Raw genomic sequence first — 71,745 nt, forward strand, 5'->3', positions numbered from 1 at the left:
ACACATTCTACAAAATTAGTTTCAACGATCCATCCATCAAACTTGTTTGTATATGCTCTAAGATCGTATACATAAAAAATCACAAAAAACAGACATTCATATATTAGGTAACGGGACGAAACTTTTCAACGGTTATTTTAACTCTGATTTTGATGATTTTTCACAAATACACTCCTCAACCTTATAAGAGTACGATGAACGAATTCAATATTCAATTTAAAATATTTGCACTAGTGGATACCATAAAATATTATGTTCTACTTATAAAATAAACCTAGGGCGTTTGTTGCACCGGACTGTCTCGGACTGGACTAGCTGCAGGGACTAAGCTGGACTGGCTTAGACTAGACTAAGCTGGACTAATTTAGTGAAGCATTTGGTGCAATGTCGGACTAAGAAGCGGGATAATGAAAACAGTACTGTTCACCATATTTGTGTTTGCTTAGACTAGGACTACATTATTGTTCTATTTTAATAGCTCCAATTACCTGTGCCCAACGCCCAAATTTTTGCCATTGTGTAATAATGCTACAAATCTCATGATTTGGGTTAATTGGAGCATATTTTTGCCATGTATATTATGAATCTTAAAAAAAAGAGGACAATTGTTTTGTTTTTAGTACCTACTAATAGAATTGGGACATATTATAGTTGAGTTTAAGATGGCAAATTGGTTATCAAATATTTATAAATTTTTAGAATTCTTCAGCTTATCATATAATGAGCAACATTACATTTCAAGTGGCTAAGACTCCCCCACCCCTTAAGGCACATTTAGGCAACAAAGTGAGTGTTTTTTGGGAACTTGAACTATGGAATTTCTCGACTCTATTCTATATAACGGCTTTTGCAGCTAAGCTTTCACTAGCTTATGAGATCCGTGTACACAAACCCGCAGCTCTTTCACATCCCTTCTCTAAGCTCTTTTAATCTACAAATCTAGTTTGGTTTAAACTCTTTATGACCCAAAAGAAGAAAAAGAAGAGTGCCCAATACATGCAACTTCAACAAATGAAGGTACGTAAGAAGATACTTGTGACAAGTCAATCTTTGATATTGATTGACTCTCTAAAACATCATTCACTAAACTTTCATCCATGATATTTTACAAAATGCTAGTTAACTATAGTATAGCATTCCAAAGTAGATCTCCATAATTTACAAAATCCTAATTAACATTAGCCAAAATACTTCATAGTGCAAAGCTAAGTTAGAAGCCATAACCTAAGATTGTACGATTAATAAAATACATCCATGTCAAAAGGCACCACATAATATACTCATCCGCTTACTTTGTCACTTAAAAGCCTTTGGACGAACGCTTTCTTGAGTTCCAAATTGATTGCCCTGAACACTCCCACATTTTGTGGTTTTTTCAAAATAAGAGTCAATGTATCAATTTGATCCATAGGAGAAAGACCCATTGCACTAAGTTCGTTAGCTATGTCACTATGATCTGTAGTACCTTGAACTATAACTTCAGTTACCATTTGCATCATTTTCCCACTTTCAACATAAAATTCTTTCAGTCCACTAATAATTACCTCGGTTCCATCACTTGAACTTTCTCTTTTCCTCTTTCTTTGGCTATTTTCAGATGGGGTGCTTTGTTGGCTTTATTGGTTCATTGGATAAACAACATTTTCACCTCCAATATCACTTACACCAACCTGATCATGACTTTGTTCCTCCATCATTTCAACAGAGGTTTCAGCTACATTACCCGTAGCCCAATCCTTTCCAAATATATATGCAAATCTAGCATACAGTGGAAAATGTTTGGTTCTCCATCCATCGGCTTCTTTATTTTTCTAAGGTTATATCAACATAGCAAAACTAAAATTTAGCATGCATAACAAATATAGCTGCAAGAATATAACTAATGTATAAATAAAATAGGATATGAACCTGCACATAAGTTTGCCATGCGTCATCACTGTCAACTTCAACGCACTTTTTGACATCATTCTATGCAAATCCACTTATGTTTATCATGTCAAGGACCAAACTATATGTTTTTTTTCCATTTCTTCAACTTTGACTCAATATGTGGAGTTGCCTTTATATTTGAATTAGGACATAAAACATTGACAGCTTTCGCAATTTCAATCAAAGTACCTTGTTTGAAAGCACATGTGTCACACTGTTGCTTTCGAGCAACAAAATCCTCAAGAACGGATAGTAATACTTCTTCCTCAAATGCTTCCCATTTACGCCTTCTTCCTTTTAGCTCTTGAGCAGCACTCAAATTATTGTCGTTATCCATACCTAAACAAAAAATATTTGAATGTACTAAAGTACAATACAAAGAATCAATTTCCATAATATCCAATCAATTTGCATAATATCCAATTAATTTGCATACTATCCAATCAATAAATCAAATTACATTCAATGATGACCAATCTAATCATTTTGCTAATATCCAACATATGCATGATAAAAAGAAAAGCCAAAATAAAATGTTATCATTAACACATATAGCTAGTTCAGTTGCTGGTTCCTAATTGCTCTCCACTCATTATACATTTCCTGAGCCATGGCATTCCTCTTTGCACTCCACTGGTCAGATGTTCCAACACTACCAACATATTCACCTTCTTCTGTATTTTGTCCATCTTCTATTATTGGCAAATTCTCCATTGGATCTACAGACATCTCTTGCCTAATAAGATTGTGTAGTAGGCAACAAGCGGTAATTATTCGACGTTATGTCCTTATCGGATAGAAAGATGGACTCCTTAGTATCCCCCACCTTCCTTTTAGCAAGCCAAAATAGCGTTCAATTACATTCCTTGCCTTAGAATTAGGGGTGGGTTCAAAAAACCGAAAACCAAAAACCAAACCGAACCGAAACCGAAAAAACCGAACCGAACGAAAAAACCGAATTGAATTGAAAAACCGAACCGAACCGAATTCTTTTGGTTCGGTTCGGTTTTAGTGATCTAGAAACCGAACCAAACTGAACCGAACCGAATTAATTAACTTAATTTTTTTTTTCTTATTTGTTTTGGGTATTATTTTCTAAACTCAATTTGTAAGTTAAAATGTGCTAAACCCAATATGTTGCCAAACTTTAAGATCAAAATATTAAAAACAGGCCTATAAAAACTCTAAACCCTAACCTATTATTTCTCCCCATATAGGGTTCTGGAACCAAACCTCCTCCTGAAGTACCTACATCCATCTCCATAGCACTGTCTACTTCTGCCCCAGCTTTCTTTTCCAAATCTACTCTCATATAACATGTAACATAATCCATAAACATTTATTTCGGGTAGATTACTTGGGTAATTTGTGATGGAAAAGAATCCAACACACACTAAATAAATCCACCCACGCATTACTTTTACTAATCAAGTTGTCAACATGCAGTTACAAGCAAACAACCCTGATCTTTGAACAACATCATACAATTTAACTTTTCTAAGTCATTTGTACGATTTTTGTGTTGTGAGGTTGTTAGTTTGGACTTTGGAAGACTTGATTGATGATTTTAATTCAACTTTAAATGTTTATTTTCATTGTCTTTGATTCTAGTTAGAATGCTTATGTTATGATTGTGTTGGATATGTTAAAATTTAAAATTTCAATATTTTTCATTTTTTGAAAAAAAAAACAAAAAAAAACAAAAAACCGAAACCGAATCGGAAAAAACCAAATAGAAAAAAAACCTAACCGAACCGAAATTACGGTTTGGTTTCGGTTTTGGCAAAAAACCAAACCGATTTAAACCGAACCCACCCCTACTTAGAATGCTTCATGTTAAAATATTCTTCCTTATTGGAAGGTGTTCGTCCCTCCCATTCAGATAAATGATAAGGTATTCCTCTATAGGGTGCAAGGAATTCTTCACCATTTGTATAACCACCATCTACAAGGTAATAATAACCTAATAAAAAAAAACCTTATTAGTATTTTGTAGTTCACAAACAAAACTAGACCTAACTTACAAAGTTGAGACTAACTAGTAGCCTTACCCGTTGGTACCTTTAAACCATTAGGCCTGTAATTGCATCATGTAGCACTCTAGAGTCTGATGCAGAACCCTCCCACCCTGGAAACACATATATGAACTGCATATCTCCTGAACACACACCTAACACATTAGTTGCAACTCAACCCTTTCTTGTTCGGTATCTTGGTTTGTCAATTTCAGGTACATGCACATCAATGTGTGTTCCATCTAATGCTCCCAAGCAATTCTAAACAAAAAATAAGCTTGTGTTAATTTATACAAAGGGAATCTCTAGGTAAAGCTTAGGGAAAATGAAAAAAATTATCAATATACCTTAAAACATCGCCACCTGCACAGGCTAATGGACTTTTAGTAGGATAACTTGTAATTGCAAAATTCCTTGCAATACACTATTGAAATACCTACTTATAGTCTCTCCCGACCTATAAAATTTACCACCAACACTACGATTCTTAGTATGATGTGCTAGTATTTGTAAAGTCATACACACATGCTCCTCTACAGACACCAAACCATTCGTTTTTACCCTCCCATCTTGAAGAAGTAAGTCACATAATATGCCAAAAGTCCTTCTATCCATTCTCAATTCGTTGACACATTCAATATCAGTATTCCCTATTATACCATTCAGGTAACACAAACTAATCTCTTGTCTAACAAGTGAACGGTTAGTCAAAGTGCGTCGTTCAACATGTCTCTATTTGGCCCTTAGCATCAGCAACACAAGAATCGTATAAATGAAAATTGTCTCTAAATGAGACATCTCTAACAATAAGATTAATAAAAGCTTCCTTCGATCCATATCTATCCAAACAAAAAAAAAAGGAAAAAAAATTGAGGACATTATATATGTAATATTTACTGTAATTTAAGGGTGATGGAAATGAAGTGATTATGATATCAAATGAACTAGATCAAAAGAAAAGGTATACAAAGAATTTTGAAACAACTAACTGCATCAACAACCCAAAAATAACCAGCCAAGTCACAACTAACTGCATCATTACAGTTCATGAGCCCGAAATCAAATTATACTAATTTAATAGTTTGTTTGTGCTTGTAGCGTATGAACCAATGTGTGTAATCACTATGGTGTGATTATTTTTCTTCATTCTTATGTTGCGTGAAGTGATTCATTTGTTTTAATACTAGGCCTAGAAACTTAGCCATAGATTGCACTACTATAGTTGCTTTCCAACTTCCCACTCATACTTTCTAACTGTTAAGCTTTACTGGACCTTTAACTTTTGTTTGCTTGGATATCCAGGGTATTGAGATCAGTGAGCGTTTCCAAATAGAAATTTCAAATTGCCAACTCAGTTGCGCTTATTGTTAAGTTCAACCGAGGAGACAATGCTTCATTTGACGAGACTAAAGAGATCCAATCAGCTTACTGAAAATCCTCTAAAGCTAAAATTTTCTTTCATCAAAAGCCGTATTTTTACATTGCCTAAACAATTTGGTTTTTCTATAATATCATAGAAGTCATATTCACAGAGATGCAACGCAAACTTTCACATATCCAAGGACTACATTTAATAGATCCATGTCGAAAATTGATGTATGGGTTTAGGAATTATAACTTCTTCTAGACTCGAGGGTTTTGAGTCGTTTGTTACTTGTTTTCCTTTGGGTTCTGAGCACTGGCCACTTCCGTTTATGCTCCTCTTCTCTGCACCCACAAAATATTGCAGTTCAGTATCTACCCCACACGGTACAAAACATTCATTGTAATATCATGGTTGGGCATTGACATGACATATGGAATTGCTTCCTACCTATCTCCAATGCCATTCAAACAAGGTGGTTTGAGACAGTTCCATAGTAAAAGAAAGCCATCACCTTTAACTACTCATCTCCACTTCAAATTTATGAACAGACGACATAAAAAAGGATTGATTCGAAGAGAACTTGGAAGAAAACCTCTCCTAATTTTCTCCAGTGATCACATTTATTCATAGGATTGATTGTTTAGGGAACAAGTTTAAGTTCTTTTCTTGATAGGGTTTATCTTTAAGAGCAACATAAGGTCCTCCGAGGAAGGTAACAGGAAATCAAAAAATGCAGAAACAAAACCAAACAGAGGATACGACTTTCAACATAACCACAAACCATTTAAAGAGTGCATAACAAAAATTTCTTCAGCTCACATAATTTCTCATCCAAACAATTCACAAACATCCAACCCTACATGCAATTTAATAAAATAAAAAAGAGAAACTGGTAAAGATTCGGGAACCAAGAACATAAAAATGAAAAACCACACAGATTTATGCTAACATAACAGAGATGGAAATATGTGTCCTTTCTGCATAAGAAACTTGTCGATTTTATGGCCAAGCATGGTTTCTGAGTTCGGATTTGAAAGAAAAGTTGAAATATGAAAACCCTAAATGTCAATTTGACATAAAAATCAAAACCCTAATTTGTTCAAGTGCAGAGGTCTATGATTGAAAAATTCTCAAACCCAAAACAACAAAATCAAATAAAGCTCAGTAATATCACGATCTGCAAAACAAATCGATGAAATAAATCGAAGATTCGAAGTTTACTAGACAACTCGGAGTAGATGAGGGTGAGGAGGACGACGATGAGGGAGCAGGGCAAGGAGGGAGCGATGTGCGACAAGCAGGACGAGCAACGTTGGGGTTCTTGGACGAGCGATGTGCAAGGAGGGAGAATGGCTTACGAGTCCTGCCAAAAGTGGGGACCCTCGTTAAGAACTCATAGCGAGGTGTATAATCCGAGCGAGTCCGACCTAAGCTCATTAAACCTAATCCTTGTCCAAACCAAACAAGGGACTACAGTCTAGTCTAGTCTAGTCCCCCCAATCCGGTCAAACAAACGCCTCCTTACGGTTTTAACTACTTAAATTTTCATAAAGCATCTTAAATACTTAAATTTTCCTAAGACAAATAACAAAAAATTTACTTAAGCTACAAGTCCCCTTTGATAAAAATAAAAATTTAAAAAAAATAAAAAAAAACAATACTTGAGTATGAACTCCTACTCAAAACTCTTAGTATTTTAATCATAGAGCTTTGTGCTTATAATCAGAACCGTTCATATTATGAAGTACAATGTGAAGCAAATGTGATCTTTATAAGGTGATTTATAATATGAACAATTTTGATTATAAAAATGAAATTTTATAAATTGACAACGAACAATTTTGAGAAATTTTGAGTAGAAGTTCTTATTCATCTTTGAGTAACCAAGTATTGTTCAAAAAAAAAAAAAAAAAGGAGATCACCCTCACCTCTTTTGATTGATTGAATTGAACACTAACTTGAGTAGGATATCCTTCGCTACCGCTATATTTTATTTTCTATTGTTTCTTCCTACTCGTTTCGAGATGCATATAAGAATTGAGCTGTGCGTTCCGTATCAATGAGTGATACCTACCATTTCTGTAAAGGACCTGGATAAAGTTTCAACCAGATGCATGGAATCAATTTTTACCTGCTCCAGAACACTGCGTCAAGTGAATCAATATTTTATTTTACCTGCTCCAGAAAAGTATTTTTCTTATTTGGTCCAAGCAAAAGTGGTATTTTCTTAGACCAAGCCTCTATAAAGTTTCAACCAGATGCATGGAATCTGGTGGTCCCATAAATCTCTGCATAAAATTGCCTATAAAACTATATATGTTAAGATTTTTTTTGTTCCAGAAAACTCACATGCGATCTTTGTCTCTTCTGGAGCATAAAAGAATGCTTTTAGGAACAATGAATGTTAGGTTAGTACGATGATATTATTTCCTCCAAGATGAAAGATTGAATTAGATTATACAAGGGAATTGTCATAATAATTTAGTATTAAACCTCGCTAGAGCTATATATCTTAAGATTTTATTCAGAAAAGACTCATGCATTCTCTGTATCTTGTGGAACTGTAGACAACGAAATTTCGGTAAATAAATCTTCACCAACGCATTAAAGTTTTGACGTGTCACGACATACATGGGATGCTCCACATGTCACACAATTGTACACATGGCATGTGACTCAACAAATTGGAAGAAATACCCTTGGAGGATTAAACAAGTTTTTTTTTTCTTCTCATTTTTGGGCAATGACAAGGCAAGCACACTTCAATCCATTATGGATGAAAACAAGTTTTTCTTCTCATTTTGGGCAATGACTAGGTAAGCATATTTCAATCCATTACGGATCAAAACAAGTTTTTCTCATTTGGGCAATGACAATTCAAGCACACTTCAAGTTTAAAATTGTATCAAGTGTGAAAATTAGGCCATAAGTTAGACTACTTCAAGTTTAAAATGGTATTAAGTGGAAAATTAGGCCATATGTTAGACCACTTCAATTTTAATATTGCATTAAGTGGAAAATTAGGTAATGGTGCTTAAGTGGGAAAATTTTGTGGTGGTAATTCATTCTCAAAACCTATAAATAGGCTTCTCCATCAAGGTATCAATCATCCTAAAATTCACAAATACATTTCTCTACACCCAAAATGGAAAAGAATACTCCCCACACATCCAAAATCCTTGAAGCTTTGAAACTCTAAAGCTCTCAAACAAATCCCGAAGGATCAAGAAAGCCCTCTTCGTTCTTCATCAAATCCTCCTTCAAGATCAAGCCCCAACGACCCTTGAAGAACTTCCACCAATTCAAGATCAAGCCTCGACAGCCCTTGAAGAAAGTATTCATCGTTCATCATCCGTTCATCCTAAGATCAAGCCCTAACGGCCCTTTGGATCAACAACATCAACAAATCCACACAATCATTCTTCAAGATCACGCCCAAAAGCCCTTGAAGATCTATTCATCCATCAACCTTCAAGATCAAGCCTAAAAACCCTTGAACAAATCCGCACAACCATTCTCCAAGATCAAGCCCAAAAGCCCTTAAAGAAACTTCTAACCGTTCATCTAAGATTAAGCCTCGACAGCCCCTGAATCAACCTCACATTCAACACTTACGGAGATCAAATCAGAGGATCAAGTTATAAAGAGATTGTAACCCAAAATCATTAACACCAAAATCTTTCTTTGTACACGTTCTTGTTTCAGGAATTTCCGTGTTCACAAGAACATAAAAGAATAATTTTAGGAACAATATATGTTAGATTAATATAATGATATTATTTATATTGAATTAAATTACACAAGGGGATTGTCTTAATAATATGGTATTGAAATTGTGCGAGAGCTAAACCTACATTTCTACTCATAAGTGAAAACAAATATCACTAAATCATTGCACTAAATGACAAGAACAATATATGTTAATATTGGATAAAAAGGGATGAACCCAAGAAAAACTACCAGCTAACAATCCTGACCTAGAATGATTATTCCTTATCATCATATTTTGAGATACTAACAAAACCATTCTGACGCCACAAAGTTTATGTAGGCTCAGCTCAAATTAATCCACTAGTACAAAAAAGGCTTTGGGCGACGTAGGACCTTCGTCGCGCAAAGTCAAAAAAACGTCGCGCAAAACGTAGGACAACGAACCCGGGTCGCGCACCGACCGTCGCGTCAAGGCAGTGAAGGAAGGGTTTACGCGACGCAGAAGTGACCTACGTCGCTCAAAACCACTGCGCGCGACGTAGGTCTTCGTCGGGCAAAACCACTTAGCGCGACGTAAACCTTCATCACGCAAAACCACTTAGCACGACGTAGGTCTATGTCGCGCAAAACCACTTAGCGCGACGTAGGTCTATGTCGTGCAAAACCACTTAGCGCGACATAGGTCTGCGTCGCGCAAAACCACTTAGCACGACGTAGGTCTATGTCGCGCTAAGTGGTTTTGCGCGACGAAGGTTTACGTCGCGCAAAACCACTTCGGGCGACGAAGGTTTACGACGCTCTACGTCGTGCAATTTTTTCTTTTTTTTTTTATTTGGGGCAAAGAAATTTTTTATTTAATTTTTAATAAATATTGTAATTAAATTCTAAACAATAATTAATAAACCAAGAAAAAGTATTTAATTATACAATATATGAAAATGTACATACAAGATGTCCGAACAAAAAAGAAAAACTACAGGTCTTTAGGTTTAATACATCATGCTACTAGGTATCGACTGGGCGAAGTGGCTAAGAAGTCGAAGGTGGAGCAAGATTAGTTTCTGGCATCGGGATTTGGAGGCCAGACATCGCTAAGGCCTAAACAATCATATTCATCCTCTCGTTCTGGGCCACAAGCTGACCTCTTAGGGTTGTCACTTCCTCCTTCAGGGAATTGACCTCTACTGTGGACGATCTGGAACAAGTGCATGAATCATATATTAATGCCCATATTCAAAAAGCAATAATAGCAATAATATCAATACTATATCAAGATTATTCAAAAAGCAATAATAGCAATAATATCAATATTATATATTAATGCCCATATTCTAAACAAGTGCATGAATCAAGTATTAAAGCTCAAAGTGCATGAGCTTCCAATACGTGGAAAACTGGGATTGAACAAAACCCATGTAGTGAAATTTTGTAATAGGGAGGACAGAGTAAGGATTCATGCTTTTAAGGTTCACAGAGATCATTAAATAGCTAAAACCCAGTTCTGGAAATATGAAATGGAAACTGCCCAAAAAACCTAGTTCTGGAAATATGAAATATGCTTTTAAGGTTCACAGAGATCATTACCTGAGACGAAAACTGCCCAAAAACGCCAGCAATTCTTCCCAGAAACCGGATTTACCGAATTGAGAAAGTTAGTGAAAATATGTGGAGAAAACTGCCCAAATTTTTGAGAAATTTGTTAGGAGGAAAAAAGGGGGAAAGGGAAATTTGTTTGCAGATGGGCGAGAGGGAAGAGAGAGACCGAGTGGAATATAGCAAGTGTTCAGTCAATAAAGCATAAATCAAACCCATTGGGTTTACTCTTGCATGTTGGCCCTCCATATGACAACATGGACCCTCTTTCTCTTTCTTCATGGAAAAATTCCATATCCAAACCCGTTCTCTTCCTACTCTACTAGAGCTCATATAACTAGAAAAACTCTAAACAATTCCTTTTCTGTTATAAATAGGCAAAATTTATAGAGAGATAACCTTTACTCCGTGAAGGAACGAAGCAGTTGCAGAGTAATATACCGACACAAGCTGTTGCAGAGGAAGTAATGTATATTATTGCTATTAGATATATTTCTCTTTTCTTTCTTCTTCTCATTCACTAATCTTTGCACAATTGAAGTGCTCTATTTATAGAGCTACTTCTATAGAAAATTACAAAACATTACTATTTAGCTTATGAGTATATAGTATACACATGTGATACTTCACTATACACATTACTATACACATGTGGGCAAACATACCCATTATTTACAACACTCCCCCTTGGATGCCCACATATCAACATCAGTTGCCTCATTAAAACCTTGCTTGGAAAAACCCTGTGGGAAAAAACCATAGCGAAGGAAAAAGAGTACAACTTTACCCGGATGGTGTTGAGCATGCTTAGGTTGCCTCGTTAAAACCTTGATAGGAAAAACCCAGTGGGAAAAATCCTAAGCGAAGGAAAAAGAGTACAACATGCATGTATCATGGATGCTCCCCCTGAATTGTATCTCCCCCTGATTCCGCATTCTTCAAATCTGTAAGCCGACGTAATCCGATTCCCTGTACCAACTTCTGAAATGTGCACTTTGGTAGAGATTTGGTGAACAAGTCTGCTAAATTTTCATTAGAACGGATTTGTCTGACTTCAATAACTTTAGCCTTCTGAAGCTCATGTGCGCTGAAAAATCTTGGAGATATGTGTTTAGTCTTATCACCTTTGATAAATCCTTCCTTCATCTGGGCGACACAGGCTGCATTATCTTCATGGATGACAGTTGGAGTGTCTGTCTTTGAAGGTAGACCACATGAATTCCGGATGTGATGGATCATTAATCTTAACCAAGAACATTCACGACTTGCTTCATGTAAAGCAATTATTTCCGAATGATTGGAAGATGTTGCAACTAGCGTTTGCTTTGTTGATCGCCATGAAATTGCAGTATCTCCATTAGTGAACACATATCCATTTTGTGAGCGGGCTTTATGCGGATCGGAGAGAAAACCAGCATCTGCGTATCCAACAAGGATTTGTTCATTTGTGGGCTTGTCTGAGTAGAAGAGACCCATATCTGTTGTCCCACGAAGGTATCGTAGAACATCTTTGACTCCCTTCCAATGACGAATTGTTGGAGCAGAGCTATACCTGGCTAACAAGTTAACTGAAAAAGCTATATCTGGTCTAGTACATTGTGCTAAATACAATAAAGCACCTATTGCGCTCAAATATGGTACTTCTGGACCAAGGACCAATTCATCATCTTCTTTTGGACGAAATGGATCTTTCTTAATGTCCAAAGAACGAACGACCATTGGGGTGCTAAGTGGATAAGCCTTGTCCATGCCAAATCGCTTCAGTATTTTTTCAATGTAAGCTGATTGATGGACCAAAATTCCACTAACACAATGCTCGATCTGTAGGCCTAGACAATATTTGGTTTTCCCAAGGTCTTTCATTTCAAATTCGCTTTTCAGATATTCAGCAGTTTTGTTGAGCTCTTCAGGGGTTCCAACTAGGTTCATATCATCGACATATACTGCCACTATAGCAAATCCAGTATTTGATTTCTTAATGAACACACAAGGGCAGATGACATTGTTGGCATATCCTTCTTTAATCAAATACTCACTGAGACGATTATACCACATTCGCCCAGATTGTTTTAGCCCATATAGTGATCGCCTTAATTTGATTGAGAACATACCCCGTGGTTTGTTAGTTGCTTCAGGCAACTTAAGTCCTTCTGGGACTTTCATATATATGTCAGTATCTAATTCTCCATATAGATACGCGGTGATGACATCCATAAGTCGCATGTCAAGTTTTTCTGAAATCACCAAACTTATTAAATAACGGAACGTAATTGTGTCCATTACAGGAGAGTATGTCTCTTCATAATCAACTCCAGGTCTTTGTGAAAAACCTTGTGCAACAAGTCGTGCTTTATATCTTGCAATCTCGTTTTTCTCGTTGTGTTTCCTTGTGAACACCCATTTGTAACCTACGGGGTTTACATCAGTTGGGGTTTGGACTACTGGTCCAAAAACACTTCGCCTTTCCAAGGAATTTAATTCTGCCTGGATTGCATCTTTCCACTTAGGCCAATCTTGTCTCTGTTTGCATTCATCAACAGAGCGGGGCTCAATATCATCACTTAATATAATTTCAGTGGCTATTGCAAATGCAAACATGTCATCGATGATTATTTCATTTCGATCCCACAATTCATTAGTACATGCATAATTTATGGATATTTCTTTGCTTTCATGTACTTCTGTCTCTTCAGGGACATGTGTTTCATCAAGGACATTTTCTTTTTCTGGAAGTACAGAGTCACGAATTGTGGATTTATCATTCAATTCCTTTTCTTGAATGATATCATTTGGGTTCAATTGGGCCCTCATCTTTCTCTTTCGAGGGGCTGAATCTTTTGAACCTGGGGGTCTACCACGCTTCAGGCGTGCACTGGATGAATCATTCGCTGCCACTTTATTTTGTCCAACAGGGACATCAATTCTTGCAGGTGCGTTTGCAGCCGGTATATATGACTGTGTCACTTTCGAAGCATCATTAAATGCATCTGGCATTTGATTAGCAATACCTTGAAGATGAACGATCATTTTCACTTCATTTTCACATTGAGTGCTTCTTGGATCAAAATGAGATAAGGTGGGAACAACCCATGTTAGCTCTTGTCGTTCTTCTGGAACGGTCTTTTCTCCCCCTAACGACGGGAAAACTATCTCATCAAAATGACAATCAGCAAAACGAGCTGTAAACACATCACCAGTCAAAGGTTCCAAATATCTAATGATAGATGGTGAATCAAAACCCACATAAATTCCCAATCTGCGCTGAGGTCCCATTTTAGTTCGTTGTGGTGGTGCAATAGGCACATAAACAGCACAACCAAAAACTCGTAAATGTGAAATATTTGGCTGATGTCCAAACACGAGTTGTATTGATGAGTATTGGTGGTTGGCTATGGGTCTCAATCTAACCAATGATGCAGCATGTAATATGGCATGTCCCCATGTAGAAACTGGCAATTTTGTTTTCATGAGCAGAGTGCGGGCTATTAATTGAAGCCGCTTGATAAATGCCTCTGCTAAACCATTTTGAGTATGGACATGAGGAACAAGGTGTTCAACATTAATGCCCAGTGCCATACAGTAATCATCAAATGTTTGAGACGTAAATTCACCAGCGTTATCAAGTCGAATGGACTTAATGGGATGATCTGGGAACTGTGCTCGCAACTTAATTATCTGAGCAAGAAGTCTCGCAAAAGCTACATTTCGAGTAGACAATAGGCAAACATGTGACCATCGGGTAGATGCATCAACCAAAACCATAAAATATCGAAATGGTCCACAAGTTGGTTGAATAGGTCCACAAATATCCCCTTGAATTCTTTGCAAAAATGATGGGGATTCATCATCAACCTTTAGTTGTGATGGTCTAATTACCAACTTCCCTTGGGAACAAGCCTTGCAAGGATTATCATTCGAGACATTAATGTGTTTGCTCAGTAATGGATGTCCATTAGAGTTGGTAATGATTCTACGCATCATGGTAGATCCTGGATGACCTAGACGGTCATGCCAAAGCATATAAACCTTTGAATCAATGAACTTCTGGTTCATGACAGTATATGCCTCAACTGTCTTTATGTATGTACAATACAATCCACTCGATAAACCATGCAACTTCTCCAATATACGCTTCTGGGTATCATTGGAGGTAATGCATAAATATTCCACATTTTCTACACTTTTCGTTTCAAGGTGGTATCCATTTAAACGTATGTCTTTAAAACTCAACAAATTTCGAATGGACTGAGTAGCATATAATGCATTCTTTATAGACAATATTGTTCCATTTGGTAACATAATCTGGGCTTTTCCTGAGCCTTCAATTACATCTGATGGTCCTGATATTGTTGTTACCTTTACTTTTGCAAGTACCAAATTCGAGAAATACTTTCGGTCTCGAAGTATTGAATGCGTGGTTGCGCTATCTGCAAGACAAAAGTCTCCGCCATTGATCTTGTTTTGAGAATAACCATAATTTTTATCCATGATCTCTGAGTAAAGAAAAAGCAGTTTATTCATACTGGAATACTACTTTTATTGAATTGAAAATGCGAGCATTAAACCATAGGTACAAATAACATGAGTACATTAAACATAAATAATTCAATCGGACCCATAAACTTCATTCCCTCTTTCATTAATAAAGTCTGTAGCATCCAGGTGGGTTGTGTTTAACTGTCCTGATAAATTGGTCACTGGATCAGGGGTTTCCATTGGTTTAGCCTGGTCAAGGAAATTGATCTCGACACCCTTTTCCTTGAAGGAGGCTTGATATAGTTCCACCAGATGCTTTGGGGTGCGACAAGTACGCGCCCAATGTCCGTTGCCACCACACCTATGGCAACCTCCTTCATGACTTCTAGGAGTGTTCACATGAGCTTTTCCTTTCTGGCGATTGGTATTTTTAAAGCTCGGGCCTGGATTATTCCTTGGAACCTGGTTGTGAAACTGGACACCATGGTTCTTGCTTTTCCCTTTCCACCGACCTTGCTTGTGGCCACGTCCTCGTTTGTAATTATTGCCACGAGAGGATATGGTATTCCTTTCAAGGGAAGCAACATTCACTTCTGGGAACGGTGCTGATCCAGTAGGTCGGGAATTATGGTTTTTCATGAGAAGCTCATTGTTCTGTTCAGCTACCAGGAGCACAGATATCAGCTGGTTGTATTCAGTGAAGCCTTGCGCTCTATACTGTTGTTGCAGTACCATGTTAGAGGCGTGGAATGTGCTGAAAGTCTTTTCCAATAACATCTCCTCAGTGATAGTATCCCCACAGAGTTTCATCTGAGAGGTAATTCTGAACAACGCCGAATTGTACTCAGCCACTGATTTGAAATCCTGGATCCTCAGGTGTGTCCAGTCATAGCGAGCTTTTGGAAGAATCACCGTTGTCTGGTGATTGTATCTGCTTCTCAAGGCATTCCAAAGGGCTAACGGATCTTCAACCGTTAAGTACTCGCTCTTTAGTGCCTCATCAAGATGACGACGAATAAAAATCATGGCCTTTGCCCGATCTTGAGAGGATGAGCTGCTTTCTTCCTTGATGGTATCTCCAAGATTTGCTGCTTCCAGATGGATCTTGGTATCCAATACCCATGTAAGGTAATTCTTTCCAGTAATGTCCAGGGCAGCAAAATCAAGCTTTGCCAAGTTTGCCATTTTCTTTTTCTGAAAGAAAAATGAGGTGTGTAAGAACTTGCAATAATATGTGTACTGGAGAAATATATTGTTAGAACTTCTGGTTCTTACAAATTTTTGATCTTCAGGCCAAAATGATAAGTACTCGAAACTTTAGGCTCGAGATTTACACAATTAATGAGAAGGGAAATTGTACCGCACCATTCTCATCGAAATAAGTATAGGATGGGTGATTATTCCGCACTACTTTAAACAGCAGGAAAATTTAAATATGTAGAGCAAGGTGGACGATTATACCGCACCACCTAAAATTGCGATAAAATTTAAATATGCAAAGCAGGGTGGACGATTATACCGCACCACCTAAAATTGCGATAAAATTTAAATATGCAAAGCAGGGTGGACGATTATACCGCACCACCTAAAATTGCGATAAAATTAAATATGTAAAGCAGGGTGGGTGATTATTTCACACCACCTAAAATTGCGATAAAATTAAATAACGGGAAAATTTAAATATGCAGGATAGAGCGGGCGATTATACCGCTCCACTTAAAATTTGCAGTAAAATTAGATCTGCAGTCCAAGATAGGCGATAGAACCGCACAATCTTGGATTGCATAAATAATCAGTGGGTTAGTAGTCAATATCTACACCAAACAAGAAATCAAAGATATAAGTGACTGTTAGTTGGAGAACTAGAAGTAAACATGGTGCAAACAGTTCTTCGCGAGGGTATACCCAGCAATTGAGAGAGAGGAAGAAGAAGAACAGTAAAAACCTTAGAGGAAACATTTTTTTTTTCTTTCGGTGAAAGGAAATGAGAAATGATTAGAGAGTCGTGCTGATAACGTGTTATAAATAGGCAAAATTTATAGAGAGATAACCTTTACTCGGTGAAGGAACGAAGCAGTTGCAGAGTAATATACCGACACAAGCTGTTGCAGAGGAAGTAATGTATATTATTGCTATTAGATATATTTCTCTTTTCTTTCTTCTTCTCATTCACTAATCTTTGCACAATTGAAGTGCTCTATTTATAGAGCTACTTCTATAGAAAATTACAAAACATTACTATTTAGCTTATGAGTATATAGTATACACATGTGATACTTCACTATACACATTACTATACACAAGTGGGCAAACATACCCATTATTTACAACATTTTCTTTAATTACGCATAATTATTATTCAATGTGACCGAAACTTTAATTATGCATAATTATTATTCAATGTTTCCACTACTATTTATCCACTCATACGAAAATGACTCTTCAAGGCCTCCACATTCTCCTTTTCTACCCTGCTAGATTCCAGCTGGAAATTTCATCTCCAAAGTGATATATCAGCCAAATTTGATAGTACCCAAATCTCCATTGCAATTGATGAGAATTAAAGATAAAAAATGCCCAATTCATGCTTCCACCGCAAATCAACAAACTGGAGAGTGGAACAGAAATTGTAGTTTTCAGAGTACAATAAATGATAAAATATGCTATTCAAAAAAAATTAACAAGTCACCAGTTTCTCACAATTTAATTATATAAGGATTCGTCAGTTGTCTCTTTTCTTTTATGTTATTCAACTTTAAACAGAATGCATAGTATAAAGGCCTTAAATCATATCAGTCCAGGAATAATAGAATCCAATGATTAAAACCGACGTCTGGTAATTTTCCTGTCACGCACACAACAACAATCAAGTTTATCCAAATAAGTGGAGTTAGTTGTATGAATCATAATATAATCCTATTTTTTTTACTTTCTGCTACATAGCATAATATATTGACTTTTATTTTTATATATAATTTATTTTCATACCGCGCCAAGAATGTAAGCTCTTTTGAAATAATATAAGATCCCTCTCCCCATTAACTTTCAGATTTTTGCGTATAGACTTTTAATTATTATTGCTATTATCGATCATAATTATTAGGAATATGGATATATAAGCGATGTAATCTAGATAATTAACTTTGGGGTTTAGCAATCATTAATTGTAGCTTCCATTTACAGGCACATGTGGCTCATCTTTTTGCTCCCACTCATCTGGACCGTGCTTCATGCTTCTCATTAAGTAATCCAATCAAATTAATTTATACGAAGTTTGACTGTTTCTCAACACATATACAAATAAGTTTGACTGTTTCTCAACACATATAGTAGGAGTCTCCCAAGTCGCCGAGCTAGGAGATTTGTCGAATGAGGTAACAGACAAGGTAAGCAATCAGACTTCCAAGCAAGCAACCTGGATCGAAGGTTCGACTTCGGCTTCCTGTTGATTGTTCTCCTTCTCCTTGTGTCGTAAATAGCACCAAGGATAAGGAGAAGCAAATGGAGAAGAGATGATATGAAATACTTTTGTTTTTTAAGAAGTAACTTTCCACAAGCTTATTCTTGAACTGGATTTGATTCAGGGTGGTGAACACTTGATCTTGAATCGGGCTTATGTAGGCTCAGCTCAAAATATCCCTGCCATGTCCAAACCAAACATGCCAAAAAAATAAGATGTTTTCCAGGAAATGATAGAATCTTGGGCACCACTCATTTCACCACTTGTTCTTTTAGGAGACTAATCTGATACCTGGGACTCAAAATTGCATGCAGCCAGGAAGCTTCGTGGTTGCAAATACAATTTTGACATGAACTGATGTGTAGCGCCAACCGCTACATTTGTCTTGGTCAAAATTGATTTAGAGAGTATGATTCGAGTAGGAATTCTATAAGGAGCTCTTAAAATATCTTTCTAGTCTTTTCTCTTTATAAAAATCTGGTAACAGCTAACACCTTCCAGTTTCAAGAACATGTTACTTAATGACAAATATTGTAGCCAATTCTTAGACGTCAACTACTATTATTCAACATATGACAAGTACTTTTAAACAAAAAACAAAAAAAAATATCACATGACTACAAGTTAAGGGAATCACTATTTTATGTAGTTAGGGAATCACTATTTTCTTCTAATTTTATTAAATTATTTAGTAGACAGTGTTATTGGTCCTTTAAAGGGAGGTGGAGGGTGTTGCTTGTTGTCATGCTTGAGTGCTACGACACAAATAATTGCCACATAAGAAGCTATGGAGAATCCTAAGTTCCCTCTCCATCTCTGCCATGTCCACAAGCTTTCAAACTTCATCAACCGAACACATATCCTCGTCCACTCAGTCGCTCTAGCGTTCTTGTTTTACTATAGAGCCTCTTTCTTCTTCCAACACCCCAATACCAAAGCCACAACCCTACCATGGCTTCTTGTCTTTGCCTCGGAAATCCTCCTCGCCTTCGAATGGCTCCTCAGCCAATCATTTCGCTGGCGGACTGTTTCGCGAACCGTGTTCCCAGAGAGGCTGCCGGAGGATGACAAACTTCCGGCAATTGACGTGTTAATTTGCACCGCAGATCCGGAGAAGGAGCCAACCGTGATGGTTATGAACACGGTGTTATCAGCCATGGCAATGGACTATCCACCAGAGAAGCTTCATGTGTATCTATCTGATGACGGCTGTGCTGCCGTGACTTTGAATGGGATGAGAGAGGCTTGGAGGTTTGCAAAGTGGTGGCTTCCGTTTTGTAGGAGGTATGGGATCAAGTGTACGGCTCCGGAGGCTTATTTCTCTGCAGGAGGAGAGGGAGATGGCTACGAGGATGGTGATTCCGGGGGTAGTGAGTTCGTGCAAGAGAAAGAGCATATCAAGGTTAATTATAACAAAAATATTATTCTTACCATCTATTTTTATCATCAATTGTACCATCTCTCTAATAGAAATGAGACACATATGTGTACACCAACCGCTATTAGAAAGATGATACAAATAGATAATAAATATAACACTACTCTAAAGAAGATACTTAAAATGGTCAGAATGATATAAGGAGCGCGGAATGAGTGCATGATGACTTTTTTTTTTAGCAATTAATATTTCTCAAAACAAATTCCTCATGTTTGAAGATACATAAGTATGATATTTCTCAGTAACAAAGCTGATGGTAAAGATTTGATTGCACGAGGCATACGAGGTGTTTAAGAAAAGAGTAACAGAAAATGCAAGGATTGAGGACGCCAGGAGCAACATGCGTCGAGATCACTCTGCAGTCATTGAGGTATTGTTATTTTGTATCCTACATATCACATTGTTTGTTGATTAGTACTTTAGTTTTACAAATTATTTAGACCCATTATATAGAAAACTTCATTTTAATTCTTGTTAAAGATGACTTTTAGACTAAAACCATGAGGATCAAAATCTAATTTTAGTCCCTTCATACATTAATCACCTTATTTATTAATTATATTTTGTTGGTTTTATTATTTCTCTATTTCTTCCTAATTTTGATGTATTAATTTTATTTCATTTTCATTTTCATTTTCATTTCATTAATGGTAATATATTTTGTTGTAAACATTTAGATAAACTAATTTTTGTTATACAATATATTTCGATGTACTTTGTTTTCTTCATTTAGGTACATTAAATTCATTATAATACATTCGGTGCATACATTTAGGTATACACATTTCTGTACATACATTTTGGTGCAAACATTTAGGTACATTAATTCAATATAATACATTTCAGTAGATACATTTTGGTACTAACATTTCGGTGCAAACATTTGGTGTACACATTTAGGTACGTTAATTTAATATAATACATTTCGGTACTTACATTTAGGTACATTAATTGAGTCTTTCAAGTTTGAAGAATGTTAAATAAAATTAATAAATTAAAAAAACTTTTTTTGTCAAAAAATAAATTAAAATTTGTATATTAATAAATTTAAATATTTAATGGGAGACATTAAATAAAATACATATTAATTATTTTGAATTAAGGACACATCAAGGGACTATAATCAATATATAATCTAACACCAGATTTATTTTAAATTTCAATATTTTTGAAGGATTAAAGTTATAAAAAAAAACCCTAAAATAAATTACCAATGAGCTTTCAGGCTTGGTGGTAAAAAAGAACTTATCAGGGTTTACCACCATTATTACATTCCGGTCTATGCAATGTCACATGTAAATTTTTTTTCACATGACATTAAATATATTATTGGATCGAGTCGCTCTCCTTGGTTGACACATCCTTCTGCCCATTGATGTTCTGATTTGTGACAGTCAAATTATTATCCCATAAAATATTAACATGCAATTAGCAACGTTGATCAAGTAAGCCTTGCCTCACAACTCACATGTCTACTTTCCCATTTATTTCCTAATTTGCCAGTATATCCAACAAATACGAAAAAAGTGGTCTCCACACCATTCATACCATTAATTTTTTTCACCATCAGGCCGGCTTGCTATAAGAATCCAACAACAAAAAACCAAAAAAAAACCAAAAAAAAAAAAAAAAAAACTCTTGCAAGGAAAGACAAATCTCTAATTATATATACAAAATAATCCTAGAACCATATCTTGAATTTTGGCAGGTAATACAAGAAACGTCCAGTGAAGGTGATGATGCAATTCAAACAAATGAAGCAAAAAATATGCCTCTCCTTGTTTATGTTTCTCGCGAGAAAAGACCCTCTCATCCCCATCATTTCAAGGCTGGAGCGCTCAATGTTCTTGTATGCATGCATCTCTCTCTCTTTACCCTATATAGTTACTTATGTAAGCTGTCAATTGTTTGTCGTGTGTTAAAAAATAATAGTTCGTTTCAATGATTCAAATTGATAGTTTAATTAAAGGGAAAATTAGTATCCGGTCCTTAGTTTCTAATGTTCATTGATTAAAACCTTGTTAGCTTTTAGATTTTGATCAAAGTCCTTATCATTAATATATTAATGAATTACATGTAAGTTACATAATTTTTATAATAAAAAACCCTTATTAAAATCCTAATTAATTTTCAATTCAAACATTTTCAAAATATAAAAAATAAAATTAGAATAAGTTTGTACCCATTAAATTTTTATAAACAAAATTGATATATACCCATTCTTAATATACCAATTTGTTATGTGAAAAATGTACCCTTTTTTTTAATATACAATGTACCCATTTTTTATATAAAATTCATTCAATCTTTTCTCTAATCCATTTTTAAACTTATATGGGTACATTCTATTTCGTTGATTTGAAAATGTATCTATGTCAAGTTTAATAGAAGAAATTTAATAATGTTATTAAGCCTAATATCTTCTTCTTTTTTTGGGTTTTTGAAAAATGTACCCATGTTTTGGTACAATAATTTTTTGGTTAGTTTTTTTATGAATGTACCCATGTATATATATAGATACACACAATATATTGGAGAGTATAATTTATTTTTAATATTTTTAATCCCATAAATTATGGGTTTTATTTTAAATCTCATTAATATAAATAACTACAAATTTTATTTTTAAGTTAAAAATATAATAACTTATATAGAAATACATTATTATATTATTGTCAGGGACTTCGATCAAAAACTAAAAATCACAAAGGATTCAATCAAAGAACATTGATAGGTAGGGATCGCATCCAAAGTGTCTCATAATTAAATTATACTTATCTGCTACATGATTTGACAAGTGAACGTTAACGTTGTTTTGATCAGCTACGTGTGTCGGGAGTTATAAGCAATTCACCTTACATATTAGGGTTAGATTGTGACATGTACTGCAATGATGCAAGTTCGGCTCGGCAAGCAATGTGCTTCCATCTTGACCCCAAGATATCACCCTCTCTAGCATTTGTTCAATTCCCTCATAAATTTCACAACATCAGTACCAACGATATCTATGACAGTCAGTTGAGATCACTATTTACGGTATGTAAGAACTCAAGGATAAACTTTACATTAATTAATTGATACGTAAATGTATTATTTACATCATAGAATAATCTTTGACTAGTTGTTCTTGATTACTTGTATATATATAGTTGCCATGGCAAGGTTATGATGGGCTTGGAGGGCCCTGTGTGTGTGGTACTGGCTATTACATCAAGAGGGTGTCGTTATGTGGAAGTTCCATTAGTGAAGGTAAGTATATAAATTGTCTTAATTAAAAGACCTTAATTAGATTTAATATATAATAAGCATATCATATATATCAAATTTATGAACTTGTCGATTACATATATATACTTTTTAATTGACCAAATTTTCTGCAATACCTGTTGGATGATGTATCGATCGACTATAGATATATGTGTTAATTAATTAGTGGACATTTTTCTCTGTTGTATATCATAATATGCTTTCAGATGGGGATGCAATGAAACTTAGACAATATTTTGGTCCATCCAATCAGTTCATCAAATCCCTCCGCCAAATCAAGAAGCCTGACCATATGTTCATCCAGAGAAATAATGCACAGCCAAATGAAAGCCCACTGCTAGCCTTTTGTGCCTATGAAGATGGCACCAAATGGGGTGAAGAGGCAAGTACAATTAAACCATTGGAATCTTATATTTCACTCCCAAATTGAAAGGTAAATTTATTAAAATAATTATGGTAAGCGTCAATTGTGAGTAGTTGATAGATGTCGGTTGTACAATGTATTAACAGATCATAATAACCTTGCACAGGAGGTGACTGAGCCTAGCATTCCTCTAATGCTAATGGTGATATCTTACTCTTATTTGTGGCATGCAGGTTGGTTTCTTATACGGTTCAGTGGTGGAAGATTACTTCACAGGGTTTCATTTGCATTGTAAAGGTTGGATTTCAGTGTTTTTAAATCCAAAAAGGCCACAATTCTTGGGTAGTGGCACCACCAATTTGGATGAGCTTTTGGTCCAAGGGACAAGATGGTCCTCTGGCTTAGCTGATGTTGCTATCTCCAAGTTCAGTCCTCTTATATATGGCCCTTTCAAAACCCACACATTCCTTCAAAGCATGTGTTATGCAGAAATTGCTCTCTTCCCCATTTTCTATTTCTTGACACTCTGGTGCTTTGCTATCATTCCTCAAGTGTGTCTACTCAATGGCATTCCTTTGTACCCCGAGGTAATTAAATTTTGTTTTCCTCTCATTATAACTATGCATAGTTAAATATATTTAAATATGATTAAGAATTTTTATAGCAACAAGGGAAAGGTTCACTTCCATTATTATGAATCTAAACCATTTATTATGGTTGATTATGGACAAAATTTATGGTTCAAAATTCAATTTCACAGTTTGTCAATATAAGTACTTGTATACAAACGTAAGTACATAAGAAAGCATTACCCTTTTTAGAGTGCTTATAGGTAATTCACACCTTGGAGTATGATTCTGATATTCTAACATGCCGATCATGTTCTTGTTCTTTGCAGGTTTCAAATATGTATTTTATCGTATTTTCGTTCGTATTCCTTTCATCGCTCTCTAAACATTTATACGAGGTGCTCGCAACAGGATCAACATTTCAACATTGGGTAAATGAGCAGAGAATATGGATGATGAAGTCAGTCACATCTCACTTATATGGTAGTGTGGATGCTTTCGTGAAGAAACTTGGTATGAGAGAAGCCAGTTTTCTCCCAACAAATAAAGTCGACGACGTTGAACAACTCAAGCTTTACAATATGGGAGTATTTGATTTCCAAACATCACTACGATTTCTTGCTCCAATGGTTGCCCTAGTCATCTTGAACATGGCTTCGTTTGCTGTGGGGATTGCTAGAGGGATCTTTGTGGGGGAGTTGGACAAGATGTTCATACAAATCTTCATAGCCTTTTATGTCATAGTAATTAACTACCCTATTATTGAAGGAATGCTAATAAGGAAAGACAAAGGAAGTATTCCACTATCTGTTACCCTAATATCTGCCTTATTTTCCCTCAGTGTCTATTTTTTTGGTTCTATTATTTTCAAGTAGCAAGGCCATTATTTTCATGTAGCAAGGCCATGCCCTATATATGTGTCTACATTTTTCTGATTTAATACTATGATTCCTAAATGTTTTTATTGTTCCACTCTTTGCTTTTGTTCCTTTTTAATCATTGGGATATTGTAAATGTAGGGGTGTCTAAAAGATACTCTTTTTTTCTCTTGGCTAAGAGTTCAGCCCCCAAAGTAATAGGAATGCATGAATAGAGCCATAATTTCGAAGAAAGAAACGCCATCAAATTGTCTTTGACTAGTGATCAGAGCAAAGTTACCATAAACTAAGCCCAATAAGTTTTGGCAGCAACATTTATAGGTAAGAACATGTATCTCCATAGTCCCAAGTCCACATTAGTTCTGGAGGTCCTTTTTCCAAGTCGCCCCTTCATTTAGTAAATACTAGGATATGTTTCCAAATCACCTTAATGGTCAAATAAATTTAGGAAAATAATAAACACACATCTTTTTTAGCTTCTCTTACTCTCATGTTTACTTATATCTCTCTCTTTTAGTTGATTTATTTAATCTGACGACAAAAAATAAAGAGTGTGTGAGAAGTTAAATAGAGTGTCTAAAAATCACCTCGCTAAGTTTGACTAAGGGTATAAATGTTGCGAGTATCATCACGTTTAAGTTAGGTTTGTTAAAAGCTCATAATACGTTAACTTGGTTTCGCTCATTTATTTTTTGAGCTGAGCTTAAATGAGGTAAAAATGAAATTCAAACTCAGTACAAGTAGGCCTAGCAATTCCTGACACGACCCGATAACCCGACACCACACAACACGACACAAAGTTAACAAGTGTTCGGGTCGACATGATAACGAATTTGGTCGTTATCAGGTAACCCGATAAACACCTGTTAAGATAATGGGTTGGTTCGGGTATACACGTAGGTAACACGGTACACGATAAGCAAAATATTAATTTTATAATTTTATACCCCTAAAAAAATACTATAATAATTATATATATATATATTAAATTAAATATTAAAAATTGGTGACCATTAAATTGGCTTAAATATACATATCATTCAATTTCTTAAGTGTTATACATACAAAATAAATAAATTTAAATCTACTTAATAAATATATATATATATATATATGATGGGATACGAATTCTACGAAACTAATTTCAAAAATCCAACCGTCAAACTTGTTTGTATATCCTTCAAGATCGCATCAACAAAAAACAAACATTCAGAGATTAAGTAACGACACAAAATTTTTCGATAATTATCAATGAAAAATCACAATTTAACGGTTATTTTAACTCTGATTTTGATGATTTTTTACAGCTACACTCTTTGACCATATACGAATACAATAAATGAACTCGATCTTCAATTTAAAATATTTACACTAGTGGATACTACAAAATCTTATGTTATACTTAATGAAAGTATGAATAAACTCTCAAGTGTTAGTGAATATATTATTTTGATGGGATACGCATTCTACAAAACTAGTTTCAACGATACAACCGTTAAACATGTTTGTATATACTTCGAGATCCCATACGCCAAAAATTGCAAAACACAAACATTCAAAGATGAAGTAACGAGACAATTTTTCGACGGTTATAAACGAAAAATCACGATTTAACAGTTATTTTAACTCTGATTTTGATGATTTTTTACAGCTACACTCCTTGACTCTATATGAATACAATGAATCAATTTGATCTTCAATTTAAAATATTTACACTAGTGGATACCACAAAATCTTATGTTATACTTAATGAAAGTATAAATCAACTCTAAGTGTTAGTGAATCTATCGTTTTGATAGGATACACATTCTACGAAACTAATTTCAACAATCTAACCATCATACTTGTTTGAATATGCTTCAAGATCGCATACGTTAAAAATTGAAAAAAAAACAAACATTCAGAGATCAAGTAACGGGACAAAAAATTTCAATAGTTATTTTTAACTCTGATTTTGATGATTTTTTACAACTACACTCCTTGACCTTATATGAATACAATGAATGAATTCGATCCTTAATTTAAAATATTTACACTAGTGGATGCCACAAAATCTTATGTTATATTTAATGAAAGTATGAAAAAACTCTTAAGTGTTAGTGAATCTATCGTTTTGATAGGATACGCATTCTACGAAACTAATTTCAACGATCCAATCGTCGAACTTGTTTGTATATGCTTCGAGATCGCATACGCCAAAAATTGCAAAAAACAAACATTCAGAGATCAAGTAATGGGACAAAACTTTTTGACGGTTATCAATAAAAAATCACGATTTAACGGTTATTTTAACTCCGATTTTGATGATTTTTTATAGTTACACTCATTGACCATATACGAATACAATGAATGAACTCGATCTTCAATTTAAAATATTTACACTAGTGGATACCATAAAATCTTATGTTATACTTAATGAAAGTAATAAACTCTTAAGTGTTAGTAAATCTACTGTTTTGATGGCATACGTATTCTACAAAACTAGTTTCAACGATCCAACAGTCAAACATGTTTGTATATACTTCGAGATTGCATACGCAAAAAATTGCAAAAAACAAACGTTCAGAGATCAAGTAACGGGACAAAACTTTTCAACAGTTATCAACAAAAAATCACGATTTAACGGTTATTTTAACTCCGATTTTGATGATTTTCACAACTACACTCATTGACCATATACGAATACAATGAATGAGCTTGATCTTCAATTTAAAATATTTACACTAGTGGATACCATAAAATCTTATGTTATACTTAATGAAAGTATGAATAAACTCTTAAGTGTTAGTGAATCTATCGTTTTGATGGGATACGCATTCTACGAAACTAATTTTCAACGATCCAACCGTCGAACTTGTTTGTATATGCTTCAAGATCACATACACCAAAAATATAAAAAAAACAAACATTCAGAGATCAAGTAACGGGACAAAACTTTTCGATGGTTATCAATGAAAAATCAAGATTTAACGGTTATTTTAACTCCGATTTTGATGATTTTTTACAGCTACACTCATTGACCATATACGAATACAATGAATGAACTCGATCTTCAATTTAAAATATTTACACTAGTGGATACCATAAAATATTATGTTATACTTAATGAAAGTATGAATAAACTCTTAAGTTTTAGTGAATCTACTGTTTTGATGGGATACGTATTCTACGAAACTAGTTTCAACAATCCAACCGTCAAACATGTTTGTATATACTTCGAGATCGCATATGCCAAAAATTGCAAAAAAACAAACATTCAGAGATTAAGTAACAGGACAAAACTTTTCGACAATTATCAACGAAAAATCACGATTTAACGGTTATTTTAACTCCGATTTTGATGATTTTTTTACAACTACACTCCTTGACCCTATATGAATACAATGAATGAACTCAATCTTCAATTTAAAATATTTACACAAGTGAATACTACAAAATCTTATGCTATACTTAGTGAATGTATAAATAAACTCTATGTGTTAGTGAATCTATCGTTTTGATAGGATACACATTCTATGAAACTAATTTCAACGATCCAACCGTCAAACTTGTTTGTATATGCTTCAAGATTGCATAAGCCAAAAATCGCAAAAAACAAACATTCGGAGATCAAGGAATGGGACAAAACTTTTCGACGGTTATCAACGACTAATCATGATTTAATGATTATTTTAACTCTGATTTTGATGATTTTTTACAGCTACACTTGTTGACCCTATATGAATACAATGAATGAATTCGATCTTCAATTTAAAATATTTACACTAGTGGATACCACAAAATCTTATGTCATGATGATCGATGAAATTTGAGGATTTTGTAAAAGGAATAACATGCAAGCTTTGAGTTCCATTGGCAAGGTTTAAACTTTTGAGAAAAGCTTCACAACCTTGAAAACAAAAACTCTTTCATTTTGCATATCCTTGGACATTTAATATTTTGTAATAGACTAGTAGTGTATGGATGTTTGTTCATTAGGCTCTTATTTTTTAGTGAAGATGTAGTACTTAAACGACAAATGTGTTTTAAAGCCGAGCAGTTTTAATTACACCAGTAGATTTCACTTGCTGATATCCTCAAGCCCAGACTTCCCTAGAGCTTCTCCTTTCTTGATGACTTCATCATCATAGGTGTATGCTTTGGGATCCACTACCATGACTTTGTAGGCCAAAAACCTCGGTTGAGTTTGTGGACGACGGCTCTGAAGATTTGAAGAAGTCAAGACAGCAAATGGAAGTTGGATATGCTAGAACATATTTAGCTAATAGTAACATTGCTTAGGAGGAGTCGAGTGAAATGTAGACCCATCATTCTAGGATAGCTGCCCTAGTCAAAGATGTAAAACTATTGAGCTCATTCTAATGTAATTTTCAACATTTACTGAAATGAAAATGACTTCTTCAATTCACTTTGGCTTGCATTCTTTTCTTGAGACCCAAATATGATAAGCATAAAACTTACTTTAGATTTCATGCAAAACTCATACTTCTTCTATGTAGCAATCCCTAACATCCCACAAGGTTGGGTGATATTTTTTTAAGAACTTAGCGTTGATTGGATACTTCTGTAAGTCTCCCTCCACATCTGCTAAGTAATATCCACCCTTGTCCAATACTTGGTTAACAATGAAAAGACCTTCCTAAATTAGGCTCCACTTCCGAAAGCCTCTAATTTGAACTCCCAAAGGCAAAATAGCTTTCCAAACCAATTCTCCTTTCTTGAAGGTCTTTAATTTCACCTTATTGTTATATGCACGAACAACAACTCTTTTCCCCTCTTGAATTTTGTCCAGAGCTTCAATTCGGGCTATCTTTAGATCTTCAACTCCTTGACACATAGCCTGAATATATTCTTCACTGTGTAGCCCGAACTGGTTCTGAATCCTAATAGAACTCACATTGATCTCTATGGGGAGTACATCGTCTTACCCGAAGGTTAGAGCAGAATGAGTAGTTCCAGTTGCTGCCCTCTTGGAAGTTATATAAGCCCTTAAAGTATCTCCTAACTTCTTATGCCATCTTTCTGAACTTTTGGCCACCATTCTTTTGATAATGTTCACCAGGACCTTGTTACTGGTTTCTGCTTGGCCGTTTGACTGGGGATAGTAAGGACTAGACTGAACCATCTTTATTTAAACTTACTTGCAAACTCCTCTACTTCTTTTGAAATAAAAGATGGCCCATAGTTTGTGACAATTGTCTCGGGAACTCCAAATATGTGTAAGATCTTGGTTTCAATGAACTTCTTGATTGCAGTTAAAGTGATAGTCTTCACAGCTGAGGCTTCTACCCATTTGGTGAAATAATCTGTTGCCACGTTTTTTGAACGTGTGTCCTTTGCTAGAGACTGGGTAAATTAGCCCGATGAAATCCATTGCCTATCCTCCAAAGGGCCATGATTTGACTACGGGGTTCAAGGGTATTGATGGCACATGTTGGCGCAATCCATGTTTTTGGCATTCTTCACACCCTCGGGTGTAAGCTTTGCAGTCTTTCTCCATCTCGAGCCAGAAATAGTCATATCTTCTAAGCAACCATCTCATCTTAGTTCTAGCCTGGTGTGCTCCACAGATTCCTTCATGTACTTCGGCCATTACCCTCATTGATTCTTCCTGGCCTAAGCACTTCAGCAACAGTCCATCTGGAGTCTTCCTTAGCATAGATTTATCCCACATGACACATTTAGTTGCTTGTTGTCTATTTTTCTTACTTGTGGGGAAGGATGGATCCTTCAAATACTGAATAATAGGTGTCCTCCAATCTTTCATCTCCATTTCTTCAGTCATTATATCTAATCTGAATCCTCTTTCAAAGATAGAAGGAGGATTTTTTTTGTGAACTTCTATATCCCCTTCAAACTTCCTTTTTTGGATCTATGCTCTAGAAGCTAATTGTGTCATTTCATTGGCAATTGCATTTGATTCTCTAGGGATGTAGTTTACTGATATTCCAGTGCCTTAATAACTTAACAATTGAGTGGTCGCTAAGTAATAACTAGCCATGGTGATGTGTCTGCACTTGTATTCTCCATTTAACTGATTAATCACCAATTCTGAATCACCAAACACCTCAACTTCAGTTGCCCCCAACTCTATTAGGATTTCCAAGCCAATTATCAATGCCTCATACTCCGTCCGATTGTTGGTAGTCTCCTGATAATCTAGGAGGAATAAGTAACAGTGTTGAACCCCGTTGAATAATAGCCATCCCAGCTTCAGCAGCATTTTGGGTACAAGATCCATCAAAATACAACTCCATGGAGTGATCTAAAGGCTGGATATCCTCTTTACCTTCTGCTGAACCCATTCTTCCCTGCCCGACAGGGCCTTGCTTGGTGGAATCCAAAGGTTAGCCACCTCCAGAGTTCCAGGGATGTTGATAAGCTCATCTTCTGCCTCTTGATGCTCGACTAAGAAAAAAAAAAAGCCTAAAGGGATGACTTGTTAAAACATACGGGACCATTTGTTGTAAAACCCTTGATAGTTTTCTATCTTCAGTTTTTACAGCTTCTCTGGACGCAAAGGAAGGAACGAGGGGAGAGAGGAAAAAGAAGTGAACGGAAAAGAAAGGGAAAGTAATGGCGAGGAATTTAGGGGTTTTGGTACGGCAGTTGCTCCCTAATTCTAATCGTGTCAAAAATCACACCATGGAAACCCTAATCCTAGCACCATCTTCGCAACCCAAACCATTCTCCAATTGCTTCAACTCCCCAAACCCTCGTTTCCTGCATTCAGGTTCAGGTTCAGCTACTACTCCCTCTTTCTCTGCTACTTTCTGTTTTCTTTTATTTATATTTTGTACAACGAGATTCGGATCTAAGGGCTCGGAAATACCAAGTGGCTCCTACTTTCTGTTTCTATATTCGCAATTTTTATTGTTTTATTTCTTATTTCCAGGTCGCTCAAGAATTTGCAGCCTTTACTCAGAGGCCCGATATCGTCAAGTAATGTTTGAACTTGAAGGTCAGTATCTCTACGGTTTTAATTGATTAATTTTGATGCAACTTGTATATAGTTTCATCAAGTTTTTCTCCTATTCATTGACAATTTGACATAAATATTTCGTTTAGATGTCCTATTGGAATCTAAACCGTCAGTAATTTTTTTCTTCTCGGCACCCTCCTCTGCATTCTGTAAGTTCCAAAGAATTTACCCCCTTTTTTTTTAATCAATCAAAGTTAAATACAGCCCCCTTCAACTTGATCATTGTGTAGTAATTATTCTTTGTGCAGGCGCCCTGGTTTCTCCAGTCCTTCAAGATTTGATCGAACGATTTCCACACGTAAAAGCGTACAAGATTGACGCTTCTAAGGTGCGCGATATTGCAATCTGGTCTTCCGTTAACTTGGATTATTGTTTTTTAATCCTTTAAAACGTTCGAGACCTTATTGTTTAGTGTTGGAATCCCTCTTCTAAGATTAAGATTTGAAAAACTGAACAGCTGTCTGTTATGAAATCTTGTTATCTTCTTATGGGTCTTAAGATTAAAAGAAATCACTAAATTACTCTCATTATTTCAGTTTTAAAATGGTTTCTTTTATATCTTTGCCCGCACCATCGTTTTCTCCGTACCTAACTCTCTCCCACCTATCCCAAAGCTCCACCGTAGACACCTCTACTCATCACTATGTGCTTCTAAAGTACCTATATCATTGCGTGCCTTTTTTGTCGTTTCTTGTGTAAATTTGACTGGGTTATTATTCTTTCCAAAAATAAAAAATAAAAAAAATGACTCTGTTGTTGGTGGAATGTGATGCTTTTGATTTTAATTGGCATCCATGAATGATGGCCTTTGCTGAGAGAAAAATTGGGCATGACCTTCCACTGGAAACAGTGGAGTGATATTTTCTGATGTGTAGTGGTTATTGGTGTTGCTATTTGATTAATGCATATGTCGAGCCATAGCCTGTTGATTAGATGTGACTTGTATAGAGGTATAGCCATTTAATAAATGTTTGCACATAGGTTGATTTGGTTGATATTTATATGTGGATGAATTTCTGGATCATTTTCCCAAGAAATATGCTTGAAATCAAAGACTTGAATTTGTTTATATCGTTTATCTCAACGTGCAAAATGAGCTTAAGAATGTCGATTGGACGTAATCCCAGCTTAAGTTTTTGGACTTGGATCTAAAAGCCCCTAAAAAATCTCAGTTTAAACCTTTACCTCATTCATCTTTATAAATTATCTGTCCTCATTAATTGAAATAAACCCGGAGACCAATGTTGTCATTGACCATTGTCAAGTAACCTATATTTGCATTTACATTCACCAATCTTCATTTGTTTGATGGGTGCTTAGCTGATCACTGTGTTCTTGCTTAAGGATAACTTATTTTCTCTACCTGATGAAACAAATGTATTTACATTAGCTATGCATCAATACTTGGTCATGTAACAATTTTTTCAGATACGCTAAGTATTGTCTGATGTGCGGCTGCTTAGCAGTTACGATATTATTTCTTGTTATGCCCCAAAAATGACAATCGTGACATTGTTTATTCTACCTACAGGAAGACTCTGACTATGCAATTCGGACGTTCGATGTCCGTGCTGTGGTAAGTTCCTATTGTTAGAATACGATATTTAAAAAAATTGGTTTGTATATTTACCATATGTGTCAACTAAGAGTTGCTGGTCTAGCGGCCAGGCCCTTGGTTTTGCTCCCAAGTGGTTTGGGGTCCGACTCTCTCCCACGGTACCCACTGAGCAAAATGCTAGAGTTTCTCGCTCCCCAAATGTTGTGGGGTAAAGCAGGGGACCTTAGTGAATAGTTGGTCGTTTTATCCTTGTATTCATCTCAAAAGGGAAAATTTAATTTCTTGATCATGTGTAAAAAATTTCTGCAGCCAGCGGTGGCCTTCATCAAAGATGGGGAATGGGTGTCGAACTGTGTCGGTGCTAATATTGCACAATTGAAGTATACTTTTGAAGCTCTCTACGGGTAAATCTCCTCTCAACTGGGGTACTTTAAACTTGTGATCGTATATATGTGGGTGGTTTATCGAGGATTTTGTTTTTAATTTTAGCATGTCTTTACTATTTTTTACAGTCTATTTACGAAAGTGGTTTACCGAATTATCAGTTATTTGCTAACTCTGTATGTTTGAATTTTCTGATCTAGTGAACATCCCATTGAAAGGCCACCATACCTCGATAGGATTCATGTCTAACATACGGTCCGCGTCAGCGTAGTAAGATGGTGATGACAACACGACTCGAAACAAGGCGATATTTGGGGACCTACCAGTCCTTTCGTTTTTCCTCTTACACACTCTTATTCAATTCTAAGTTTTTGTTCAAATTTCTAAGTTTTTAAAGAATATATATGAGCTACAAGTCCTTTGTGTGTGTGGTTTGGAGTCTAAATAAGGGAACTGATTCTCGTACCTCTTTTTCCTCGTCCACACTCTTGGTCATTTCTAAGAGATTTATACAATCAAAATCAGAGGGGAGAAAAGTGGTGTGTGGAATTCACTCCCCTAAATAATTACATTATGTATCAACATCATATGGATGAATTTGTTGTGTGAGGTGTCCTTATGTTTGGCTTGTAAAAATGATTGTAGAATGCATCATCTCATACCTTTGTCCTTTCAATATCATCTCAACTCTCAAGAATGATTGTATAATGCACCATGTCATACTTAGGTAATACACGTATACAACTAATAAACTTAATGAGATTATGTAAGGTATTTCTAAAATCATTAGAACAACAAGACATCACAAGATCACAGATATGATAAACCAAATTAACATGATAAATAAATAAATAAACTTATCTGTCGAGGAGGAAGAAGAAAAAGCCTTGACTTCTAGGGTTTCGAAAGGTGTCTTCTAAGCAAGGACAACCTGTATATCGTGAAAAGTCTCCCGCTAATCCCTCTTATTGTTGATTAGTGGGGATTTTTCAAATCATAGGATAACATTAGAGTCCTAATTGATATTGATTTCTTGTCGAACCAAATAAGGCCTCTTGATTAGTTGTATGGAATAAGGATTCCAAATTTTAATTAAAACAAGATTTTATCATTTTTTTCAACACCAATTAACTCGTTGACCAAGTTAATTGATTGCTAAGAAATCTGTAAATCATATTCATTGATACTCACAATCTTAAGGCTCCAGATCTGCTGTCCCGTATTTCATGTCTCATTTGTGTCTCATGTTTAATTTTATGACAAGTGTCTCTTACTTTACACCCACATCTAACACTGTTAAGTTAACTTAACAAAAACACTGTTACCTTTTTATAAAATTCTTGAAAAATAAAAATATTAAAGAAAGCTACTCTGGAGACCCACCCCAAGACTTTTCATCTCTCTTTCTCTCTCATCTGGGAATTCTTGTGTTGGACTGTGATTATTCAAACGACGGTTCCGATGAGGGGTGCTGTCAAGCACAAATTCTCCAAAAAAATCAAAGAACTGCATACCATTGCTATCATGATTGATCAAATCTGAAAAAAAGAAACGAAAAAAATCAGAGCTTCGATCATAATAAGTTACATGGATGGACATATAATTACATGTCCGTGATGTGGATGGTTCCCACGTTGACACGTGTGGAAAACTCCATCCCACATCCACGTGGGGAATGAACAGAAACTTGATCAACATTGTTAAAGTGGCGCTAATACGAAATTAGGGTAGGCCTGCATAGTCGAGAGAAGGAGGATAAGGGAGGTATTTGTTGATTTGTCCTTAAACTTAAATTTTAGCCGATATTTTTTTTGAACATTTTTAATTAGTTAATTTTCCTTTTGAATTTTAATTTTAGCAGATTACCCTATTGAACTTTAATAAATAGCCAATCCCCCCTAGCGTTAGATTTTGAAAACTTTCATTCAATTTTTCATCCTTTTTGCCCTCATGCAGTTGTCATGTGTTGTTTCCATGATCAAGATTGATGGAAAATTGGATGAAAATTTTTAAAATCTAAAGCCAAGGGGGGAAATTAACTATTTATAAAAGTTCAAGAGAGTTAGGCCTGGTTTGGTACTAAGGGGATTCTGAAAAAAAACTGGTATAAAAAAAAGATGGGAGTTTTTTTGTGTTTGGTAAACATTCAGCTTCAGTTTTTTTTCACAGTTTTGGGTGAAAAAAAAACAAAAAACAAGAAGCTGCAAAGCCCAGCTTTGAAAAACCGGTTTTTTTCACATCTGTTTTACATAAAAGTTTACCAAACACTATAATACTGCTTTTTTTTTTCAAAAACATTTTTACAAAAAAGTTTACCAAACACTCTACAACTTTATTTCACAGCCGCTTATTCTCACAGCACATCAAAAGCAACTTTTTTTCAAAGCACAACAATACCAAACCAGCCCTTAATTAAAGTTCAAGGGAGAAATTGGCTAATTATAAAAGTTCAAGAAGGTAATCGGCTAAAATTAAAGTTCAATAGGAAATTGGCAGCTTCATACAAGTTCAGGGGATCCCTACTTTACATTACAATCATAACGCATTCATTTCCCATTATTTAATTCTAGTTTGGTTCAATGTTTTGGCTTAATTAGTTCATGAGAAATGCTAACGTGTCTCTTTAAAGTAGGATTGTCTTGGGACTATCTGTCATCTCACAATTTAAGATCAATTCTCTTGACAACATTATCGTATTTGTACCAACCCTCTAATAAGAGTAAGGCCCACCAACAAAGGTGGATCTCATTTTTGTTAAAAATATTGTATGAAAAATGTGATAAGAGTAACATAAAAAATAGTTTAGTTTTTATTGCGGAAGCAGATGTCTTTACTATTTTTCAAAAAATAGTTTTCCTCATTTATCTTTATAAATTATTTGTCCTCATTAATTGAAATAAAGTCGGAGACCAATGTTGTCATTGACCGGAAAGAGATCATCTCTGGATCTCTTTCACCAAAGCCCACGGATAAAGTGATCCAGACCTTTGAAATTTGATCCAACGGCTAAAAACAGAGGCTCCTTTTAAAAGATATAATAATTTTAGCCATTGGATCAAATGTATTTACATTAGCTATGCATCAATACTTGTTCATGCAATAATTTTTTTTCAAAATACGCTAATTATTATCTGACATGCAGCTGCTTTGCAATTACGATATTATTTCTTGTTATGTCCCAAAAATGATAGTCGTGACATTGTTTATTCCTTCAGGAAGACTCGGAAGATGCAATGCGGACATTCAATATCCGTGCTGTGGTAAGTTCCCATGTGGTTTGAGGTCCGACTCTCTCCCACAGTACTCACCGAGCAAAATGTCCTCTCAACCGGGTACTTTAAACTTGTGACCATATATATATATATATATATATATATTTGCAGGCTTGCAACTATCACGACTCCAACGAGCCTCACCAAGTTTACAATGGGTTTGCACGCCTGTAAAGCTCCCTCTTCCTCTTTCCTTCCCTCCATTTTTTTTTCTTATAAGTTTCGTGCTAACACCAATTTGTACATCGATGAAATAGGAGCAGCTAGATTTTGAACAACTATTTATATGTATGTAGAGTTGTCAACAACTATTATGTACATTTTATAAATACTTTGTACATGTTTTGTATAAGTACTTTTTACATATTTACACACAATGGTTACAACACATTTAGTTCCTCATTCTAACACATAAGACGCTTATAATTAAGTTTTATTGCGGAAACAAATGTCTTTACTATTTTTCAAAAGGAATTTTGTATTAAGTGAATTCTTCACATTCTACAAAGGGAACTAACCACCTATGTGAAACTTGCTACTTTTGACAAATTCACTCGTTTGACTATAGACATACTGAGTAAAATAACCATTAGCAAGTTTATAATTCTTTTGAGTGCCAAATTTCATTACGCCATACCATCCAAATCCGTTAACAGATCTGCCATAACTGAACTATGAAGTTTGGTTCTCCCCATCTCATAATCAACAACCTATTTCTCATCTTCATAAACTTTTGTCGTAGTTTTTGCGATAGTCGATCCGCTTCCAATTGTGACAATATCTTCAGATTCCTCCCAACTAGTACACCAGATGAGAAAATCCAAAAAATAAGGCATGCCGTGCTATATAACGCATACATCAAATTCAAACGTTGCGCGTGTGTGTCTATCTGTGTTGTAAACAAGGGGTATCCCCATTTACTATTACAGTAAAGGGATCAGGGGTGGCTCAACCACTCACTTTGAAGGATCCAATTCATACATCATCCTCATAAAAATCAACTAAATCCGAAATCATTTAGTCATCTAATAATAAAACAAATAAACGAACACAGTGATTTTACAAAAACGCTAAAATGTTCCTGAGAGCACGAGTAAACAAAATACATCCTCATGCTTGTGTGTGTGTGTAATTAAAAAGCTTGCGCCGAATAATAATAATCACATTTGAAGAACTGTCTTCAACTAAAAAATATCTATTGGGGGCACCAACTGATGACCACATTCATAAATACAAAAGGTACACACATGTTTAGTAGTAACTAGAAGAGAATTATTCAACCAATAAGAAAAACAAGAGAATTACCCGTAGTGATATGCCAATGTATCTCTCAAGCCAACGACGTCAGCACCAACCACTTCATCTACCATTTCCCCACGTTCATAGAAAAAAAACATTGGCTGCATCCACAAAATGTAATTTCGGATATTTAGATGAAAGCAAGCCCAAATTATATTCAACCAGATTGAACAAACGAATTAGCTCTTCCAAACAAGGAATTATACCTATTTTGAAAACAAAATAAACGCAAAAGTGCTAGACTGGAAGGTGGAGCAAAATGGACACTGAAATTGAAAACCGATAAAAGGATAATACCACTTACCAAAGTTGTGAAATGAAATGGGCCTATTGTACGTCCAATGTAATCCTATACAAGGAATGGAACAACGCTTAAGTGGGTCTACTATCTTTCATCCATAGCAACAAGTAATGTCATAATTCTATAAACAGCTGCAGTCGGACCGTCATTAAAGTCTACTGGCTTTCTAACGCAACAAGATATACAACAACAACAAAGCCTTTTCCCACTAAGTGGGGTCGGCTTTTATATGAATCCTAGAATGCCATTGCGCTCGGTTTTGTGTCATGTCCTCCGTTAGATCCAAGTACTCAAGTATTTTCTTAGGGTCTCTTCCAAAGTTTTCCTAGGTCTTCCGCAACAAGATATAAAATCATAATTCTATAAAAGGCTGCAAGCCAGATGATAATTAGAATATGGAAAAAGAAAATTACTACATGAGAAACTAATCTGCTCCTGTAGAATCTGCTTCCTTATCAAGTAACCACTCTCTCATGAGCTGACGCCTGTAAATTAGGAAGAACTTTTCCTTTCCAAATTGGACGAAAGGACCCAGAAATATCAAAATTGGGTGCTATTCATTTTTTTTTTTTTCAAAGTCGGTAAAAAGATCGTGTGTTCAAATACACCCCCATCCAGGAGCCAGGTTTAAAATTCAACAGATTAGAGTATTCCTAGTTTCTTATGAAGTAGATGCAGTTTACAGATGTAGTCAGCAGGTTCATTGTCTTTGACTCTCTCTATATTATATTACAAAATCAATACATCAGGTGCCATAAAATAATCTTCAGAATTCCATAGTGTATTAATGTGGATCTTTCCCAGACTCTGCCTATAAAAGGGGCTACTTTGTGGATTTCCAGTTAGGGTGAGGCACAGGTTCACTGTGAGTGACTCTAAAGCACCTTCAGTGTACTGCCGAAGGCCGGCATGATGCCAGAAATTTCTAAATTCTCTGATATACCTTTAGCATGATGCCAAAGGTCGGAGTAATTCCAGATACCTCGTATGTTCCTATCTATTCCTACTATCCTCAAATAAATACAATAACGTATTAATCTTAAGAACCACGATTATACTTAAATGAAAACACATTAGTTGTCCGCGCCTTAATCTTAAGTTCAAACTTGAAACAGTAAATATAAAACTAGACTTAAAAATGGGTTCATGACAATAAATAATCAAAGTTAACAGAAGACCAGTTGAGTTTACAATGCTAGACCTTGGGAAGGACCATCTCATATATTGTCACATGTGGGAACTGCCCGCTAAAATTGATAAGGACTGAATCGACAAGCTTCCTCTCTGCACAAGAGCACAGACCAAAATCGATAGCAAGTCAATTGGTAAACGAGTATCCGTTTGAACCAAACCAAAACACACCCCATAGAGAATAAATTCAGTACAACTTACTAGGACGACGGCGCCCAGTCATGTAGAAAACTGCTGACAAACCCCTAACTATCCGAACGAATTAAAAAGAAACAATAATTAGAGAATGCGAGTCACAGTGAGTGTGTCCTATAAGAAACAAACAATTAAAGAAATTTACAAGAAATATTTCGAATGTCGCGATCAAGCTTATCCGGTGATGTAAGGATAACATGAGAGGGACCTGAAATGAATATAAATATTTGTGAAAACACTACCATCGACAACAACAGAAACAAAAAACAAAAAAACAAAAACTGCGTGGGATCGAACCTCATCGATGACTAATCTAACAAACTTTTGACAAAAAAAAAAAAGGGTGCACCGGGCCGAGAGTGGGGAAGTACCTGTGGGTGGATGCAGAGGCCGGCCATACACAATTTCTTTCGCAAATTCATGAAGGTTGTAAATGTTGAAGGGGCTTTCTTTAGTGGAAGGAGTTGACTCTGGTGATGATAATCTGGCCGAAATTAGGGTTTGGGTTTGGATAAAATTGCAAGGACGCTGCTGCTGCTTCAGATGATGGAGAAGACCTCGGCAGGGATTGTTGCGATTGCTAAGCAACTGTCCTACTACCCTCGCCATTTTCTTCCCTCGATCGCTTCCTTGTGTCTAAATTTTATTTAATTTTTTTTTTCGGTCGGCTGTCGCTCCGTTTTTGGTTCTTGTATCCCTTTGCGTTTAGGGCTTCAACTCTCAACACGATAACCGACCACATATCTAGGATATGCTATCTAGGGGTGGGCACTCGAACCGAAAATCAAAACCGAAATCGAAACACGAATCGAATCAAACTGCACTAAACCGTTTGGTTTTACGGTTTTGAAACGGTTTCGGTTTCAAAACCAGACCGCGGCACACAAAACGATTTAGTTTCGGTTTTGGGTTTTCGAAACCACACCGAAACCGAAACCACACCATATAATAAATAAATGTTATATAACTTATATTTTCAACTTTTCAACTAGGTTATAACTTATAGATTTGGTTTTGCGGTGGGTTTGCACTTCGACTCCACTGCTTCTGCTTGCATCTTTACTTCTGCCTTTGCGACTGCAAGTCTGCGACCTCAACTCTGCAAATCACTGCCTCTGCGACTGCCTGCTTGCATCTCTGCCTCTGCGACTACGACCTCACTGAGTCATTGCTTGCCTTGCATGCCCATTGCCTAGATCCCCTTCATCTGCAAGCCCTAATCTAATCTCTGCAAATCAAAAGCTCAGCAATATGGTAAGAACTTAGAACTTAGAACTTGTATCATTCATCATTATGCAATATTTGATCTATATATATATATATAGCTAGTAGTACTAATTCCTCCGCCCCTGCTTCACCACCTCTTGCTGCCGCTGCCACAACGCCTGTTCCGCATCGTTCGATTAATGCCACCACGCCTTTCCCCTCCTGCCAATTAATGCCACCATGTTGGTTTAATATTTGGCACTTTAATTAGAGAATAAAAATATGTATCTCCATTCTCAAGTAGTAATACCTACTCCTTAATTTGTTGAATGAATGGTAATTTTATTTGGGCATTTCTTATATGTTTCGCAAAGGTCGAGTTTAATTCCATGTTCCCTCTATTTGGTATTGAAGTCTAGTAACCTGATAACTAAGAGATGGGCGGGCATGCTTATAGAAAATTCTAGGATGTTGTTGAATACTTTCAGTGCGTCGAACGTCTCTTATATATGTCCAGTAGGCAAGCTAATAGTGTGGTACATAAAAACTGGTAGATAAAGTTCATAACTTTGACATTAGAGATGAATGTATAGCCACCAGTACTTAATCAGATAAGTGCAAAATGAGATTATGTAAAGTGAACTCAAGGTAATCATGCATAGAAATGCACTATGTGTTTTGCTCGAGCTTGCTTGATTTGGTGTGGATGTAGTCATGTGAATGACATTATGACAGTGGCTTTTTATGCAGTTTTGCTGCTTGTTTTTTTTTTTTTTTTTTTTGGCAGTTTTGACTCTTTTTTGCTGTAATTTTACTGTATATTCATTAATTAATATACGAGGAAAATAAGACCGTCTTATGCATAAATAGGTGTATATTTTAAATTGTACATTTTTTTTCTCAAAAACCAAACCGAAACCATTTGAAACCGCACCGCACCGAACCGAACGGTTTGGTTTCATTTCGGTTTTGGCTTCAAAACTGCACCGCACCGTAAAATGTTTCGGTTTCGGTTGTGGTTTCACTCAAAACCACACCAAACTGCACCGTGCCCACCCCTAATGCTATCCACACTCTTTTTTACTTTCTATACACCTTATTAATTTACAATCATCAGATCAATTGAATTAAAAAAGATCAAATGACAGAAATTAACAAGAGATATGTGAGAAAGCAGTGTGTGAATAGCACACTCCCATATCAAATTATTGATCATTAAATGGGTTGAACGGGTTGGGATGGGTCGGGTCAGGTCGGATTATCTTATCCAAAACATTTATTTTTAACATTTGACCGTCTTCGTCATAAAATGTCAATTCCTTTAAGAATATACGTTCATCTTTGGTCACAACTCAAAGTGTCAATTATTTCCAATTTGGCTAATTTCTCGTAGGGATTAGAGACGATACTAGAGGAAGGATTCAATAGGTATTCCTCAATACCCCTAAAATCCAACTTTGGTCTCACTTTACTTTATGAAACTCAATTATAGTTTAACTTTGCCCCATCAAATTCAAAATGACTATTTATCATAAAAAGCTAAAATTTAATACTCAATTTCATAAATCAAATTTTTATAAATAATTTCTAATTTAGCCAAATCTACACTCGAAAAGACTCAAATACCCAGTAAAAAAAATATAAACCTTAAAGTTTAAACCCTCTTAGACAACAGTATGAAATTGTGGTGATTCATTCACCAACAACAAAGTATGCAACTTTTGCAAGCTGATGAATGGATCTGGATTCATTGGGTAAAAATTGTTACCGATGTGTATGAGCCTATTAATTCTGATCATAATTGTTTTTTATCCTAGCAAAGAAATAAAGCTCCCTTTGATCCAATACCCACCCATACCGCATTCAGAGCAACTGAATTCTATGGCCTATCCCCGGAAAAATTGTCGGCAACTGGATTCCAAGAATTTGATTCGGCTTTGGTGGGAAAGAAAATTACGAAAACCTGCATCAATAATAACTCATATAGCAAGGTTGGAATTACAACCCATGAAAGAGGCAGGGTTACTATTGTTAGTATTTTAGATATTTCCATGCTGTGTGTGTGTGTGTTTTTTTTTTTTTTAATTTTTTTGTGGACAAAAGATATTTCCATGGTGTTGAAACTTACTTTTCAGTAATCAAGTCAGTTTTTTACGGTGACAACCAAATAGTATGGGAACTTCAAGGATTTTTGGTGTAGTGTAGTTTGGTTTTAATTTTTTGGGCATTTAAGCCTATTCAAGTACATTTTTTGTTATAATTGATAGTTTTTTTTTTTTTTTTTTTTTTTTTTTTTTTTTTTTTTTTATAAAAACTCACATTTTTGAAATCGAAGTGTAAATTTTGGCAAGATATGATAAATTTTCACTCAAAATGTCTCTCTTAACCCCTAAATGCCAACTTTGTGTCTCACTTTACCCCATTTCATTAATTTTGCTAATTTTGCTAAACCATCTAATGTTTCAAAGTGAGACCCATTAATTTGATGGAGTCCTGCTCTCCTAAGGTCCTCATTTTGAGGAGGATGTGTGAGGTCTGTTGATGCACAAAACTAGAGGGGTCTTGGAACAACGTAAATCCGACCGTGAATCTGCAAGAAAGTAAATAACACAAGATGTATCGTGGTTCACCCCAATGTTTGGGCTACGTCCACACTAATTATTGTATTTCTGTGTGAGGATGAGAGCGATGAGAGGGAGAGAGAGCTTCCTTATGTGATGATGAGCTTTTCTGAATATGAGAGGGGATGTGAGGCTCTCTTCCATTGTGAGGGTGAGGAGTCCCCTTTATAGAATAAGGGCTCCTCACTTATTACATATTTGCCCCTTCCTTTATTACATAATTACATTTGAGTCCCTCGAGTATTTATACGAGATCTAAATACGGAGGCCCTAAGTATGGTACAAACAGTAGTCCCCCAAGTTTTCAGTCAAGAGAGTCTTTTGGCTGGAGACTTGAAATTCAGTCCATGTGTAGGCCGAAGTAACTAGATGTCGTCTAGAATTGATATTCGATATGAGGCAGTGCTCAATGTGAAATGATGCTCAACTAGAAGTAGCACATGTTGCGAGGTTGCTCGGCTTGTGGCTTATGTTGCCTTGGTTGGCTCGGCTTGTGGCGTTGAAGGTGAGGGGGTCCATTTTATAGAATAAGGGATTGCTCCTCAATACATAAGTGATGGGCTAAGAGTTGATGCTCGCAGCGAGGCGGTTGCTCAGTAGGCGGCGATGCTCTCTAATGATGGTGAGGGAGTCCCTTTTATAGAGTAAGGGCTCGCTCATCAATATATAAGTGAGGGGTTAGGAGTGATGCTCGCGGTGAGCCGGTTGCTCATCTGGCGGCGATGCTCTCTAATGAAGGTGAGAGAGTCCCTTTTATAAAATAAGGACTCGCTCCTCAGTACATGAATAATAGGTCCTCTCTAATGAAAGTGAGGGAGTCCCTTTTATAGAATAAGGGCTCGCTCCTCAGTACATAGATAATGGGCTAAGTCCCCCAAGTATTTTTCATGAGGCCCAGTTGAGGCCCAATATATGGTACATAATGTAGTCCCCCAAGACTTCGGTCAATAGAGTGTGTTAGCTGGAGACTTCAAATTGAATCCATGTATGGGTCGAAGTGGTGGTTGTTCGAAGATGGTATTTGTATACCTTGCACTGAAGCTTTGTAGGTGAAGCTTTGCAAGTGAAGCTTTGTAGGTGAAGTTTTGTAAATGAAGCTTTTGAAGTTGGAGCTCTGTAGATGAAGCTTTTGAAGCTAGAGCTCTGTAAATGAAGCTTTTGAAGCTAGAGATTTGTAAATGAAGCTTTCGAAGCTAGAGCTCTGTAAATGAAGCTTTTGAAGCTAGAGCTTTTGTAAATGAAGCTTTTGAAGCTATAGCTTTTGTAAATGAAGCTTTCGAAGCTAGAACTCTGTAAATGAAGCTTTCCACGTGGGATGGTTGCTAGTTTCTGTATGTAGTATAGCAACATTTTTGTTGATCTCGGTTAGACATACTGTTTTAGTTTAAGGAATCAAAGTTGAATTAATTTAAGGGGGCCCATGAGATTCTCCCACCAACCTTTTTTATTCAAAGATGGTCACATATTAAGAATGAGCAATGCTGCGAACTACTGGCTGAGTTGCTATAAAGTTGAATTAATTTAGAGTAGGGCTATTTACACATTTATTGTCACATTTATTTTCACTTTTTGCATATTGTTTTTCAATTTTTTTCCGTTTGATCAAATGATTAGCAGAAAATCAATAGACAACCATTAACAAGGGTGTGTGGGAGGTTAAAAGGGGTGTGTAGATTGCACCATACTTAACTAAATGGGAGTCAATTTACCCTTATGCCCATTCTTTGCTTTAGATTTCTCCTCCCGTTTTGCACTTCTTCTTCTTTTTTAGGAGAATGACTTACATGAAACGTAATGCATATACTAAGATGTTGACAAATGTAAAGCTAAGATGATGACACTTGTCCTTTTGTAATTGAATGAGTTAGTTGTGATTGTAGTTAGTTAGAGGGAGATTGTTAGAAGGCAATATAAACAATGTTGTTGTAAGAGTGATCGCTATATAACCATAGTGTAAGAGTCATTTGCTTTGTCAAGGTGAAGAATACAAAGCTTTACTTTCTCTTTCTATCTCTTAAATTTTGAAATGAGTACTCAAAAATGATGGTGGGAATCCCTAAGTAGAGACCTCCATTAGTAGGACATGATTGTCTATCTATTAATGGAGGATAGTGAATCTTATTTACTACTTTTTCATGACTGGGTGGCCCTTTCTTCCATGATGCGCCAGACTGTAGAAATATTATGTCATCTGCGAGGGATGGTTGCTAGTTTCTGTATGTAGCATAGCAACATTTTTGTTGATCTAGGTTGGACATACTGTTTTAGTTTATGGAATCAAAGTTGAATGAATTTAAAGGGCCCCATGAAATTCTCCCACCAACCTTTTTGATTCAAAGATGGTTACATATTAAGAATGAGCAATGCTGCCAACTACTGGCTCAGTTACTATAAAGTTGAAATTACTTTTAGAGTAGAGTTATTTACACATCTATTTTCACCTTTTACATATTTTTTTTTTTTTTAGTTTTTGCCATTTGATTGAATGAATAGCAGAAAATCAATAGATAACCATTAACAAAGGTGTGTGGGAGGTAAAAATGGGTGTGTGGATTGCACCACACTTACTTGAATAGGGGTCAATTTACACTTATGCCCGTTTTTTGCTTTAGATTTCTCCTCCCGTTTTGCACTTCTTCTTCTCTTTCAAGAGAATGACTTACATGAAACATGTTGATGCATAAAATCGGTGAGGACTTTGGAATAACGTAAAGCGTCAAGTTTGTGACCTTCTCTCGATTACTCCGGTCACTAGTGAGGATAAGTATGTAAAGAGATAGAGATACAGATAAGGAAGCAAACGCAAGATGTACGTGGTTCACCCAGATTGGTTACGTCCATGGAGTAGAGGAGTTCTCATTAATAGTGAAGGGTTAACACAAATACATTGGTTCAAGCTCCTCATAATGACATTAGGGATCCATTGTAGGAGAATGATCTCCTTTTATAGAAGAAGAGAGTCTCTAGCTTTATTCTGACGTTGACACATGTTACACTGTGATTGGCCTCTAATGTTGACATATGTCGCGTTGTGATTGGCCTCCTGGTTGAAGGGAAACTCTTGTGGGCCCTTGACAGTATAACGTTGACTGGTGCTTGGTAGTTTCAGGATTGGTCAAGTATGGTACAAACAAAACGTAATGGATATACTAAGATGTTGACAATTGTAAAGCGAAGATGATGACACTTGTCAATGTGTAATTGATTGAGTTAGTTGTCATTGTAATTAGTTAGAGGAAGATTGTTAGAGGGCAATATAAACATTGTTGTTGTAAGAATGGCTGTTATATAACCATAGTGTAAGAGTCATTTGGTTTTTCAATGTGAAGAATACAAAGCTTTACTTTCTCTCTCTATCTCTTAAATATTTAAATGAGTACTCAAAAATGGTGTTGGGAATCCCTAAATAGAGACTTCCATTAGCATGACATGATTGTCTATCTATTAATGGAGGATAGTGAATCTTATTTACTACTTTTTCATGACTGGGTGGCCCTTTCTTCCATGATGCGCCAGATTGTAGAAATATTATGTCATCTGCGAGGGATGGTTGCTAGTTTCTGTATGTACCATAGCAACATTTTTGTTAATCTAGGTTGGACATACTGTTTTAGTTTATGGAATCAAAGTTGAATGAATTTAAAGGGCTCCATGAAATTCTCCCACCAACCTTTTTTATTCAAAGATGGTCACACTATTAAGAATGAGCAATGTTGCCAACTACTAGCTCAGTTGTTATAGAGTTTGAATTAATTTAGAGTAAAGCTAGTTACACATCTATTTTCACATTTTACATATATTTTTTTTAGTTTTTTGCCGTTTGATCGAATGAATAATAGAAAATCAATAGACAACCATTAACAAGCGTGTGTGGGATGTTAAAAATGGTGTGTGGATTGCACCATCCTTAATTGAATGGGGGTCAATTTACTCTTGGGCCCGTTCTTTGCTTTAGATTTCTCCTCCCATTTTGCACTTCTTCTTCTTTTTAGGAGAATGACTTACATGAAAAGTAATGGATATACTAAGATGTTGACAAATTTAAAGCTAAGATGATGACACTTGTCAATGTGTAATTGATTGGGTTAGTTGTGATTGTAATTAGTTAGAGGGAGATTGTTAGAGGGCAATACAGACATTGTTGTTGTAAGAATAGTTGCTATATAACCATAGTGTAAGAGTCATTTCGTTTTTCAATGTTAAGAATACAAAGCTTTACTTTCTCTCTCTATCTCTTAAATTTTTAAATGAGTACTCAAAAATGGTGGTCGGAGTCCCTAAATAGCTACTTCTATTAGCAAGACACGATTGTCAATCTATTAATGGAGGATAGTAAATCTTATTTACTACTTTTTCATGAATGGGTGGCCCTTTTTTCCATGATGTGCAAGACTGTAGAAATATTATGTCATCCGCGTGGGATGGTTGCTAGTTTCTGTATGTAGCATACCAATATTTTTGTTGATCTAGGTTGGACATACTGTTTTAGTTTAAGGAATCAAAGTTGAATTAATTTAAGGGGGCCCATGAGATTCTCCCACCAACCTTTTTGATTCAAAGATGGTCACATTATTAAGAATGAGCAATCCTGCCAACTACTAGCTCAGTTGCTATAAAGTTGTATTAATTTAGAGTAGCGTTATTTACACGTCTATTTTCAGCTTTTAAATATTTTTTTTTTCTTCAGTTTTTTGCCGTTTGATTGAATGAATAGCAGAAAATCAATAGACAACCATTAACAAGGGTGTGTGGGAGGTAAAAAAGGGTGTGTAGATTGTGCCACCCTTAATTGAATGGGAGTCAATTTACCCTTATGCCCGTTCTTTGCTTTAGATTTCTCCTCCCATTTTGCAGTTGTTCTTCTTTCTTAGGAGAATGACTTACATAAAACGTAATGGATATACTAAGATGTTGACAAATGTAAAGCTAAGATGATGACACTTATCAATGTGTAATTGATTGAGTTAGCTGTCATTGTAGTTAGTTAGAGGAAGATTATTAGAGGGCAATATAGACATTGTTGTTGTGAGAATGGTTGCTATATAACCATAGTGTAAGAGTCATTTCGTTTTTCGATGTGAAGAATACAAAGCTTTACTTTCTCTCTCTATCTCTTAAATTTTTAAATGAGTACTTAAAAATTGTGCTGGAAGTCCCTAAGTAGAGACTTCCATTAGCAGGACAGGATTGTCTATTTATTAATGGAGGATAGTGAATCTTATTTACTACTTTTTCATGACTGGGTGTCCCTTTTTTCCATGATAGGCCAGACTGTAGAAATATTATGCCATCCGTGTGGGATGGTTGCTAGTTTCTGTATGTAGCATAGCAACATTTTTGTTGATCTTATGTTGGACATACTGTTTTAGTTTAAGGAATGAAAGTTGAATTAATTTAAGGGGGCCATGAGATTCTCCCACCAACCTTTTTGATTCAAAGATGGTCACACTGTTAAGAATGAGCAATGTTGCGAACTACTAACTCAATTGCTATAAAGTTGAATTAATTTATAGTAGCGCTATTTACACATCTATTTTCACCTTTTACATATTTGTTTTCTTCAGTTTTTTTCCGTTTGATCGAATAAATAGCCAAAAATCAATAGACAACCATTAACAAGGGTGTGTGGGAGGTAACAAAGAGTGTGTGGATTGCACCACTCTGAGTTGAGTGGGAGTCAATTTTATGCCCGTTCTTTGCTTTAGATTTCTCCTCCCGTTTTGCACTTCTTTTTCTTTTTTAGGAGAATGACTTACATGAAACGTAATGGATATACTACGATGTTGAGAAATGTAAAGATAAGATGATGACACTTATCAATGTGTAATTGATTGAGTTAGTAGTCATTGTAGTTAGTTAGAGGAAGATTGTTAGAGGGCAATATAGACATTGTTGTTGTAAGAATGGTTGCTATATAACCATAGTGTAAGAGTCATTTCGTTTTTCAATGTGTAGAAGAATACAAAGTTTTACTTTCTCTATCTTTTAAATTTTTAAATGAGTACTTAAAAATGGTGGTGGGAGTCCCTAAGTAGAGACCTCCATTAGCAGGACAGGATTGTCTATCTATTAATGGAGGGTAGTGAATCTTATTTACTACTTTTTCATGATTGGGTGGCCTTTTTTTCCATGATGGGCCAAACTGTAGAAATATTATGTCATTCGCATGGGATGGTTGCTAGTTTCTGTATGTAGGATAGCAACATTTTTGTTGATCTAGGTTGGACATACTATTTTAGTTTAAGGAATCAAAGTTGAATTAATTTAAGGGGGCCATGAGATTCTCCCACCAACCTTTTTTATTCAAAGATGGTCACACTGTTAAGAATGAGCAATGTTGCCAACTACTAGCTCAGTTGCTATAAAGTTGAATTAATTTATAGTAGCGCTATTTACACATCTATTTTCACCTTTTACATATATTTTTTCTTCAGTTTTTTTCCGTTTGATCGAATGAATAGCCAAAAATCAATAGACAACCTTTAACAAGGGTGTGTGGGAGGTAAAAAATAGTGTGTGGATTGCACCACTCTTAGTTGAATGGGAGTCAATTTTATGCCCGTTCTTTGCTTTAGATTTCTCCTCCTGTTTTGCACTTCTTTTTCTTTTTTAGGAGAATGACTTACATGAAACGTAATGGATGTACTAAGATGTTGAAAAATGTAAAGCTAAGATGATGACACTTATCAATGTGTAATTGATTGAGTTAGTTGTCATTGTAGTTAGTTAGAGGAAGATTGTTATAGGGCAATATAGACATTGTTGTTGTAAGAATGGTTGCTATATAACCATAGTGTAAGAGTCATTTCGTTTTTCAATGTGAAGAAGAATACAAAGCTTTACTTTCTCTCTCTATCTCTTAAATTTTTAAATGGGTACTTAAAAATGGTGCTAGGAGTCCCTAAGTAGAGACTTCCATTAGCAGGACAGGATTGTCTATCTATTAATGGAGGATAGTATATTAAGATTTAGATTGGGCTGCGGATATAAACACAAGAAGATCAATAAATGGCTATGTAGTCTTCTTAGGTTCCAATCCAATTTCCTGGCAATCAAAGAAGCAATCCACTGTTTCCAGAAACTTAACAGAAGCAGAATACAAGGCTCTTACACATTGTGCTGCAGATGTGTATTAGATAAGGTCATTACTCAAAGACATTCATGAAACTACATTAGAACCTCCATGTCTACATTGTGATAACCATTCTGCATTAGCATTGACTTCAAATCCTGTTTTCCATTCTCGGATAAAGCATATCGACACCGATTATCATTTTGTTCAAGAAAAGGTTCAAAAGGGTGACTTGAAAGTCCAATACATTCCAACTGAAGACCAAGTGGCAGATGTCATTACTAAAGGACTACATAGTCCAATCTTTATTCGACCGTGTCACAAACTTAGTCTAGGAGCTCCTAGCTAAGTTTAAGGGGGGGGGGGGGAGTAATGGATATACTAAGATGTTGACAATTGTAAAGCTAAGATGATGACACTTGCCAATGTGCAATTGATTGAGTTAGTTGTGATTGCAGTTAGTTAGAGGGAGTTTGTCAGAGGGCAATATAGACATTGTTGTTGTAAGAATGGTTGCTATATAACCATAGCGTAAGAGTCATTTAGTTTTTCAATGTGAAGAATACAAAGCTTTACTTTCTCCCTCTATCTCTCAAATCTTTCTCTTCCCGCTCATTGTTTTCTTACCAGTTTCATAGCCTAGCCTAGACAGTTTTACTGCATTGTTTGAAAACTGACTCATGATCACGTGATGTCCATTGTCTAACAATGTATTGTCATGTGTAATTTTTTTTTTTTTTCACATGACAATGTATGGTCGGAACGTCATATGACGGTGAACCTGTTCTCTGTAAATAACTCACCTTTTGTGGGTTCATAGTTGAGAAATATAGAGCAACTAAAGGGAAACAATACTCCTAGTCCTGGATGTGAAGAATGGTGAAAGAAAAAGGTTTTTTCTTTTTTATTGATTGGAACCTATATGAAGGGCTAATATATTATGACAACAAAGCCAATCTAAAAAACAAGGTTTTCTGGTCTAAAGAAAATGTTGGAACCTAGTAAAATTGGACCAAATTCAACGAAAAGATTAATTTCTTTTTGTTAATTTTTTTTGGTTAAACGTTCTTGATTTTTTAATATCTCAAACATTTTTTGTTTGTCTTGAATTTTAAGATGTGAATTTATTTTCTTTAATGTGTTGTGGTTTTTTTTAGAAAGCATTAGACTACATTTTAGTTTTCCAAAACAAATATTTTTTCAAATAAATTCAAGTTCTCATTGAACAAACTAGAATTGAATTTTACGGCTTAATTTTCATTGTATTGCAAAGAAGACAATATATACAAGATACAATCCTTATTCTATAAGGAAACAATAAAGGACACACAACTATCCTTCCTAATAAAGAATTTTAATATTTACAATATATTTACATACCCTTTTTAATACCACTCACGTTAACAACTAGGAGCATCGATTTTATTGCTTGACTAATCTAAGAATATTGGCCGCCTTGTTTGTTTAATGTGTTTTGGAAAAATAAGATGAAATTTACTAGAGTAAGAAGAAGAAAAATAAGAAACGTGGAAGTGGAGGAGAAAGAGAAAGCAAATAAGGGCACAAGAGTAACTTGGCTTTAGCAAGTGTCCTAGCAATAAACTTAGAAGTGGTTGTTTTTTTTTAAGAGAACTTAGAAGTGGTTGTATGCTCTTAAGAGACACAATATATGCTACATGTGTGATTTTAATGCTACATAACACTTAGTGCTAGACTATGAATGTTTTAGCCTTTAAATTTGATTTTCATAATTAAAAAAAACAAAAAAAATAAAAATAAAAATAAAACCCAAGAGGGATACAATTGACAACATAAAGAGACACATTAAGCTACACTCATAAGGAGGCATGCATGCCTTCTGGTATGGAGAGAGATGTTATCAGGCCAATAGAGAGATTTTGTGATAGTATGAAAGAGACAAAATAGCAAAGTTGTAAATAAGAAAATAAAAAAGGGTTAACATGCATGTAAAAGTTGTACGGGCATGCTTTCATAACTCTATAAATGAAGCCCTCCCCTTCACTCATCTCTCACATAGATACCTCCTAACTCTCAAGGATACAATTTTTGGAGCTGAGGTTTTAATTAAGATTTTTCTCTATCTTGTCTCATTTCTCTTCAATCTTCTCTTGGTATCTGCAATCTACTAATTACGGTATATTTCTCTCTTCCCTCATTTCTATTCAATCTTATAGAGCTATTTGATTGTTTGATAAAGTCTTTGTTTTAATGTTAATTAAGGAAGTAAAGAGGAACAAAACATTTTAAGTTTTCTCACCAACCAATTGCAAATCTACTGTCTGCGTAATTGGATGGGGGGCACCTTTTTGGGTCTATGTTTCTGTGACTTTTGAATGGGGGACATATAGGCCAATAAAATTCATATATGATAATACTCGTTGGGATTGTTTGCAAATTTTTGATCTAATAGATCTTCTTTTTTTTTGCTTGTTTTCATCAATAAACAGATGGGAGATTAAGAGTATTTGCTGATTAATTGAGAAATGTTCATGTTAAATTCTTGACATAAGCATATTAAGATTGGAACTAATAATAAGCATGTTAAATCCAGTTCAGTTGGAGTGTGTGTGTGCGTGTGTGTGTGTGTGTGTGTTTTATCTTTTCTTTTCTTTATTAACATGAAACTAATCTTTGAATTTACTGTATATTAATACAGGTATTATAATGAATCCGAAGGTCTTCTTTCAGATTCGACTTCAAACTGGAAAGACGGGAAAAATAGTAATGGAGCTCTACAAGGACAAAGCTCCATCAGATTTCGTTGAGAACTTCCGTGCTCTTTGCACAGGAGAGCACGGGAAGGGAGCATTTGGTAAGCCCTTACACTACAAGGGCTCCAGATTTCACAACGTGATTAAGGGCCTCCACTACAACAAGAAGATGATAATCCATAAACAACAAGACCCGGCTTACATTTTGAAATGAGGTCGGACCTGAAGCAGTATATGGAATGTCCCCAAAACACCACCTTTCTACCCCACCGTCAAGGGTGTTTGTCCATGGCTAATTGTGGAACAAATAGGTATCGCTCCCAATTCTTCGTCACCTTTAAAGACTTCCCTATGTATGACAAGTATTTTGTAGTCATAGGGAGTGTTATTTGAAGACAAAGAGGGAATTTTGGACTCCATTAGCTAGTGTGGCTCACTAGAAGGAGAACTTGACCAAGAAAATTGTAATTGAGGACTGTGGGGAGGTGGAGCAAGGTGGCAGACTGGCAGTGGAGAAGCTTCCACCTCTGCATCTTAAGAAATTTTTTTGTGCTTTTTCTTTCTTCTTTTTTTAATTAATCTTGACTGTATTTCTTGTGTCTTCTTATTATATTAGAAAATGTGTTATTTGAATAAGCAAGACTAATTAAGCTGTTTTCTCTTTGAAGCCAACTGGTAGTATTTGGGAATGGATGGATCGAGGCATTGACAAATCTTTAATTGTTACCCATTTTAAAGCCCACCTCAGTTTATTCAACCAAAAAAAAAAATATTTAATTCAAACTAATTAAATATAATGAAACCCGCAAAACAACAATGGCAGAAATTAAATCGAGAACTAAAACTACAAATCCAAATAACCCTAATATCATAGCAACTAAATATTTACCGTTAGAAACGCAGAACCCTAATTTGAGCTCACGAGGCTTTACCAAAAAAATATTTAGACCAAAATAGCCCTGAAACCGAATTGAAATTTCGGAATCCTCAGAACTTCGGAATTGGCCCTTCAAGCTTAAATTGTTGGGCTTCTTTAATTTATTTGGATTTTGGACTGAACATAAATTTTTTTTCTTGCAACAAGTGTAACAAATTCATACAAAAAGTCATAAATTCATACCAACTGCTAATTCCAACTCATACAAATTCATAATTTCATACCAAATCCAATTTACACGAAGCCAAATTCTCTAGTCTATCAAACTACTTAAATTAAAAGTGCATACAACCAAAATGAAATAAGTTGCAAACCCAAAAGCAAAAAGTTAAATTACAAATCAAATTTCCAAATGAAATTAAGCAAACCAAAAGCAAAACGTTAAGTTTAAGTTCATCATGTTTGGCCCCTTCCACGCGTTGATGGTTGACCCCTCACTCTTCTTGTAGTTGCTCTTGAAAGGGGTGCTTGCAAAGGTATTGATTGGCATTGTTGAACTTGAGGTGGTGGAGGAGGAGGTGGCATTTCATCTCTTTGAGTTGGATTCTCCTCACCTCTCAAATTAGGCACCTCTTAAAATTATTATGGCTAGCCAATTGTGAGGTTTATCGTTTAACCAAATACTTCGAGTTATTAATTACCTTTCAGGCACAACTAAGAAAAACCACCTAACTGATGCTCACCGAACACAAATAAAGGGTCCAAATATCCTATTGCCAATTATGTGTCATCACATAAATTATCGAAACCTGGCAAAGCTTTTGTACAACAAATATTCACTGGTAGTACTCTTAGTTCCTTGAAAGAAGCATTATCCGATGCTCGATGGACCAAGGCAATGGAAGAAGAAATGGATGCACTTCAAAAGAACCAAATGTGGACTTTGGTTCCGTTGCCGCAAGGAAAAAAGAGAGTTGGGTGTAGGTGGGTATACACAGTCAAGTACAAAGTTGATGTGTCTATTGAGAGGTACAAGCCACAATTGGTGGCCAAGTACACAGACATATGGTTTTCACAATACAGAAACATTTTGTCATGCCGCGGATACGGAGTCGGCAGAAAAACTCGAACCCGAATCTGTAATCCAAGCTTAAAAAAAATAAATAAATAAAGAAACTGAATTAACGGGGTGAAAAATAAAATTCCTCTTATAAAAAGAACTCAAGAATTCTTTGCACGGCAAAAATAAATAAATGAACAAACTCTCTATCCTCACATCTAATTCATTCTCATTCCGCCTATCCTTTCAATTGTAGGGTGAGCTTTAACAGCTCAGTAGAGACATAACCTTATTAGATTGATAATATTAAATTAAGTGTCATGAATCATGTAATCAAGTGATGAAATCATTATCAATAACAGTGCATGAGCGCAATAGAGAGATCATAATCAATAAGAAATTTTTATATTCTTTGAACCAAAAGCTGAAATAGTATTGCTCAATACCAATTTAATCGAATTGGACTTGTGAAAGGACATATTTTATAAAGGGTGCTAAATACAGAACAGCTAAGCCCTAATATCAGAACAGAATTCAATATACATCTAACACTAAGCCTACATCCTCCATCCTCAACAGATCAAAGGAAATAGAAAGTGACGATCACCTTACCTCACTTGTTCCTCTAAACTGCAGAAGCTTAGCCCACTGAAAATCGCCTCCACCAAACGAACCCGACGACCCGCAATCCCACCCAACCCTCCTCCCCGATCCCTTCACCCACTGGTGCGCCAACCAAACCTGCAAACCTTTCACCGCTGATCCTCTCGATCCCCGGAGCTCCTCCGATTGCGATTGGTTCTCCGATGCCACCTTCGATTCGGACCATGACGTCAGCTGCTTCGTCACCAATCTATTCGATCGCCGCAGCTCCGAGCAGCAGCCCAAGACCGAGAGGGAGGGTTTTGGATATGGAAGCTTGAGTTGGGGTGGTGGTGGAAGGAAAGCAGAGTGCTTCGAATTCAGCTCAGGGAGGCGTGGCGGTATCGCCTGGCATCATGTTGGCCGGGCAAGGGCTCAGCACATTCTGAGCCAGCCTAGAGACCAGCTTGGGCTAGGTGCCAGCCTATCTGCTCGGCTGGAGTGGATTAGCTGAGTGCCGGGCCAATAATATGGCTAGGTGCCGGCATAAAGGTTCCCGGTGGAACTGCTCTAAACTGCAGGAGCTTAGCCCACTAAAAATCGCCTCCTTGTTGGATAGACGATGCCATATCCATACAACATCATCAACTCTTTTTTCCTGGTTCTCTACTCTCACTTTCATTGTCTCTCAGTTTCGTCGGTTTTACAGAAGATTGTTCCCTCCTCCTATATATATGTTCATTTGTTTCCAACATATTTCCATCTTTGAGGACATCCAGTTAATCCTTCATATCTCATCTCTGTAAATGAAATATCATTTTGCTTTCAGAGATGTCCTCAACCATATCATCTTTGGGTTTTGTTCCCGCATCATCACAACCCTATAAATCTCTCGCTTCTCGATTGTATAAGAAAGGCGGTTCAATTTCTTTTTGCTTCGGCAAAGGTGCCTCAGCATGAACCTGTAAGTAGGTTCTCGAAGGTATAACGTTGACGGTATTTAATAGTTTTGGAATTGGTCAAGTATGGTACTCCTTAAGTTCCCGACTAAAGAAAGTTTCACGGTTGAGGACTTGACAAATCCAAGTTACTGAGTAATCATAAAACTTCTAAGTATTAAGGACTAGTAGCATGTAGTAGCATATAGTAGAAGTCATCCAAATCTCCAAGGAAGAAGAGTTGCCAAAGAAAGTATCTTGCTAGTAGCCAAATTGTCAAAATAATAAAGCTCACCCTTTTCTTTTCCGAATGACAGCTCAAAATTCATTTCTCATATATATATGTGTGTGTATATATATATATATATATATATATGTTTTTTAATGAAGGTTTTTAGGCCCAAAGAGGAGGCCCGCGCCCATTTACTTTGTTGGCAGCCTTTTTCTCTTTTGTATTAGGGGTTTTTGGGTGACCCTACCCAGCTCCCTCTTTTGTTTTTCGTTTCTTTTTCTTTTCCCGGCACAGCCTCCTTCCTTCCTAGCCTGAGTAACCCAGTCTCTCCATCCTTCCCCATCCTCTTCGTTTTACTAATTTTTTGTTTTGCAGTTACCCATTTCCTTCAACACCGAAATTCTTGCTCATTTTCTTAACTCCAGGCCTTCCCCATCTGACTGTGGCCAAGATGCTCAAGTGAAATAGTATCTCGTCTGATTCAGCCGCTGTTGTCAGGGTCGCGGCGGGAGAGATTGAGGAGCGGAGACAGAGGCGAGTACGGCGCTGGAGGGGCAGGTCCCAGGGGTGATATTTGTTGCTAAAAATGGGTTTGGGTTCATGCTCGGGCTGCTAGGTTTTGACAGGAGTGTCGGAGGTTAGAACTCCTTAATCACGTCTCTTCCACACAGGCATTCGCCGCTTCGAGACTGAAAGGGTTTGGTTGTTCCACTTGGGTCCTCACAAAAATCCGAGTCTTGAACTTGGTTGCTTTTAATTTCACTCCAAGATATACATTTTAGGATCTTGGAGGAAGAGGGGTCATTAGGGTTTTGATTTGAGTTTTGAGGCCTCGAAGAATTTCTTTGTGATTTCTGCCGTGAGTATGAGTTGCAGAGGTTGAGGGAAGATCTGTGAGTTGTTGAATTTCTTTTGGCAGGGGATTCTAGGGAAAGTATTTGATTTTATTTCGGTAATGATTAATAAAGTTTGTGAATAGTGTTCAACGGTCAATGATCCTGATGAAATTTAGTTTTCTTCTCATAATGCTTTCACTAGATCGCTTTGGCAAGTAACTTTTTTCAGACTTTAATTATCATTCACCATGTAGACTTAATTTTTTTTTAATGTTTTCTATAGGAAAGTTTCCGAAAATTTGGCGTGAAAGATACCACTGTGGTAAGTGATTTCATTCTTTTGTTTTGTTTATTTGAGCATAAGCTTCTATATGTAGGGACGTTCAAGATCAGTGAATATCAACCTTGTTTAATAGAATAATGCTTTGTAAATGTGAATATTTTTGCAGCTGGTGTTCTTTTTCTATAAAATGGGAAATTTGTGACTAAGGTTATTGGACTTGATGTGGAAGAGAGATTTAAAAAACTCTATATGTAATTATTTCATATGCTACTTTACTTTCATGCTTCTAGGTATGTGTGTATACGGTAGTGATGCGTGTTGTGGATTTTATGATCAAAGTTCTCTTCATATGTGAATTGATTGTGTACGTTGCAGTGTGTTGGGTGGACAGAATGAGGATATTTACTATTCTTAAGGTTCACCAGATAAGATGACAACATCTCTTATACCGATATTCCATCGATGCATTACTGAGAAGAAGAAACATTCAAGTAATGTTTCTAACCTTTTGTTTCACACATCGGAATATAACCAACTTCGATTATTTGAGTGTGGTGTTAGTAAATATGTGTTGCACATATTCCACACAATACATATTTCGGAACATGTTCCTTTGGTTATCACCGGTAGGGTGAGTTCCATACTCGGTCGTTGGTTGGAAGCACAAAAGACGAGAGATGATTGCCTAGCACAGGTGAAATTTATATTGAGGTAGGTTAAGTACATTTCACTTAATTCAATGCTATTTTTATACGTTTACAGTTTTTTGGTATCTTGTTTAGGCAATTATGTATATCAGGCTAGAGAGAAGCTTGTGAAAGATGGTCATTTTAGTTGATACGATTCTGATCGCGGATGGACAGATTAAATTACATTTTCCTATCAAAATTCAAAGCGGGCAAAACATGAAGTTGGAGAGTTTGGTTAAACAAGGTCTAGACCAAATGCGTAATGTAGTTAATTAGATTTTAAATTGGAGTGTTATTAATATGGGAAGTGTTGATATTTATGAGCTGAAAAATATGTTTATGTTTGCGCAAAATGATAATAGCTAGGTGCTTTTTAATTTGTGTTTGATTTATTTATTTTATTTGTAGTTATAATTTTCATTTTGATTGATGACAAGTGTTTCTGTACTATAGATTCTTGAAAATCACATTGCAGGGTCAGGCGTTAAATGATTAAATAGTGCGAAATAAAATGCGTTGTTGGGCATGGTCAAAGTTTAAAGATAGTGGGGTTATGTTTGGTATAGACAGAGAACCTACAAAATTGGCTAGACTAGTGGCTGGTAAGATATACACAAAGAGGGGCATACGTAAGAAGTATAATTAGAAGTAGAATCTAAGAAGGGTGTTAGGAGATATAAAGTACCAGTATTAGACTGGTTAGGTGGATGGTTTTGACCAGTTTCGTAAGTGTGATGTGTTAGCATACTTGAGGTTTAACATTATAATCATAGCGCACACTACAGATCAGGTATTCTTATATGACTTCAGTGTGTGCTACGATAATACGGTTAAACCTCAAGTATGCTAACACATCACACTCACCAAACTAGTCAAAACCATCTACCTAACCAGTCCAATATTGGTACTTTATATCTCCTAACACCCTTCTTAGATTCTACTTCTAATTATACTTCTTGCGTATGCCCCTCTTTGTGTATATCTTACCAACCCCTAGTCTAGCCAATTTTGTAGGTTCTCTGTCAATACCAAACATAACCCCACTATCTTTGAACTTTGACCATGCCCAACAACGCATTTTATTTCGCCCTATTGAATCATTTAACGTCGGACCCTGCAGTATGATTTTCAAGAATCTATAGTACAGAAAAACACTTGTCATCATTCAAAATGAAAATTATAACTACAAATAAAATAAATAGATCAAACACAAATTAAAAAGCACCTACCTATTATCATTTTGCGCAAACATATTCTTCAGCTCATAAATATCAACACTTCCCATATTAATACCACTCCAATTAACTACATTTCGCATTTGGTCTAGACCTTGTTTAACCAAACTCTCCAACCTTTTTTGCCCGCTTTGAATTTTGATAGGAAAATGTAATTGAATCTGTCCATCCGCGATCAGAATCGTATCAACTAAAATGACCATCTTTCTAGCTTGATATACATAATTGCCTAAACAAGATACCAAAAAACTGTAAACATATAAAAATAGCATTGAATTAAGTGAAATGTACTTAACCTACCTCAATATAAATTTCACCCGTGCTAGGCAATCATGTCTCATCTTTTGTGCTTCCAACCAACGATCGAGTATGGAACTCACCCTACCGGTGATAAGGAACATGTTCCGAAATATGTATTGTGAATATGTGCAACACATATTTACTAACACCACACTCAAATAATTGAAGTTGGTTATATTCCGATGTGTGAAACAAAAGGTTAGAAACATTACTTGAATGTTTCTTCTTCTCGGTAATGCATACATGGAATAACGGTATAAGAGATGTTGTCATCTTATCTGGTGAACCCTGAGATTAGTAAATATCCTCATTCTGTCCACACTGCAACGTACACAATCAATTCACATATGAAGAGAACTTTGATCATAAAATCCACAACACGCATCACTACCATATACACACATACCTAGAAGCATGAAAGTAAAGTAGCCTATGAAATAATTACATATAGAGTTTTTTAAATCTCTCTTCCACATCAAGTTCAATAACCTTAGTCACAAATTTTAAGAACCCTGGCTGCAAAAATATTTACAAAGCATTATTCTATCTAAAGATTACAACAAGGCCGATATTCATTGATCTTGAACGTCCCTACACTACATATAGAAGTTTTATGCTCAAATAAACAAAAGAATGAAATCACTTACCACAGTGGTATCTTTCACGCAAAATTTTTGGAAACTTTCCTATAGAGAATATAAAAAAAAAGTTAGGTCTACATGGTAAATGATAATTAAAATTTGGAAAAAGTTACTTGCCAAAGCGATATACAACATTTTGATGTCGTTACGACTATCCTGAAGCACTATAAGAAGAAAAATAAATTTCATCACTTGACCGTTGAACATTATTCACCAATTTTTTTTATCGTTGCAGAATAGTTTCCCTAAAATCCCCTGCCAAAAGAAATCACATCCAATCAAGCTGCAAAAAGCAAGTGTACAACTGGGAAGTGCGAACTACAAATAAATTCAATGCATCCAGCCAAGCTGCAATAAACTTTCTTTTCTTTTTTGATTAAGTGGAGGCTCCTAAGCCCAAAATATTAAAAATGCAAGCCTGACTGGGCATTATCAAAACATGGAGTTCCCACATAACACATAATAGAATCATACAAATGATTTTCAAATCTTTTTTTTTAATAAGTTACTATTTCAAGTAAACCAGATATCTGATGATTTAGTAGCATATTTGAATGACACACCTTATCAAGTATTGTCTCATATATGGTTACATGTGGGAACCCTCCATCTCAACTCCGCAACGGTTGGAGCAAAGATATTGCCTCGGTAAGATGAAAAAGAGTAAGTTGAGAGAAGCAGTTTATTACATGATTGATGCATTGTAAAAATATCACAAATTACAAGCGTGGATGGGAAAGCGACTGAAAAATATGACTGATGTCAAACCATCTACTCAAACAAAGTAAAAACAATAAAGGTTAAGAACTGAGTGAAAATTAAAAGTTCACTCACAACAAAAGAAAAGGTAAAATAAGACTAGCAGTAAGCATTACCGGAAGTAATTTTCTCTAGAAAGTCTCGTTGGTCCTTAACGCGGGCAATGTTTGAAAAACCTGGAAGAAAAAAAAGGGCAATGTTAAACCAGGACAAATTTGAAGCCATTTACCATTTGAGCTATTACTAAGATGGAAGCTCCCCACGAGAATGACAACAACACTGCCACACTTTTCATTGACTTCAAGATGAGTAAACTATAGGTACATTTCTCAAGGACTTGTTGTTGATATGTGCCCATTCAAAAATTTGACTGAATCTATAACATAAAGTCTATGTACAGCACAAAAATGCTTAGTAAGTTTGTAAGATACAAATCAAAATCGAAGGGAGGATTAATCACAAGATAAGGTGCTTCATTTCTGAGGATAAGGTGCTTCATTTCTGACTCCACTTTTTTTGTTCTGCCTCCTTTGACTCATATGAAGAGAACTTTTGATCATAAAATCCACAACATGCATCACTACCGTATACACACACCTAGAAGCATGAAAGTAAAGTAGCCTATGAAATAATTTCATGTAGAGTTTTTCAAATCTCTCTTCCACTCTTGTGGCATCAAGTCCAATAACCTTAGTCACAATTTTCTCTGCGCTATTGCATTTTATACATACATACATACATACATATATATATATATATATATATATATCTATCTGTGTGTATGTGAGTGTGGATATTGTCATCAAAGTTTTTTGTCTCCTTTTTTCTTTTCAGAATTTTGAGCTACAAGATTACATGAACACTTTAAGTGTTTTTTTTTTAAAAACAATAACGCTTTATTAAAATATAACATGAATTACAAAATAGTGGATAAGAAATCCATCATCTAGCAAACTAGTTAAGACCTCTTAAGTAGATCTATTTACAAGTAACATAACCTCAACCAAAATCATTTTACGACTATTAACATATCTCACAATATATGAAAAGGAGGAACACCAACCAACCAAATATTTCTTCATCCTGATATCTTTTCTGTTTTTGTATATTATTCCACTCTAAAACACAATAATATAATATTTAACTAAACATTTTATATATATGATTGTGGCCTAAGCTGGCAACGGGAATACAAGACTGCCCCGACATACGAATCAAAATTAAGTTCCTCGTCCAAAAGGTATAGAAATATTATATGTATGTATACGCAGAGTTAGAGACAGAGAGACGTACATCAAACTTTTCATTCTGATTTTCCTCCTCTGACATTTCCCTAGCTTCTTCCAATTTTCGTCGCTTCTTTCGAGGCAAATTTTTCTGCTCCAAACACTTGTCATGTCACACACTCGACCCAAATGAATTATAATAAAAAATTGAAAAGGAAAATGCAGGATTACAATCACCTCACGCTCCCGCTTCCTCTTTCTTTCAGTTTTAAATCTTCAGCTTGTTGGGCGCTGATTACCTCTTTTCCAGGGTGCTTTACACTTTCATTGGATGCCCGTCAGCAGAAAGATGAACTTTGATATGTTGTGTTGTGTCATGCTTCATCTTTTTCATTGGACTCCTCATCTTCTTATTTTATTTGCGTCCATTTATCTTCCAATTTGGAATTGGATGGACTCCAGTTGAAATGCGAAGATTATCCAAAATTGGAATTCATTGCAAATTTGAATAGAAAGAGATATTGGAGAGGGCAAAGATGAAGGTGTGTGAATTATACCCTAATATCTAACCTATGTATGGACATTGGAAACTGAAGATAAGAAGTATCATGCAAATAAGAATCATATCTAAAATTTACACAATCAATTACATCTTGACACGTGACACTCAAAATCTTATCTGAAAAATTATTGAGATTACATATTGATAAAAAATCTGGAGAGTTACTCACTTTAGCGACATGTGTCACTCGAAATCCTATCGAAAAAATGATTGAGATTACATATCGACAATAAATCTAGAAAGTTACTCATTTTAGAGACATGTGTCACTCGAAATCATATTCGAAAAATTATTAAGATTACATCTCGAAAAACTATTGATGTAGTTTAATTTGAGTAATCATATTAATTCAATTAAAATAATAAATTATGTTTGACCTATGGCCCCTCAGTAGGAGATGGTTTTTTGTCACATGACTATGTTTGGCTTATGGCCCCTTGGCCCTCTCAGTTGGATATGCTAAGAAATATGATCGAGGCATTATTCATTAAAATATTAATATGTTGAAGGGTTATAGGGCTAAAGAGAGTCCTTTTGTTGGAAATTTAAATAGTTTGAGTAGACATTTCATTGTCCCACATTGGCAATTCCCAAAAGATTTTATCACTTTATAAGCCTTTGTCCTTTATAGAAAGTGATTGGAGTAATAGGCCTGGAGACTAAAATTGGGCTCACCCTTGGGGCTGGGTTTTGGGGTGCATTAATTAATTGGTAATTAATATATAATTAATATATAATTAATTATCAAAAGATGGGCCTTGGGCCTTGGGGCTCGGGCTCTAATAATTAAATTATTTAATTAATTATTTTTCAGATTTAATTAATTATTTTTTAAAATTCGAATTTGAAGTCTGAGAGTTCTTTCTGAACACAGAGTAAAGCACCCCTTGAAGAGAAGTCTCTCAACAGTCACACCCCATTCTCATACCTGTTGCAAACAGGCATCCATCTGCTATATATACATCCATCTGCATGGCATTTAGTAGATAGAAAATAATCAACTTCATCTTCTACATTCCTAAACCTTCTTACTGAGAGAACCACACTAAATTCGCCAGAAGTTAAATTTTCCGGTGCTGGAATTTTAACTTGATCGTTGAATTCTGGTGAAGCAGACGTCTGTAGAACTAAAAGCACAGAGTATGGACGAAATTTCTGTTTCAAGGACATTGCGGTACGCAAGCCTCGATCTTCAAGTTGTTTGTTTTTTATAATTCGTATTCTAGTTTATATTCTGTCAATTCCTATTGCATTTATTATTTATTAGCATATATAAATTATCACAGATTGTTGACATACATCCAACACCTTTGACCCTCATTCGATTGGAGATGGCCAAAGGTCCTCATTTTGAGGATCTCGGTTCAAATGCATATTAACCACATGATTATATTAGTTTATATTCAAAGGCTTAAAATATTTGATAATTTAATAAAACAAAACCAACTTAAAATTTATGAACAATTAGAAAACTCATTTTCTTGTTAAACGAAATCTCAAACTTGGAAACGGAGCGGAAGAGGAATCCAGTTCTAGTGATAACCCAGCGTCTAATGCTCTCGCGGATCCACCAGCTTCTGTCGAGGGAAGGAATTTGCAAAAGAGGATTAGCCTCGGTACTTTGCTAGGATGGGAGCACGTCCCTTCCCCGACTCGAACTTGCGTGGATTAGCCTAACGACTTTGCTTGGAAGACTCGAATTTGTTGAATTTTAAACTTGGCTCCCGGACCGGGGTTATATTAGAACACAGCTTCTTTTTTTTCTTTAAATTTTTGAATAGCACATAGATTTGATCTTTTCTGGGGCCCTTTCGTCCAATTTTCTTGGAAAACTGGAAAAGTTGTATCTAATTATGGAATTGGATTCTCGTCGGATCTAATTGCTGGGGATTCTAAGAATCAACTCACGTAGACCGTTGATCAAAAATCGTACGATCACAATTAAATATTTTAAAAGTAAAATAATCTTATTTTGCGTGAAAAATATAATCCGACTGCAGGCTACAAATCTAGTAGACTCTAATTATAATCCGACTGCAGATTTATATCTTTTTTTATTCAATTTTCAGTGTCCATTTTGCTCCAGCTTCCACCAACCGTAGCGGGCATCGAACTTTTATCCTATCCTAATTTGTTGTTTAGAAGAGCTTAATTATTTGTTCAATCTAGTGGAATATGTTATCCTACCCTAGTTTTTATAAAGTACCACAACTGCAAACCAACCTTAAGGTATCATTTGGTATGCAGACGGGACGAGACGGAACGGAATGGGAAGGGATAGGACGGGACGGAACGGAGAGGGAGCAAAAATGCCCTCGGATGGAAACAAGGAGGAAGAAGAAGATGGAGATGTTATAATTTTGTGTTCCACGGATGTGGAAAGAGTCGTTCCAGAGGGTGAGGCGGAACGAAAATTCATCCAAAATTCGTCTCGTGGAATAGCACGTTCCACCCATTTTAAGCGCATCAAACGTAGGACAGAACGTCTCGCCCTACTCCGTTCCGTCCCCTTCCACGTACCAAACGGTTGTTGAAAGAAAATCAACGGGTGGCAAAAGAAAAGCAATAATTGCTGCTGAAACTCCTATCCAAGATAAACACGTGTCCAATTTGTAATTTTAATTTCAATTATTTGAATACCATGTCCATCTGTAATTGAGTTTCAACAGCAACGGCTGCAATTCTTTCAGCAGCAAAGGAGTGTTCATATTAAAATGGTTGAAAATAATATTTATAAACTAGTAGCTAGTAAAGTAAGATCACTCGTTTTTTTCAAGAAACAAACAAATCGTATGGAAAAAAAAGAAGAAGATAACGTATGAAATGTGAAACGTCCTGCTCCGAGTTTCTATCTGAATAACGGTATTGTATCAACTGGCCTACGCTCCACTTCACTCTACCAGTAACAGAAGAAGCAGCGCAGCAATGTCGAGGGAGGAGGCGGAAAATGAAAAGAAATGGGCGGAGGAGGAGGAGGAGGAGCAGTGCCGTCTGTACGAGGCCTACAACGAACTCCACGGCCTCGCGCAGGCCTTCGACACTCCATTCGACGCGCCAGCGGTGCTTGTGGTGGGCCACCAGACCGACGGCAAGAGCGCCTTGGTGGAAGCACTTATGGGGTTCCAGTTCAACCATGTAGGCGGCGGCACCAAGACCCGCCGCCCAATTACCCTCCACATGAAGTACGACCCCCAAGCCCACTCCCCCGTCTGCCGCCTCCTCCTCCCCTCCGATTCCAGTTCCGATTACGAAAAGTCTCTCTCGCTCCAAGAAATTCAAGCCTACATTGAAGCTGAGAACATGAGGTTGGAGAAGGAGCCTTGTCTTTTCTCCGCTGAGGAGATCATCATTCGAGTCGAATACAAGTATTGCCCTAATCTTACCATTATCGACACTCCTGGACTAATCGCTCCTGCTCCTGGTCCAAAGAATCGAGCTTTACAGGTTTTCCATTGTCGATAATGTTTGAATTTCGAGTAGGAAACATGACGCTTTCATTGGTTTCGTTCTGAATTTCGATAGATGTTGCGTTGTAAATATGTTATTTATGATGATTACAGGGCCACGCTCGTGCTGTCGAAGCTCTAGTTCGTGCGAAAATGCAGCATAAAGAGTTCATAATTTTGTGTCTTGAAGATTGCAGTGACTGGAGTAATGCAACTACAAGAAGGGTTGTAATGCAGGTGTTGCTTCTTTTGTTCTGTTTATGCATTGTGTTGTGTTAATTTATTCTTTTCGATCAAGCTTTACCTTGCTCATCGTCTGCAGATTGATCCCGAGCTCTCAAGGACTGTGATTGTCTCAACCAAACTTGATACCAAAATACCCCAGTTTGCTCGTGCCTCGGATGTGGAAGTATTTCTCTCACCTCCCACTTGTATGCTCGATGGGTGTATCTTGGGAGACTCTCCCTTTTTCACTTCTGTGCCCTCTGGTAGAGTTGGCGTTGGCCATGATTCGGTTTACAGATGTAATGAAGATTTCAAAAAGGTACTCGTGCTCGCCCTCTATTCATTTTCAGAGAGTAAAAAGCGAGGAATGGTTGTGATGTTCATTCGGCGACCTTAATTGATAGTTGTCAATATTCCGCTGCAGAGTGTTGTTTTTGTCATTTAATGATATAAAGCTTAAGCTTTGAAGTAGATCATTATTATTTAGTAACTATATTGCATTGAGTGTGATATTTTAATCCACTGATTCTCAGAGCAACTTTTGAAGTCAGAATTTGCAACTTTATGGCTCTAATTGCTGGCCTGTTTCTCATCCGACTAATGGTTGTTCTTCTGGAAGAAATTTTGCTAGTAACAATAATTTGGCAGTATGAAAGTTGTAATATGTACCCTGCTCATCAGAACTTTGGCCCGAAACTTTCCAGTGTTTGGAGCTTTGGTTGTGATATTTGCGTCAATCCTGATACTGTTTAAATTACATACTGCATGCGGAAATTTTTTAAAGTTTATTCCTCTTTGTGCTATCCCTTAATGCTTTACTTGTCTATAGTTCCTATGCTAATTTTTTCCGTTAGCTGTTGCTGGTAGATTCTTTGTATTCTGTTAGATAATAAGCATAAGATTGGGTATGCAGGTATACAATTATGTTCCTTTTTTCTTTTGATGTGGAATCATAGCTGGCTGGTTTGTACTTTCTTTATGCAGGCAATATCATTAAGAGAGATGGAAGATGTTGCAAGCTTGGAGGAGAAAATGGGCCGGTCACTGTCAATACAAGAAAGAAGTCGAATAGGTGTAAGCAAACTTAGGTTGTTTTTGGAAGAATTACTACAGAAAAGGTTAGTAATAATCCTGTTCTTCCTATTCTGATAATAATGACAACTTGCTAAGTTCCATTGCTAAAAGTTTGGGAATCAAATTTTGCAAGGTATATGGATAATGTGCCACTAATCATTCCACTTCTTGAGAAGGAGTTCCGTAGCGCAACAAAAAAGATGAATGAAATAAATCAAGAACTCAGGTCCACAGTTTTAACTTACAGAGCACATTTCTTTAGGGCAATTAACAGACTGGATGCAATTTATGGCACTTTATTTGCTTAAACTCTGGTCAGATCATTGACCAGGAAGGTTAAGCAAATTTTGTTTTCTCTGGTATTATAAATTTATCTTATTTATTTCTTTTATATTGGTTGGTTATATTGCATTATTTTGTTTATGCAGCACTTTGGATGAACTGAAACTGAAGGAGAAAGGAAGAATATTTCATGATCTGTTCTTGACAAAGGTTTCTGTAGTTTAGATGTTGTCATTTAAAAGTACTCATATGTTGTTGTTATTCATATCTTAGTATCGGAGTCTTCCGTGGCTGGTATATTGTACCTTATCTATGGGGTAGTAGAATGGCCTCACACTATAGTGCTAAAGGTTAGGACCACATTGAGATCTCACACGAAGGACCCGAGTTTTCGTGTGGTTAAAAGTAGATTCGGGTCTTCCATTTTTGTTTTCCTTCAGAATTTTTGGGGTGGAAGAAATTATGTGAACTAGTCATAATGTTAGCTTCTATTTGTTTTATGCTTACATGAAGTCTCATGGTTTTATGAAACCTTTATTTATTGTTTACCATTTATTTTTTCATTAGTTTGGCTGTTTTAGTTTCTAGTTCTTCATTTGTATTTAAATTTTTAATGATTAAAAACTATTGTTATTTTTACTGACAAAAGTTTTATTTGTTCCTCAGTTATCATTGCTACTGAAAGGAACAGTTGTTGCACCTCCAGATAAATTTGGTAAATAAGCTTAAGTTGCTTATTAGTTAACCACAAACTATTTAAGCTTTCTAAACGTGAAATAATACAGGATGAGAGGATGAATGATGAAAATTCGTTTCATGTTGATGGAGACTTTCCTATTCTAGTTTCATTCATATATCGTTCCTTTTTCAAGGTGAAACGCTACAGGACGAGAGGACTAATGGAGGGGCATTTGTTAGCAGTGATGGCCTTCAGTTCCCCCACAAGCTTATACCCGTAAGTTATAGAATTCTCAGACTGTAAATTTTCTTTTTCCATTTTTATTTTCTTTTGTGTTTGCATGGCTTGTATTGTGGCAGGAACTTTTCCATACTGAAAATTTTCAGAAATCTCTCTCTTTCTCTCTCTCTCTCTCTCTCTCCAGATTTTTTGGCTTGTTTGTATTTCTTTCTAAATGTTGGAATCAGCCTTGCTTCTTCCCTTCCAATATGAGTACCAAACCGTGCAAAAAAATCAGGCTATTTAAGTTGCTGCCTTTCTTTGTTTTCTCTCGTTAACATCTAGGTGAAAGTTTTTACTAGGCTGAAAAGTGTAGACTCATTTCTTGCGTATGTTCTGGACCCAAACTGACTGAACCTTTTAGAGTTTCATATACATGCATGTAATCACCGTGTATCCTTTGTGTTCAGAATGCAGGAATGCGTCTATATGGGGGTGCACAATACCATCGTGCCATGGCTGAGTTCCGTTTTGTAGTTGGTGGTATAAAATGCCCTCCAATTACACGGGAAGAAATTGTAAATGCATGTGGAGTGGAAGATTTACATGATGGAACAAACTACTCAAGGTATTTATAATTTTATATTATCATACCTGTGAATCTGATTCTTAAGCTGCAATATTTGTGCTCCAATATTTTTCTTGATGTTTTTGTGTCCCTTTCTATTATTAATCCCTTTTCCATTTCAAATTTACTTTTGATAAATCAGGACAGCTTGTGTAATAGCTGTTGCAAAGGCCCGTGATACATTTGAGCCTTTCCTCCATCAGGTGATGAATAATTTCTCAGAGTAATTTATTTCCCATTTTTCTTTCCTTCTATCTTTTCCCTGTGATACGAGTTATGTTATAAGTGGTGCAATATAGGTATCTTGTGTCATCATGTGTTTAAAAGTTATGATCAATATAGTTATTAATTTTAAAGTCTGTCTGCTCGGTTAATTGAATAAAATGCAAGCCTTGAAACAGAGCACCTACAAGCTACATTTTACCTGACAGATGCTAGACTGTGAGAACTCTATTAAGTCCGATGTTTTCACAAAGAAAACTACCTCATAAACGGCAGTGATCTATAGGAACCCTCAAGGGAGCTCCCCCAGATTTTCTTCTTTCAATGTATCTTGAAGAAATGGATTGGAAACTTGCAATTCTAAAAATATCTCCCAGTTTCGCCTTCTAGTGTCCGTTTAAATCGTAACGTTATCATACAATTAATATACCTAACAATTTTTCCATCTTGAACCACCCTCTTTTTAATAAAATATTCAGGAGATACATGTAGGTCAGCATATAATTATCATTATTCGTGTACCTAGAGGAATTAAGTGGAGATGTGGTTTTAGAAAATATTCATACTTAGGGGTGTATTCAATTAGGAGTTTAAAGGATTTTTAAAAAGTTTACAAATCTGTATGTATTCAATCAAGAATTTAAAAGAATCCATGTAAGTCCATGGGTATTCAAGATTTTAAAGTAGTTTATAAAACTCTGTAGAAATCTGAGTGTATTCATTCTGGATTATAACGTAGTTCATAAAACTCCATGTGTATTCAATTAGGATTTGATTTTAAAATATTTAAAAGATGAATGATTTGGAGGGATTTCATACTGTTTTAAGGCTTTAGGAAATCAGGCCTCTCCCCCTAAAATTTCTGATGATT

The 71,745-nt window shown here is 35.9% G+C and overlaps 5 protein-coding genes and 1 long non-coding RNA gene across 12 annotated transcripts in view; 3 read left to right on the forward strand and 3 right to left on the reverse strand.

The window, feature by feature from the left end:
- Positions 1-15,106: 15,106 nt before the first annotated feature.
- On the reverse strand, positions 15,107-17,261 carry LOC139192449 (uncharacterized). Its single transcript, XM_070814589.1, has 2 exons — positions 17,142-17,261; positions 15,107-16,284 (listed from the first exon to the last, which is right to left on the reverse strand). Exon 2 carries the CDS (start codon positions 16,273-16,275, stop codon positions 15,220-15,222), a length of 1,056 nt encoding a protein of 351 aa, XP_070670690.1. The 5' UTR covers positions 16,276-16,284; positions 17,142-17,261; the 3' UTR covers positions 15,107-15,219.
- A 2,005-nt stretch (positions 17,262-19,266) lies between these two features.
- LOC103441864 (cellulose synthase-like protein G2) lies at positions 19,267-25,160 on the forward strand. The gene is made up of 8 exons (XM_070814276.1): positions 19,267-19,952; positions 20,263-20,358; positions 21,697-21,837; positions 22,812-23,024; positions 23,138-23,237; positions 23,462-23,637; positions 23,853-24,206; positions 24,518-25,160. Exons 1-8 carry the CDS (start codon positions 19,338-19,340, stop codon positions 25,061-25,063), a joined length of 2,241 nt encoding a protein of 746 aa, XP_070670377.1. The 5' UTR covers positions 19,267-19,337; the 3' UTR covers positions 25,064-25,160.
- Positions 25,161-30,992: 5,832 nt separating this feature from the next.
- On the forward strand, positions 30,993-34,666 carry LOC103410994 (thioredoxin O2, mitochondrial-like). Of its 6 annotated transcripts, none has more exons than XM_029095151.2 (8): positions 30,993-31,412; positions 31,563-31,805; positions 31,962-32,027; positions 32,135-32,197; positions 32,297-32,376; positions 33,580-33,624; positions 33,916-34,010; positions 34,191-34,666. In XM_029095151.2, exons 2-8 carry the CDS (start codon positions 31,643-31,645, stop codon positions 34,237-34,239), a joined length of 561 nt encoding a protein of 186 aa, XP_028950984.1. In that variant the 5' UTR covers positions 30,993-31,412; positions 31,563-31,642; the 3' UTR covers positions 34,240-34,666. The 6 variants fall into 6 exon arrangements, with proteins under 6 accessions (XP_028950984.1, XP_028950986.1, XP_028950985.1 ...); XM_029095152.2 differs by having other exon boundaries at positions 31,088-31,412; positions 31,563-31,799; XM_029095149.2 differs by having other exon boundaries at positions 31,186-31,412; positions 32,279-32,376.
- Positions 34,667-37,715: 3,049 nt separating this feature from the next.
- Positions 37,716-41,676, reverse strand: LOC103441832 (uncharacterized). 2 transcript variants are annotated; one of them, XM_008380543.4, is made up of 7 exons: positions 40,620-41,676; positions 40,394-40,456; positions 40,255-40,302; positions 40,064-40,146; positions 38,866-38,910; positions 38,568-38,662; positions 37,716-38,060 (listed from the first exon to the last, which is right to left on the reverse strand). In XM_008380543.4, exons 1-7 carry the CDS (start codon positions 40,855-40,857, stop codon positions 37,973-37,975), a joined length of 660 nt encoding a protein of 219 aa, XP_008378765.2. In that variant the 5' UTR covers positions 40,858-41,676; the 3' UTR covers positions 37,716-37,972. The 2 variants fall into 2 exon arrangements, with proteins under 2 accessions (XP_008378765.2, XP_008378766.2); XM_008380544.4 differs by lacking the exon at positions 38,866-38,910 and having other exon boundaries at positions 40,620-40,994.
- A 21,947-nt stretch (positions 41,677-63,623) lies between these two features.
- LOC139192061 (uncharacterized) lies at positions 63,624-63,904 on the reverse strand. The gene is made up of 2 exons (XR_011575853.1): positions 63,775-63,904; positions 63,624-63,688 (listed from the first exon to the last, which is right to left on the reverse strand). It is a non-coding gene; the product is annotated as an uncharacterized lncRNA (long non-coding RNA).
- Positions 63,905-66,750: 2,846 nt separating this feature from the next.
- LOC103441867 (dynamin-like protein ARC5) overlaps positions 66,751-71,745 on the forward strand; it is a 9,909-nt gene continuing 4,914 nt past the window's right edge. The window contains exons 1-10 of the mRNA XM_029093842.2: positions 66,751-67,543; positions 67,660-67,782; positions 67,868-68,089; positions 68,755-68,888; positions 68,978-69,070; positions 69,273-69,336; positions 69,793-69,841; positions 69,999-70,081; positions 70,495-70,652; positions 70,795-70,855. Coding sequence (XP_028949675.1) covers positions 67,025-67,543; positions 67,660-67,782; positions 67,868-68,089; positions 68,755-68,888; positions 68,978-69,070; positions 69,273-69,336; positions 69,793-69,841; positions 69,999-70,081; positions 70,495-70,652; positions 70,795-70,855 — 1,506 coding nt within the window. The 5' untranslated portion in view covers positions 66,751-67,024. The remainder of the gene's footprint in view (positions 67,544-67,659; positions 67,783-67,867; positions 68,090-68,754; positions 68,889-68,977; positions 69,071-69,272; positions 69,337-69,792; positions 69,842-69,998; positions 70,082-70,494; positions 70,653-70,794; positions 70,856-71,745) is intronic.

Source organism: Malus domestica, chromosome 15, assembly GCF_042453785.1.
Source record: "Malus domestica chromosome 15, GDT2T_hap1".
NCBI classification, from domain to species: domain Eukaryota; kingdom Viridiplantae; phylum Streptophyta; class Magnoliopsida; order Rosales; family Rosaceae; genus Malus; species Malus domestica.

Bases quoted from the DNA above. Each gene is read 5' to 3' on its own strand.
- LOC103441864 (XM_070814276.1), top strand. From the start codon at position 19,338: ATGGAGAATCCTAAGTTCCCTCTCCATCTCTGCCATGTCCACAAGCTT. The intron at 23,638-23,852 runs GCAAGTACAATT...TGTGGCATGCAG, and splicing joins GCACCAAATGGGGTGAAGAG to GTTGGTTTCTTATACGGTTC. The intron at 24,207-24,517 runs GTAATTAAATTT...TGTTCTTTGCAG, and splicing joins GCATTCCTTTGTACCCCGAG to GTTTCAAATATGTATTTTAT.
- LOC139192449 (XM_070814589.1), bottom strand. From the start codon at position 16,275: ATGGCAAACTTGGCAAAGCTTGATTTTGCTGCCCTGGACATTACTGGA.
- LOC103410994 (XM_029095149.2), top strand. From the start codon at position 31,643: ATGGCGAGGAATTTAGGGGTTTTGGTACGGCAGTTGCTCCCTAATTCT. The intron at 31,806-31,961 runs GTTCAGCTACTA...TCTTATTTCCAG, and splicing joins TTTCCTGCATTCAGGTTCAG to GTCGCTCAAGAATTTGCAGC. The intron at 32,198-32,278 runs GTAAGTTCCAAA...ATCATTGTGTAG, and splicing joins GGCACCCTCCTCTGCATTCT to TAATTATTCTTTGTGCAGGC.
- LOC103441832 (XM_008380543.4), bottom strand. From the start codon at position 40,857: ATGGCGAGGGTAGTAGGACAGTTGCTTAGCAATCGCAACAATCCCTGC. The intron at 40,303-40,393 runs GTAAATTTCTTT...TCGTTCGGATAG, and splicing joins CGACATTCGAAATATTTCTT to TTAGGGGTTTGTCAGCAGTT. The intron at 40,147-40,254 runs GTAAGTTGTACT...GCTCTTGTGCAG, and splicing joins GACTGGGCGCCGTCGTCCTA to AGAGGAAGCTTGTCGATTCA.